The following is a 64,963-nucleotide window of genomic DNA, read 5'->3' on the forward strand; positions in this document are numbered from 1 at the left end:
CGCAAATCGATAATAATAAATTAATTAATACTTACATTAAGGATTTAAAGATGCAATCTTGCGACACATAAAGATCAGAATTTGAAGTGTGTTTGGCACTGAGTTCTGAAATTGATCATCTGATCATTAAATTTCCAAGTTGTAGTTTGTCACACCCCCAAAATCCACCTGCGGAGTATCACCGCTAGGGAGCGTGACTGACCAGGATCAAGCCACCAATCATATAGAACAATGTATATAGTTAAAGTAATAGCAATTAAACCAAACCAAATCCATATGAAAGGTGTTTCTAAAACATAAGTAAGTTATCACTGTTTAGCGGAAGCGTATAATCAAAACCCAACATAATCAAGTACGAGATGTCATAAGTGTTTAATAAGATAATCACGATCCAACCCCACAACGACCTGCTCCTCCCTGTGCAAGCTCCATATACCTAACGACCTGCAAGGCATGTAACAGAGGATCAACAACTAGTTGAGCGAGTTCACAGAAAGTAAATGCGTAATAGTAAGTTCGTTTGTAACAAGTGGCTCTACTGGGCCGATAGTACGTTCTATAGGTGGGGGCTTCCCATGTTGTATGACCACTAGACTATTCGTAACCATAAGTATCCTTCACAACCGAGGATAGTAGTGAGTATAAATTCACGTAGGTTTTACGTGTGTATCCTTCACAACCGAGGATAGTAGTAAGTATAAATGCGCGTAGGTTTTACGTGCGTATCCTTCACAACCGAGGATAGTAGTAAGTATAAGTCTACGTAGATTGTAAGTATGTGTCCTGCACAACCGAGGACAGTGAATAGCATAAGTATGTGTCCTGCACAACCGAGGACAGTGATATGGTAGTCTAGTATTAGTGTCAGTACGAATCAATTCAACCTTATTCCTTCAATCCCATTCCCAAGCCCTTGGGAATCCCATGCCTTAGTAAGGGTGTGAACTCACCTTGGTTTGCTCGGTATGCTATGCTCTAGGGTTTATCAAATGTCTAAGTCCGTTACCCACGTCCTAGGATATGTTACACATGATACGATGTAAGTGTTTGCATCAATTTAGGGTTTACAAATCCTTAATATTCAAGCAACAGTGTTTTGTGTGTTAATCGTGTACATGATGCTATCACATAGAATATTCGCGCATGCAAGATCATACAGTTGCATTCAACTTCATACAATCATACTGTTCTTTTAAGTTTAAGCATAATTCAGTGCATGCATCAACAAGCATTCCGGATCATAAAATCAACCTAATTCGGACAGTTCATCAACAACGTCGGATCATTTATCAATTAACCAGTTCAGACTATGCATTTAACATAAAACTCAGGCTAGGTTATCATGTAATAACTCGGACAAGATATAACACACATAAAGGTCGGACATGGGGTTTAAACATGAAACTCGGACCCCATTTCATTAGTCAAACTCGGACCACATTCATGTCCCTAATAAAAACTCGGATAGAACTTGAATAATAAAACTCAGACATCCCTATCATGCACAAAAGTCGGACCAAAGGGAACATGGGATAAAACTCGGACCCTAGGTCATTAAACTCGGACCTGATGGGTGGGTTAAGAACTCGGATGGCCTCCCTAATATAAAACTCGGACCAAAGATGCTCAACAAACTCGGACTGGATGTATCAAGTAAAACTCGGACATAATGTATGGCTTATGTAACGCCCTGCGTTTTCAAACATCCTACATTTAGAAACCTTACGTGAAATTCTATCTTTGGAAATCTTGTGTTCTTATAACCATTCTTTCATCGTAATCGTTGTAAAATACGGAACTTGCTACGTAAATAAAACTTGTACATTACACTTTTTACCTAGTTAAATCATGTTTTATTTCATATTTCACCTTGTTACAAGTTAGGGGAAACATTGTTGCATATTATTACACAACTTAACTAACAAAATTACTCATTATAATGTTTTAAAAAAATAAAAAAATAAAGAAACATGGCAGCCCAAATTCAGCAAAATTCAGCCCCATATAGTTGGGTTTTGTGGGCTAGTTTCAAGGTGTAACCCCTTCTAAACACTTCCAAAGCCCAACCCATTGAAACCCTAATCCTTCCCCCTATAAATACCACTTATAACCAGCCTCCCTACCACTTTTGCAACACTAAAAACTCTCAAAACATCCTCCAAACCGTAGCTGAAAGCAAAGGTTCGAGTAGATTGACACCCCTTCACGAAAATGAGCATAACTCACTCAATTCTTATCCGATTCACTCGATTCTTTTTCCTACTTGCTTGTATAATCATGGGGTTCGATTCCTAGACTTCTCCTTGGAGAAATCAGACCTGGAAATGCCCCGAAATAGTCCATAAACTTTCTGTTTGTTTTTATGTTCATCAAAAACTTGTTTAAACCTATGCAACTTGTGTCTAACACATCTCATACCTATGTCCTAATGCTTACAACTTATCCCATGGTTGGTTAAGCTTAAAAACAAGGTTGAGACATTTAAAATCAGAGGATTAAACCTCATAAACTTGGTGTTTTGTTTAGGGTTTTTAACCCACAAGTCATGTCAAACTTTGTCTTTGATACATGAGTGATTATGGAACAACTTGGGTTGTCCAAACATACAATCCTCACATGATTTGATGATTTCTCTTAGTTAGTGTGTATATTTCTTATTCTTTATTGTATGTTCATGACCCTCCTTGGTTGTTTTTTTTACATCAAGTGTAGTGGTGAACACATAGAGGTGCCTAAATGGAAGACTTGATCTTCCTACCTCCTACATGACTTCTATGACATTTAGAGGTACCAAAATGAAGATTTTAATCTTCTACCTCATGCTTGAACTATTGGACATATATTATATAACCTAAATATATTATTCGAATAATCGAATCCTTGATGATGAACTAGTGTTCATATGTCGGGGTACTAGATTACATCATCCTAGACTATGATAACTTGTCACGATTCTAATGGAACCTTGTTCCATGAAAACATCTAAACTCCTTCGAGTTTCCTAGTGTCAAGAACAAGCATCATATGTACTAAATGATTATTTTCCATGTTATTCTCATATCTTATTTTTATGTTGTTTTAAACACCGAATCTCGACTCTAAACATACTTGAACCTTAACCCTTATACATTCGGACTCTAAATCTCTACTCGTCAACAATTGGATAATCGGAAAACATATGCAAACTTTGTGAGTATACTCGTATTTCCCCCTTTTTACTTTTACCACTTTTGGGGTGTAACATGTTTACCTATTAACTTACACATGAACACTTTGTTAAACACATGAACGTTCCTATAACATGCTTGTATACGTGATGACTTGATACTTTAAACTTGGGTTATTCTTATGTGTTGAACTTATCATTAACTTCGTACGAGCCAAACCTTGACATATGTAGCGCTATAGGATTAACGACCCGCCCGTAAACTTGAGGTTATGTCTTGAGCATATTGCGTTTTCTTGGTTTGATATGTTAGACACATGCCATATTTAAGGTTTATCTTGAATCACATGCTTGCTATGAGGGATTGTTCACACTTTTATCTTATGCTATGTATGTACCAAACTTGTATACTCGCCTTTGCTTTTGCATTGAATTGTATTTTTAAACATGTTACAGGTTGATGATGATGAAATGAAAACGGATAGCAAAGATGCCTAAATACTCACTTAGACGTTTAGGTTTAAAGTGTTGTATCAATTTTGTTTATGTTATGTTGAACAATGTTGTTATTTGCTTTTCTTGTAATGTTTTGACATTTATTTTGGAAATGAAATTTGGATTATTAAATTATTGTCACAAATAGCGTTATGATGTCTCGAGCAATCTTCACACTTCGTCTCATCCCGATGTTTCCGCCATTGGTTGGGGTGTGACAGATTGGTATCAGAGCCATAACTATAGGGAATTAGGGAAAGTAGGAATGCTTTAGCCTAGTCTATAGTTTTTGAGATTTATTCGTATGTTTTGCTTGAAACTACTTGCATGCTACCTTATTTGTTCTTATTTATTCCTTTTTTTTATCTTTTTAAGCATATATGTCGCTTATGTGTTAACACTTGGCATGCTATATTTGCTTTATTATGTGCTAATACATGTTTTATTGTCCCATTCATTATGTGCTATTCTTAATATGCTTCATTGTGCGTTTAAATTTGTTTGTTTATTCCTTTAACATACTCTTTCCCTCATGCATTTTACTCGACTATTCTAAATTCGTAAACACTCGAGACGAATTCACCAAAATAGGCGTGAAACCCACAATTTGGTGAACGACTCTCAATCTACCTATTCTTTTTTTTTACACGAGATATCGCGATTAAGCTAGGAGTGAAATCCACATCTTAATGGTAAATCTCAAATTTCAAGTTCTAGTGGACCCTCGTCAACACGTCGAAATTAAATTTTGACCCGACGAGTACCAACCACACTTAGGATACGAAATCGTCAAGTTAGGGGTGAAACCCGCACCTTGTCGACTAGTTCCACTCCTTGATTTTTTCATAAATCCCGCCAAGTCTCGAAATTTCGATTGATTTGGGACATGTAGTAACCGGAAGGGTAAATACCGTTAACCGACTTGTCGGCGAGAGTATTTTACCTATTAGGCCAAAGCATGCTCCTCAAATTCAAAAGACTTTTCGACCACTTTGGTTAGTCAAAGTTCCGTTTGGAACACTCCAAACTTTGGTCAAACATGTGTTTCTATTGTTCATTTTATACGATGCAATCTTTCAACCTCGAGTTTACCTTTGATTTCTCTTTTCACACGCACAACATATCGAACCTTTTCGATACATTTATATATGCATGATTTTCATATAATTTAAATTCATATTCCTTGTAACAACTAGTGGAGAGGTATCATCGAGATTGGAGTGACTTCCTTACCTTGACGATTGACTCCACCCCTCTTCCCTTAAAACGACCTCACCAACGAGTTAGGGGTGATTCCCTTACTTAGGTGACCGTTACCCAAAACTTCTCTTTCAAAATATTTTATTATGCAAACCCGATCATGTTTTATACCTAAATCATTTATCATTATTCAAAATACCTACTTATACCGATTTCAAAATACATTGTTTATCAAACGTACTTCTTATTCTACCATCCATTTTCACTCAAATCATATACACGAGATTCTTAATCATGTCTTTACCGTTTTACTACATGAATTTCCAAACCTTACGAAATGCTACCTATCAATTTAATCGGTCTAATGAATCTCTTGCCCATGAACTTCACATCTGATTTATTAACTGAAACACGTTCACATTATATCATCATACTAGAGACTTCCACTCTTAATCGAAATCAAACTAACCTTTCTCAATTACTTATAAGACCTCATAGATGTTATATGATCGTTTTACCAAATACTCTTTCCAACATCAATAAATCCTTTGTTAAAATTATTTTTAAACAATCACTAAGTTCTTTTACTAAATTTCTTTTCTAAGGGTCGACGTTTTCACAAGAACTTTCAAAGTTCAAAATTTCATGTTTTGATGCAAATGAAACAAACCCGTTATTTAAAAAAAAAAAAAAAAACTTCTCTACAACGCTTAACTCGTCATCCAAATTTCAAAACACGTGGGCTAGAGACTTCATAGGGACCGACAATTTTCAACATACGTGAACTCCTTTTTTTTTAACAAAAGTAGCATTTCAATCATTACAAAATACGTTAAGCATAACCAATGAGTACTTTATGTTCCTTTACATATACAAACTATATTCTACCTTTCAAACCAAGCTCAATCTAATTTTGATTCGACAAACTCAACGTTTTGTTTAAACAACTATACATGCACATCATCATACACATTTTAGACGATATCTCGCGATAACATCATTTATATCGTTCGTATCTACATACTTAACCTTTTTTTTTCTCCGCAATGTCTCAACGTACACCATATACGCAATATTTATTTTTCATACCTACACCTATGTTCATACGTTTTATGCTTGTACTCATACACATACTACTTATACGTTTTACGCTTCTACTTGTACACATACTACTTACACGTTTTATGTTTATGCTCATACATTCATGCGTATTCGTACTTAAACTTATGCTCATACTTTCATCCTTACTCATGATTCGTACATTCGTACCTATACGCGAGCGTAATCCGAGGGATTCGCTTACGTAGGTCCCATACATGCTTAAACATAAACATGCTTACATACGACATTCTTCTACGTACACATTCTTATTTTCAAATTCATGTATACCTTGATTCATACATAACTAGTACAAGCTATGTGGATCGTGCGACGATCAGTATAATCGCGGGTGCACACGGGATTATAGTGATAGGCGTATGAGAACCATAGAGTGTACTACTGTGTATGGTAAGACACGGAACGTAACATGACCCCGAGTAACGAAACGGACGTAATGTGGTTAAAACATGGTGGATACGCCGCTGGTACTTCCTATATATAAGTGTTTTCACCATGTTACCAAACTTTCGTAAAACGTGCCATGAGAAATTCAGTGTGTTGCAGACCTTTTGGACCTAATACAACTTCACGCAACTCACAAACGCATTATATCCGATTATTCATGACGAGACTTCATCCTTAACACACTACGTTCATCTATCCAACACTTATGCTATTCACATACTTGTACTCTTTAAGAGCCATTTGTTCATTCTATACTCGTATTATTTTATACAAAACTCGTTCGCAATCCAGCTTGTTTAAACATTTGAGTCCTAACTTACCTCATTACCTATAAAATAGCCTCCCTATTCTTGATTCTTGTGAAACTATACTTAGTATACCTCTATTGCTTTATTTAAAGTAACAAACCTTTTCGTTCCTCTCAATAAACAGGTTTTACGAAAGTATGATTTTTTTTATACTATCCTTAAGAACTTCCCCTTGCAAATCTACCTTGACGTTCTCCAAAATTTGGTACTTTTCAAAACTTTCAAACTTCCCAAGTTTCAATTCTTAATGATCACCTTTATGCCAAAAACTCTTTCAAGCCTTCCTCTTGAATAAATTTCGGGACGAAATTTCCTAAAGGAGGGGAGACTGTAACGCCCTGCGTTTTCAAACATCCTACATTTAGAAACCTTACGTGAAATTCTATCTTTGGAAATCTTGTGTTCTTATAACCATTCTTTCATCGTAATCGTTGTAAAATACGGAACTTGCTACGTAAATAAAACTTGTACATTACACTTTTTACCTAGTTAAATCATGTTTTATTTCATATTTCACCTTGTTACAAGTTAGGGGAAACATTGTTGCATATTATTACACAACTTAACTAACAAAATTACTCATTATAATGTTTTAAAAAAATAAAAAAATAAAGAAACATGGCAGCCCAAATTCAGCAAAATTCAGCCCCATATAGTTGGGTTTTGTGGGCTAGTTTCAAGGTGTAACCCCTTCTAAACACTTCCAAAGCCCAACCCATTGAAACCCTAATCCTTCCCCCTATAAATACCACTTATAACCAGCCTCCCTACCACTTTTGCAACACTAAAAACTCTCAAAACATCCTCCAAACCGTAGCTGAAAGCAAAGGTTCGAGTAGATTGACACCCCTTCACGAAAATGAGCATAACTCACTCAATTCTTATCCGATTCACTCGATTCTTTTTCCTACTTGCTTGTATAATCATGGGGTTCGATTCCTAGACTTCTCCTTGGAGAAATCAGACCTGGAAATGCCCCGAAATAGTCCATAAACTTTCTGTTTGTTTTTATGTTCATCAAAAACTTGTTTAAACCTATGCAACTTGTGTCTAACACATCTCATACCTATGTCCTAATGCTTACAACTTATCCCATGGTTGGTTAAGCTTAAAAACAAGGTTGAGACATTTAAAATCAGAGGATTAAACCTCATAAACTTGGTGTTTTGTTTAGGGTTTTTAACCCACAAGTCATGTCAAACTTTGTCTTTGATACATGAGTGATTATGGAACAACTTGGGTTGTCCAAACATACAATCCTCACATGATTTGATGATTTCTCTTAGTTAGTGTGTATATTTCTTATTCTTTATTGTATGTTCATGACCCTCCTTGGTTGTTTTTTTTACATCAAGTGTAGTGGTGAACACATAGAGGTGCCTAAATGGAAGACTTGATCTTCCTACCTCCTACATGACTTCTATGACATTTAGAGGTACCAAAATGAAGATTTTAATCTTCTACCTCATGCTTGAACTATTGGACATATATTATATAACCTAAATATATTATTCGAATAATCGAATCCTTGATGATGAACTAGTGTTCATATGTCGGGGTACTAGATTACATCATCCTAGACTATGATAACTTGTCACGATTCTAATGGAACCTTGTTCCATGAAAACATCTAAACTCCTTCGAGTTTCCTAGTGTCAAGAACAAGCATCATATGTACTAAATGATTATTTTCCATGTTATTCTCATATCTTATTTTTATGTTGTTTTAAACACCGAATCTCGACTCTAAACATACTTGAACCTTAACCCTTATACATTCGGACTCTAAATCTCTACTCGTCAACAATTGGATAATCGGAAAACATATGCAAACTTTGTGAGTATACTCGTATTTCCCCCTTTTTACTTTTACCACTTTTGGGGTGTAACATGTTTACCTATTAACTTACACATGAACACTTTGTTAAACACATGAACGTTCCTATAACATGCTTGTATACGTGATGACTTGATACTTTAAACTTGGGTTATTCTTATGTGTTGAACTTATCATTAACTTCGTACGAGCCAAACCTTGACATATGTAGCGCTATAGGATTAACGACCCGCCCGTAAACTTGAGGTTATGTCTTGAGCATATTGCGTTTTCTTGGTTTGATATGTTAGACACATGCCATATTTAAGGTTTATCTTGAATCACATGCTTGCTATGAGGGATTGTTCACACTTTTATCTTATGCTATGTATGTACCAAACTTGTATACTCGCCTTTGCTTTTGCATTGAATTGTATTTTTAAACATGTTACAGGTTGATGATGATGAAATGAAAACGGATAGCAAAGATGCCTAAATACTCACTTAGACGTTTAGGTTTAAAGTGTTGTATCAATTTTGTTTATGTTATGTTGAACAATGTTGTTATTTGCTTTTCTTGTAATGTTTTGACATTTATTTTGGAAATGAAATTTGGATTATTAAATTATTGTCACAAATAGCGTTATGATGTCTCGAGCAATCTTCACACTTCGTCTCATCCCGATGTTTCCGCCATTGGTTGGGGTGTGACAGCTTACAAAATTCGGACAGCCCTCCATTCTTATAAAATCGGACCCTTAACCCCCTTTAAAGGTCGGACAATATGTTTCACAACAAACTCGGACCCATACTAACTTGTAAAACTCGGATCCCTTAACTTGTTTTAAAAAGTCGGACATATATCAATTCTTAAACCTCAGACAGAAAATCAAACATACGAACATTTCATCGCGATTGAATCAGTTACATTCATACCTTCAACAACAATGTTTCTAACCCTAATCTCATTCACAATTACGGCAGAAATCAAATCAAACAACCAATGATCACTAACAACAATCATTACAGGAAACAATTCATCAAACATACAACTAATCATCATCATCACAATATTCAACATCAATTGAAAACACAGAACCGTCATATTATAAACTAGGGTTTCGAGAATTACAAGAATCATGAATTAAGGATAATCAAACAATCAATAAGCAATAATCGACAAACAATTACCTTGAACGATTCTAGAGAAAGATGAATCAAAAGTGCGGAAATGTCTTGTGCCAATGATGATGATGGTGATGATTGCTAGAGGAAAGTACGTGCTTGGATTTTTGTGAGAATGATTAGTGAAAAGGGAATTAGGGTTAAGTATCTCTAAGATTTCACTAATTACCCTCTACCATCCTAAGTATCATATTTTACACATGTACACCATCTCATAACCATTTCATAGTTTCACCACCAAGTTTACATAAGTTTACATATTTGACAAGTTTATCGCAATTAACACATAACCATGCACAATCACACAATACACTTCATTGTATCAAAACGTATATAATTCCATAGCAACTAATTGTGCAAATAATCAACTAAACAATACAAGAACGTGCAATAAATGCGAAATAGAAATCTTGGAAATTCAAGTTGTCACATTATCCCCAACTTAAAAGAAATTTCGTCCCGAAATTTGGTACGCACTCACTGAGGAAGCTAGGTAAGCTGTATTGTTCACTGGTTTTCCTGGGGTGTCACATCATCCCCCCGTTGATTTGGAATTTCGTCCCGAAATTCCGCAGTAGTAGCTTCAGTCTCAGTAGTGGTTGCACGGTTTTCGAATAACTGGGGGTGCTTTTCTTTCATTTGGTCTTCGCGTTCCCAGGTGTACTCTGGGCCACGTCGGGAGTTCCAACGAACTCGAACAAGAGGGATTCTCTTGTGTTTGAGGACCTTAACATCCCGGTCCGTGATTTCGACTGGCTCCTCGACGAACTGCAACCGCTCGTCGATAGTGAGTTCTTTGAAAGGAATGATAAGGGTCTCATCTGACAGGCACTTCTTTAGATTCGACACGTGAAATACATTGTGAACTGCACCGAGTTCAGCTGGTAGGTTCAATCTGTAGGCTATTGGGCCTATTCTTTCTATAATCTCGAATGGTCCGACATATCGCGGATTTAGTTTACCCCGTTTGCCAAAACGTACCACACCCTTCCAGGGTGAGACTTTTAGTAAAACCCGGTCCCCGACCTGAAATTCCAACGATTTCTTACGCTTATCCGCGTATGCTTTCTGACGGTCGCGTGCTGCCGCCATGCGTTGTCGTATTTGTGCAATCTTTTCTGTGGCGTCCACTACAATCTCTGGACCCGTAATCTGACTATCCCCCACCTCTGCCCAACAGAGAGGTGACCGGCATTTACGCCCGTACAATGCCTCGAATGGAGCGGCTTGAATGCTGGTGTGATAGCTGTTATTGTATGAGAACTCCACCAAAGGGAGATGCTTTTCCCAGCCGTTGCCGAAATCAATAACACACGCCCGAAGCATGTCTTCAAGAGTTTGGATCGTTCGCTCAGACTGCCCATCCGTCTGAGGGTGATACGCTGTGCTCATGTCTAATCGTGAGCCGAAAGATTTATGCATCGCTTGCCATAGCTCTGATGTGAATCGTGCATCCCGATCCGAAATGATGGAGATGGGCACCCCGTGCCTCGAAACAACTTCCTTAAGATAGATGTCTGCAAGAGTGGAGAACTTATCCGTTTCCTTTATAGCCAGGAAGTGTGCAGACTTGGTGAGTCGATCCACGATCACCCATATAGTATCATTCCCACGCTGGGATATAGGCAGGCCAGTAACAAAATCCATGGAAATTTCTTCCCATTTCCACTGTGGTATCCTGGGTTGTTGCAGTAGACCCGCTGGTTTCTGATATTCAACCTTGACTCTCGCACAGGTCAAACACTTGCCGACGTAAGTAGCGATGTGGGCCTTCATGCTAGGCCACCAATATGTTGTTTTGAGATCGTGGTACATTTTGTCCGACCCTGGATGTACCGAGTAGCGAGACTTGTGTGCTTCGTCCATCACAAGCTCTCGTAAACCGCCATAAAGTGGGACCCAAATGCGCCCCGTTACATAGTAGGCGCCGTCTTCCTTTAGTTCCATTCGTTGCCTTGAACCGCGTAAGGCTTCAGCCGTGACGTTTTCGGGTTTTAAAGCTTCCATCTGAGCAGTTCGTATCTGTGCAGGAAGACTGGACTGAATAGTGAGCTGCAAAGCTCGTACGCGTCTAGGTAGAGTGTCTTTCCGACTGAGGGCGTTAGCCACAACATTGGCCTTGCCTGGATGGTACTTGATGGCGCATTCGTAGTCGTTCAGAAGTTCAACCCATCTTCGTTGACGCATGTTCAAATCCTTTTGCTTAAGAATATGCTCGAGACTCCTGTGATCGGTGTAAATCGTGCACCTGGTACCGTACAGGTAGTGTCGCCATATCTTAAGCGCGAAAACAACAGCTCCCAGCTCTAAATCGTGCATCGTGTAGTTCCGTTCATGAACCTTGAGTTGACGCGAGGCGTAGGCAATAACTTTATCCCGCTGCATCAATACACAACCAAGCCCCTGAATCGATGCGTCACAATAGACGACAAAATCATCTGTGCCCTCTGGCAATGAGAGAATAGGTGCGCTGCATAATCTATCCTTCAGGTACTGAAAAGCCGTTTCTTGTGTGTTACCCCAACGATAGGTAACACCTTTCTGTGTCAACATAGTAAGCGGCTGTGCGATCTTGGAGAAGTCTTTGATGAATCGACTGTAATAACCCGCCAAACCCAAGAATTGGCGTATTTCCGTCGGTGTACGCGGTGCAGGCCAGTTCCTGATCGAATCTACCTTGGATGGATCGACATGGATCCCATCCCTGTTCACCACATGTGTGACACCTGTGTCACCGCGACCATCAAACAAATACCAAGCCGATGAAATATTGTATTTCATACTTGGGATCTTGTATAAATATGTGTATGTTTTGCACATATCAATTATTGTTCAATTTCAAACTCTACATTGCTTTCGAGAGCATTATACGCAAACTGGTGCGTAAACGTACTCAGTTTAATGCGACAAATACTCCGGAACATCAACATATACTCAACATACCTTAAATAACCTTTACATAACTTAGAAATAAGTTTTGAAGGCTTGGGTATAGCAAAAACAAGTTAATTCGCTTACAGGGACTAAACTTGACAAACTGCGAAAGTATGCCAATTTGAACTGTAACGAACATTCCGGAACATGTTCATAAGTTAAACATACCCTAAATATCCTCTACATAGCTTAGAAATAGGCTTTGAGGTGTTTGGTATGCTAAAACAAACTTTTGGATCATTCAGGGACTAAAAGTGTCAAAAAGTGCACAAGTTTGCACTTTCGCGCATAACTTACGTTCTGAATACATCCGGACATCCAAAAATTTATGTAAGCATCCTTATATTATGCCTTAGTGTTGGGCATGAGAAAAATCCATTCGTCGCGTCATTTGGATCGTCTTTCGCGCTTATGCGCATTCCGTCGTAATTAAGCGAACATCGCAATCGTACGGCCAAACGAACCGACATCCGGAATATTTTTGAGCATATTTCATGTCCCCTACACTTTAACTTCATCTTAGAGCCTTGAAATGAGGTTAACGGGGCTTAAACGTGCCAAAAATGGGCCAAAATACGTGTTTCTGAAGTGCAGGGACCAAAATTGTAAATTCTGATCTGGGAACCTTAGGCGGGGCGCGTAAGGATTTAGCAAATCCTTACGCGGGGCGCGTGAGACTGTCAGACAGAAAAATCTTTGCATTTAATGCAGTTTGGCCTTTCGTTCGATCAAGGGGCAATGCCCTTTCACCCAATCAGGAGCCAAGGGCCAAGTTCTGACTTACCACAAGAATTTGACAAGTGTACGCTCGAGATCGCGGCACGATATTCGATAAACGATCCTAACGGTTCCACTTTTCCTATAAATACCCCCCCCCTTTGTTCCAAAAACCCACAAAATCTGATCTTAAGGCTCTAAGTTGGAACCATTGTTCCATACCTGAGCTATTTGATCTAGATTAGCACTCGGGGACCTTCCGTAAGTCTTCTTTCGCTCTTTTATCGCTTTTCGAGTCCGAAAGTCAACATTTTGTTGACTTTCTGCATTGACCAGCTTATGGTCGATGCGAAGTTCATGGAACTTCATAACGTGAGCGTGATCACGATGGTTATAGTCCGTAGTGACTATACCTACTGATCACCACGTTAACTAGGCTCAGTGACGGGTCGTAGTTTCGGCCAAAATGTGCATTCTTGCATATTTTGTAACCAAACTACTCGTGAGCATCAAAGCCGTTTGTTTTGATGTCAAACCTGTTTTCTAAACTTAGTTAAGCATGTTCTAACATGCTTAGCTCGTCACTTTTAGTTTAGTGCTTATATAAGGTCGTAAGGTAAGCGATCTAAACCATCGCTTATACTTTCGAACCCGACCCATTTGGTCGATCATTATGATCCGACCAAACACATTAGGTGACCATAGCTATAACCTTCCGAGGTTATACCTTGTAGTCACGATGTTAGGCGTTCCAGACGCGTTCTACGCGAACGACGCGTTAGGGTAGCATAAGCTACCTAAACGGGTCGTGATGGACCGTAAGCACTTAGGTTAAGTTTCATTATAGTATGTAGGCTTTGTTAAACCATATTACACGAGTCTCCATACTCGTTTGGTTTACGAACCCGCGTACTATCCGATCCTTCCGATTTGGTCCGGTATATTAACATAGCTACCTATTAGGTGCCGTTTGATATCCCGTGATCTTTAGCATTATCTGGTTATTATACAAGGAATTCAAAGCAATCTCAGGTGAGTACATTGAACCCCTCTTTTACTGTTTTCCAAACTGTTTTGGGGTGAAACACATGTGCCTACTTGCTACTTTTATGCTTTCCGGTTTTCACATCATATACTACTATGTTCGATAGTACATATATAGTACATGATTTCATTGTGTTTATGCTATGTATGCCCATTGTGTGCGTACTTAGTACATTGCTTTACATTTCATGCTACGTACGCCCATTGTGTGCATACGTAGTACATTGTTTCACATTGCATTACTGTTGCATATGCTCATCCAACATATGAACACATTACACTACATTTTGAACCGTTGTACTCTACAATACATTTCATGCTACGTACGCCCATTGTGTGCATACGTAGTACATTGTTTCACATTGCATTACTGTTGCATATGCTCATCCAGCATATGAACACATTATACTACATTTTGAACCGTTGTAACCATTTGACTATACATAAACATTTCTACCGTTGTTAAACATTTCATCTTGATGGTTTGGTTTGAGTAAGTGATTTAAGTAACGAGGCATGTGTAATATGATACAAGCATGGTGGATACGCCGCTGGTACTTCCTATATATAAGTGTTTGTATGGTATTACATATCGTAGCGTTATTTGAATCATTTCAATTTGAGACATAGAACATGTTATACAAATAACACGCTTTTCACAAGACATTGATTTACAAACAACAAATCTTATACAAACTCTTTTTACATGGTTATTCAGTTAACCATGCATTGTTCTCTTATTTATACATATCATTTGATCTTACCGTTTTTCAAATGATTTACAAGACAAAGCAAAATACGAGGTTCATGACTAAACATTTTCTCAAACTTAAGTCATGAATTCCGTTTTCACAAAACCAATGTATCTCACAGGCATTTTTATGCTGACGTACCTATTTTCACATGTGTTTTCAGGAGATGATGCATAGGACTTATCAAGACATACTTAGGCGGACCTGTGCCTTAGTGACTTAAAACGAGACAAGAACTAGTTAATTCATGTTATGTACACTTTGATTCTTGTTCAGACAATGTAAACTTTCATGTTTGATTTATAAAACGAAACTTCATTTGCCATGGATTTGAAACAATTGATTCTGTTACAACACTCCCCGACGTTTCCGCCACGTTTTGTATGTTCTACGTGGTCGGGGTGTGACAACATGGCCTAGAAAGTGGACTTCACGAAGCCAGAAGTCGCATTTTGAAAACTTTGCGTACAGTTGCTCCTTTCGAAGAAGTTCCAAGATGAGACGTAAGTGCTGCTCGTGCTCCTCCTGACTCTTGGAGTATATCAGAATGTCGTCGATGAAGACAATGACGAACTTGTCAAGATAGGGTTTGCACACCCTGTTCATAAGATCCATGAAGACTGCAGGCGCGTTCGTAAGCCCGAATGGCATGACAAGAAACTCGTAATGACCGTAGCGAGTTCTAAATGCCGTCTTGGAGACGTCCTCATCCCGGACTCTCAGCTGATGATACCCTGACCTTAGATCAATCTTGGAATAGTAACTCGACCCTTGCAACTGGTCGAATAAGTCGTCAATACGAGGAAGAGGATAGCGGTTCTTCACTGTGACCTTGTTCAATTCACGGTAATCGATGCACATCCTGAAAGTGCCATCCTTCTTTTTCACAAATAATACTGGAGCTCCCCAAGGTGAAGAGCTTGGACGAATGAAGCCCTTATCCAGGAGCTCTTGTAGTTGCTTTGAAAGTTCTTCCAGTTCAGTTGGAGCTAAACGATACGGTGCGCGGGCTATTGGTGCTGCTCCTGGAGCTAGCTCGACTTGAAATTCAACCTGACGTTGAGGTGGTAGGCCAGGTAAATCTTCTGGAAACACTTGAGGAAATTCTCGTACAACTGGAATATCCTCTATTCTTTTCTCTTTCGTCGCTGCATCAGTAACTAGTGCCAAGATAGCCGTATGACCCTTTCGTAAACATTTCTGAGCCTTCAAGAAAGAGATGATGCCAACCACAGCACCACTCTTGTCGCCTTGAACTTCGAGGGGTTCCTTTCCCGTACGAGGAATACGAATGATCTTCTCCTTGCATAGGATCTCCGCCTGTTGCTTGGATAACCAATCCATGCCGATGACGATGTCGAAACTACCCAGAACTATAGGAATAAGGTCGATGGAGAAAGTCTGACCAGCTAAGACAATGCTACAACCCTTAACTATCTGTGTGGCCTCTACACTTTTACCGTTTGCTAACTCTACAACATGCTTGGTGTTTAGGGGTGTTGGTGTACGTTTTAACAATTTGCTCATTTTCAAAGACATATAACTCGTATCCGCACCCGAATCAAACAAAACAGTAACATAAATATCGTCGAGAAGAAACTTACCCATAACGACGTTGGGATCATTTCTGGCATCACCCTGCCCCAACACAAACACACGACCCCTTGCTTCATTGCCATTGTTGTTCCCTCCGTTGTTGTTGTTGTTGCCATTTCCCTGATTGTTGTTATGGTTGTTGTTGTTCTGGTTCTTGTTCAGCTAAGGGCAGTGCCTTTTGAAGTGACCCTCTGCACCGCAATGAAAACACCCTTTGTTGCCCTGCTGCTGATTCTGCTGTGCTGGTGGCTGCTGCTGATTCTGATTCGCAGGTCGAGGGCTTCTACAATCTTTGGCCTCATGACCCATCTTGAGGCATCTTTGACAGCGACCCTTGTTACACTGGCCACTGTGGTGTCTGTTGCAGGTGTTACACTTTGGTAAGTTCCCTCGATACCCGCCCTGCTTGTGGCTGCCTGAGGAGTGCTGACTAGGACTCTGGTAACTGTCTGTCTTTCGTTGCTGAACTTGTGACTGCACTGAAGCTGATCCCTTGCTAGAATCCCCATCCCATTTTCTCTTGTTTTCACTGGGAGTAGCAAGTGTAGTAGAAGCAGCAGCGGTAGCAGTAGCGCTGATACGCTTTGGCAGTCTGTTCTGATCCACCGCCTGATCTGTGATGCGGTGAGCGAGGCGCTGAATAGCCTGAATGTTGTCAAGATTAGCCGATGTTACGTGGCTCTGGATTTCTGGCGCCAAACCCTTGAGATACAAATCAATACGCTTGTATGGAGGGTCCACCATAGTTGGACACAGCACAGCCAACTCGTTCGACCTCTTGGTATAAGCCTCGATTTCTGACCCAGTCATTTTCAAATGATACAGTTCGTCTTCCAACTTATGAATATCTTCCCGAGTGCAGTATTCGCATTTAATCAGTTCCTTGAAATCATTCCAAGGGGTGGCGTTAGCAGCTGCCAACCCTAGGATCTGCACCTGCGCGTTCCACCAAGTCAACGCGATCCCTTCCAAAGTACCAGTGGCATACTTAACCCTGCGAGCCTCAGGGCATTCACACATTTCAAATACTGATTCTAGCTTCTCGAACCAGTGGAGGAGTCCAACCGCTCCTTCGGTGCCACAGAACGTGCTAGGGCGACAATCCATTAAATTCTTGAAGGTACACACAGGTTGCTGAACGTGTTGACCTATTGTGTAAGAACAGAATGAGGTTAAACATAAGAGTTGATTAGGAACGTAGGATCTAAAGATCCTAGAATGAGTTACTACTGCAGGGTATACCTCCTGCGTTTGCAGTTGCAAGTGCCGCAACAACTTGTTCTTGAATGAGAGCCGCCAACTGGGCTTGAGTCATGTTCACACGTCCGGACATGATCTTCATAGTAAAGGTAAAATAAGTGAGAATGGTTCGCGAGTAGTGCGATGACAGAAGAGTGTAAGCACACAAGTGTGGTCAAGCAATAACAAGTAGTGAGCAATGTAATCTAAGCATACTACGAGCAAAGTTCTATGCAATTCTAGCATGTAGGCAATAAACATAAACCTTATTACCTAGGATGTTGAGTCTTGCACGTGGAGCGAAGCGTCGTTGTGGATCGTTGAGAGCACTGTTCTGGTTATAGTCTGGTTTTAATAAAAACGTTTTCCCATATTAAAACCAAGTTCTCTATAACCAATGGCTCTGATACCAATCTGTCACACCCCCAAAATCCACCTGCGGAGTATCACCGCTAGGGAGCGTGACTGACCAGGATCAAGCCACCAATCATATAGAACAATGTATATAGTTAAAGTAATAGCAATTAAACCAAACCAAATCCATATGAAAGGTGTTTCTAAAACATAAGTAAGTTATCACTGTTTAGCGGAAGCGTATAATCAAAACCCAACATAATCAAGTACGAGATGTCATAAGTGTTTAATAAGATAATCACGATCCAAGCCCACAACGACCTGCTCCTGCCTGTGCAAGCTCCATATACCTAACGACCTGCAAGGCATGTAACAGAGGATCAACAACTAGTTGAGCGAGTTCACAGAAAGTAAATGCGTAATAGTAAGTTCGTTTGTAACAAGTGGCTCTACTGGGCCGATAGTACGTTCTATAGGTGGGGGCTTCCCATGTTGTATGACCACTAGACTATTAGTAACCATAAGTATCCTTCACAACCGAGGATAGTAGTGAGTATAAATTCACGTAGGTTTTACGTGTGTATCCTTCACAACCGAGGATAGTAGTAAGTATAAATGCGAGTAGGTTTTACGTGCGTATCCTTCACAACCGAGGATAGTAGTAAGTATAAGTCTACGTAGATTGTAATTATGTGTCCTGCACAACCGAGGACAGTGAATAGCATAAGTATGTGTCCTGCACAACCGAGGACAGTGATATGGTAGTCTAGTATTAGTGTCAGTACGAATCAATTCAACCTTATTCCTTCAATCATATTCCCAAGCCCTTGGGAATCCCATGCCTTAGTAAGGGTGTGAACTCACCTTGGTTTGCTCGGTATGCTATGCTCTAGGGTTTATCAAATGTCTAAGTCCGTTACCCACGTCCTAGGATATGTTACACATGATACGATGTAAGTGTTTGCATCAATTTAGGGTTTACAAATCCTTAATATTCAAGCAACAGTGTTTTGTGTGTTAATCATGTACATGATGCTATCACATAGAATATTCGCGCATGCAAGATCATACAGTTGCATTCAACTTCATACAATCATACTGTTCTTTTAAGTTTAAGCATAATTCAGTGCATGCATCAACAAGCATTCCGGATCATAAAATCAACCTAATTCGGACAGTTCATCAACAACGTCGGATCATTTATCAATTAACCAGTTCAGACTATGCATTTAACATAAAACTCAGGCTAGGTTATCATGTAATAACTCGGACAAGATATAACACACATAAAGGTTGGACATGGGGTTTAAACATGAAACTCGGACCCCATTTCATTAGTCAAACTCGGACCACATTCATGTCCCTAATAAAAACTCGGATAGAACTTGAATAATAAAACTCAGACATCCCTATCATGCACAAAAGTCGGACCAAAGGGAACATGGGATAAAACTCGGACCCTAGGTCATTAAACTCGGACCTGATGGGTGGGTTAAGAACTCGGATGGCCTCCCTAATATAAAACTCGGACCAAAGATGCTCAACAAACTCGGACTGGATGTATCAAGTAAAACTCGGACATAATGTATGGCTTACAAAATTCGGACAGCCCTCCATTCTTATAAAATCGGACCCTTAACCCCCTTTAAAGGTCGGACAATATGTTTGACAACAAACTCGGACCCATACTAACTTGTAAAACTCGGATCCCTTAACTTGTTTTAAAAAGTCGGACATATATCAATTCTTAAACCTCAGACAGAAATCAAACATACGAACATTTCATCGCGATTGAATCAGTTACATTCATACCTTCAACAACAGTGTTTCTAACCCTAATCTCATTCACAATTACGGCATAAATCAAATCAAACAACCAATGATCACTAACAACAATCATTACAGGAAACAATTCATCAAACATACAACTAATCATCATCATCACAATATTCAACATCAATTGAAAACACAGAACCGTCATATTATAAACTAGGGTTTCGAGAATTACAAGAATCATGAATTAAGGATAATCAAACAATCAATAAGCAATAATCGACAAACAATTACCTTGAACGATTCTAGAGAAAGATGAATCAAAAGTGCGGAAATGTCTTGTGCCAATGATGATGATGGTGATGATTGCTAGAGGAAAGTACGTGCTTGGATTTTTGTGAGAATGATTAGTGAAAAGGGAATTAGGGTTAAGTATCTCTAAGATTTCACTAATTACCCTCTACCTCCCTAAGTATCATATTTTACACATGTACACCATCTCATAACCATTTCATAGTTTCACCACCAAGTTTACATAAGTTTACATATTTGACAAGTTTATCGCAATTAACACATAACCATGCACAATCACACAATACACTTCATTGTATCAAAACGTATATAATTCCATAGCAACTAATTGTGCAAATAATCAACTAAACAATACAAGAACGTGCAATAAATGCGAAATAGAAATCTTGGAAATTCGAGTTGTCACATAGTTTATCATTTTTTTAGTGGGATTTATACAAATTATATTATTTAGAGGCAAAACTAACATAAAATTTATTCTGATTATTTAGGGGCAAGTAATAACACAAAATTAATTCTGAATATTTTATAATTTAGGGGTCATTTTAGATGAAGCATCCTCATTTGTCCAAAAAACTTAACTAACTAACCTAAGTCAAGTCAAAATCAAGGACTAATCTTTTAATCTCTAAAACATTTTACATAACATATGAAACAAAGAAACAACAACATGATGAATATGGCTAAAAATATAAAAATGTTAAAAGTTAAAAATAAAAAAGAAGCAAGATTTTACCAAAGTGACTACTACTGATGCCACTGGTGGAGCTATCAACTTTAGATCTTGAAGAAACGCAGCTACCAATAAATCCCCATTTATTCCAACACCCAACAAAATCTTGATCATTTTTTTTTCTTTTTCTTGTTCTTGATCTTGTTTTTGTCATCTTTTGTTTTCGTTCATGGAGCTACCAATAAATCCCCATTTTTTCTTTTTCTTGTTCTTGAACTTTAGTCCCATCATCAGTGCACTGCAATTTATCGTTCATTTTAGACTCGATAAAAACACGTAGCTCCTTAATTCGCTAACTTAATTAAAGATTTAACGATTAATTATACCGTTGATCGTCTTTGGTTCCCAGCTTCACCTTCTCTCGGGTTTGATTCTCCAATTCAAGATTGAAATCTTCAACTGACAATGAACCATCGCCATCGGCATGCCTGCCAGTGAAGTTGCAGCAGCCCTGCAAATCCCAAAAACAAAATCATCATCAAAACCCTCATCTTTAGGGGTTGTTAACAAGTCAAAAAGTCAACAAAACCAAAAATTAAACCCAACACATGATCAAAATCAACAAAACTACAACTTCTCACCCCCAATACCAAAATCTTTAACCTAATCATTATAAACCCTACACAAACAAAATCAATAAATTCCAAAATTTTAAACAACCCCAGTAAAAAAGATTCAACCCCACATACAATTAGACAAACACGTTCAACATTAAAAACAAAAAGATGATCAAAATGGACAAAACCAACCGATAAAACGAAACGGAGTAATTGAAGACATTCTCCCATCCAATGTGGTTAAAACAAGAAGCTCCATTCGCTGAGCCGCCTTGTTTGAGAACTCGAATTCTTCGGTCTGTAACAACAACGACGATAACTGCCAATTCGTACGATTGATCGTCTTTGCCGCCAACGATAAACATGCAACTGCTAGCAGTCGGATCGCCCAAGGCTTATCATCATGCTAGTTCAATTCAATCAAAATGTTAGGGTTTCAGTTAATAACAAATACGTCAAAATGTTAGGGTTTCAGTTAATAACAAATACGTAGTTTCAAACAAACGTTATTCTTACAGTGATGTGTGATGGTGAAACTGAAATGAATCGATCGATGAACGTTACGAATAAGTAGGCAGTGCGGATTTTGAATCAAAGAGATGATCTAACATTGAATATTCACTGGATTGCTTCTGATCGGGAGATTAGGATCGAATAGGGTCCACGAAGCCGAGGCAAGAGACATGTGAGGCGCATTTGGCGTACACAAGTGGAAATACATATGTGAAAACACCGATTCTACAATAATCAACAGATGCAAAACAACACACACACTCGTTGCACATATGAACATTACACAAAACCAGAAACCGAATATTCATATGCAAGTCAACAAACACGTAGATAAATCGATATAAAAATAGGCTGAAAAACTGATGAATTACCTCTGGTTTTCTTGTTGATATCAGGTTAGAGACCTGGACCTTTCACCATCTCTGTTCTTGTGAGAGAAATGTTAGAGGGAGAAAGTGCTGATCGAATTTCAAAGATGAACGCAGCTGATTAAATTGAATCGTTAGAGGTTTTTGGGTGTTTTTTCTTCTCAATCCGAGTTTTTGAAGAGATGTTTAATTTGAATTCAATGAGAGACTGTGAGATAATGTTAGACATATCACATAAATCCATAGAACTTGAATCATCAGAATCCAAAAAATATACAGATTAAAAAATACAAACAAGCAAAATATAACAAACACAAATCATCAGAAGGAACAAATTGTTGCTTGGAGCGAAAGTATGCATACAAACTAAATGATCGATTAGGTTTAGATTGTCTTACCAGGTTGTAAGCCTCATCGATTCACTTAAGCTTCATGTCTCTGATTTCCATAAGAACATACAGAGGTCAGAGGATGATGGCGCCATTCAAGAAAACGAACCGGATGTGCCCTTTAATAGGGAGATTGAAGGAGAAACATTCAATTGCATAAATTGATGATGGAATTGAAGAAGAATCGTCTACCACAAGAACCCCATGACTGACTTGCGACAGAGCCCTAAAGCCACCGTTGTTGGGGCTTCGCTTTGTCACACCCCCAAAATCCACCATGCGGAGTACTACCCCTTGGAGGCGTGACATGACCAGGATCGAGCCACCAATCATACTGAACTATGTATTTAAGTAATTAAAGCCAACCACAATACGATTGGTGACCGAAAGCTAGTTAACCAAGTTTTAATTTAAACAGCGGAAGCATAAACGTAAAGTCCAAAATATAAGTCCATAGTTTATAAGCTAAAGTTTCAAACGCAAGTTTAATAAGTTCATAAGGATTATATATTAAACACGGGACATAACCGTCCGTACACCACAACGACTCCTTCCTCATGCAAGCTCCAAGCATTTAGCGACCTGTAAGGCATGTAACAACGAGTCAACAACAAAGTTGAGTGAATTCACAGTTGGTTGTTTAGTTATAGCATTCGTTTCGTAAATCATTTGTTCGTTTGAAAACCATATATCGTATGAGTTTGCATCGCGGTCTTTCTGACATGTTTGCGAAGGTTAGTGGGGGTTTCCCATGTGTTACTAGACCACGCGTATCGACTGCTACGAAAATATAAGAGGTGCCCTAAGTCAATGTCTATCAGCATTGACCCTTTGCCCATAGTCCATTAGTACACGCCCGTCCGACTGGCACGGTGTGAGGTTTGTTAAACCTAATAGCGCTATTAACTAATGACCCGCTCGCCATAGGCCTCGGCGATTAAGTCGATAAATGAGGGACTTAAAGTGATAGAGTTGATGGTCTTATGATCGTGTACGTAGGTTTTACGTACGTGCCCTTCAATCCGAGGACAGTAAAAAAAGTAGTTTAATAGTAATGATAGTACAAGTAGTTAATCAATCCCATTCCCAAACCCCTGGGAATCCCATGCCTTAGAAAGAGTGTGAACTCACCTCGGTTTGCTCGGTTAGATTCTCAATATAGCTAACAGTCAAGGTCGGTTAATCACGTCCTAATATAATTTACCAGTTAGTCATTTAGTGGCTTTCAAATAGAACACAAAGTTCCTACACGTATCTATCACACAACATGCATCGTTTTAACGGTTTATGCCCCTATAAGTTTCCCATCCATTCCCCACTCAAAATCAAACATACGATAATGCACACAACATATATACCATGTTAGATCATTCACGGATAGCATACTCGACATTTAGACACGCAAGTCACAACTTATATCAATTCAGCATTAATATTCAAAACCGGCTGTTTTCGGACGTTTTAATAAAATAGTTAAATTATTCCAAAAATTCCCAAATTTTTACAAGATGTCTTAAACATTCCATATTTTATTGTGTAAAACTATCGGGGTCCGGTTCACTACCAATATTTTAAAAAAAATCATATTCCGGACTGAACTCAGATTTATGAATTTCTGACCACAGTCCACGGAACAATTTATTAAAAATTCATCGAGTGTCCGATTTACGAAATTCCAGTGGGGTAATTACACATGCATCGGTTGTCATCTACTGTACAAATTTCATGGTCCGATTCATCACAAAACTCAGGTTATGACTGAAAGTACGACACCCATTTATTGCTGTCAAAATTCAGCTTAAGTTGCTGTTACAATTTAACACTTTAAAAATAGTAAACGAAGTCCAAAAATTACGATTCCGGTGCCATTAGAACCGTATTTCATAATGTCACATTTTAGACTCAAAATATCAGTTTTTCGTTTAGTTCATGACCTGTTTACAGCCAACTGAAGTTGGCTGTAAAACTTGGACAGATTCTGACTTTTAGTGTTTAACCTTCTAAATCGTGTTTGATCGATACCGTTAACAAGTTTAGTGATCACAACACATCAAACATTAATATTAACTAGTAACTTATCAAGGAAATCAGAAATAATCATATCCACACCAGATCTACACGATTTACACACATAACTTTTCTTTATCCAACTTATTCATTTTTTTGTCCAAGACTTTATGTTAGGTTCTTAAGTGTTTATGATTTTTATCCGACGAATCTCTTATTAACCACATTAGACAAGATCAAGAAGGTGATTAGAAGCACTTACAACTAGCACAAGGCTAGGGATGAACACTATGTATTGAAGATGAAAAAGTTGGTGGTTAAAAGCTAATGATGGAGGTCCTTCATGTTTCAATGCTTCAAGCTTCCTTAGATAATCTTCTTACACCTTAAGGAGTGTTTAGATTGTGTTGGAGGATCAAAGAAAGATGGAAGTGAGGTTAGGGGGTGTTGGCCGTGAGCTTGTTGGGAGGGAGAGAGAAGAGTTGTGGTGATGTGAAGAAGATGGGTACTTATGATCCAATATATATTTTCTAAACTCTTTTGTTCATAGGGTATTATGTCTGGTTAGTACATGACAATATCTTTCACCAAATCAAAATGAATCTTCTAGGATTGTGAGAAGATTACATAAATCTTGTATTTAGGCATGTGGGCCGATTTTGTGAAGATATGGGGAGGGGTCTATGTGTAAACTTTAATCAATAAGAAATCTAAGCAAAATATTTCCAAGATCTTATCATATCCAATCAAGATCTCATGGAAGATCACTAGAGATTTAGGAAGATATTAGGAAAGATTTGTACATCTTTAGGTGGGGTCCATAGGACCAAAAATCGGTTGGGGGGGGGGGGTCTTGTTTCAATTTTTCTAACTAAATGGTAATTGATACTTAGGGTGCAAGTAACTTGATAGTATATGTTTGTGTAATGATTTTTGGTGGGTGTTATGGTATTCGGGGATCACGACTAGTCAAGACTAATTAAATAATGGTTTCGACAATTATTTGGTGTCCCGGGTAATGTCCAGTTGTTCGGTCGGATACTGTTTCGTTAAAGTGTTTAATTGTTCCGTAGAGTGTCTTATATGTATATTTTTGTAACACAATTCATTCCTAACACTCAGGAAAGCATACCGGACTATTTAGTAATTTTTTTTTGTATACTACTAGTATGTTAACACGCACATGTAAGTACAACACAGTAATCAGAGAGCAGCTAAATAATTTAGCACAGTCATCAAGCACTTAAATTATTATTAAATAAATTGTACGGAATACATGGGATTTTGAGGGTTGTCACACGCTTTGTCCACAACCTACCACCGCCATCATCCGAACACCATCATCACTGATCCGGCGTCATCTCAGGAGGTTTTCTTAATATGTGGAGTGGCTGGAAACGGACAGTGCTATTGAAGGGGAACAATTGAATTCAAGAATTTGATGATTGCATTGAAAGAGGAACGGTTGGTTGAAGAAACTGATAATGGCATTGAATGAGAAGTGAACAGACGTAGAGAGATGGAGATTGATTAATCCTGGATCTATTTTATGTTATGTGAGAAGGGCATAAAGGGAACAAAATGGTAAAAAATTAGGCATTTTAAGTTAACCCTTTATATACCATCTTAAAAAATTGAATAGACATTACTATTTGGTACATAGAAGATGATTTATATAGTATATATATAGATTAATAATTCAATTAATAATTAATAATATTATAAATATCTAAATCCAATATCTAATAAATTATTAATATCTATTAAACTAATATGGAAATAATTAATTCATAAATATTAAACTAATTAAAGAATAATAAATAATTTGAAACCATGTTGTGTATTATACAGATAATAAATAAGTATTTAACCATTAACTAGAGTTTACCCTATTAATATAATAGTTTATTCAAGTTTTACAAAAATAAAATTTTTAATTTTTTTTTTTTGTAATTTATGGTATTTTACCTCATGTATAGGGTTTTTTTTTTTTCTTTTTTCATTTCTAACCCAAAACTTTTACTCTTTTGCATTTTAGACCCTTTGTTTTTTACTTTTAACTTAAAGTTTTTCATCTTTTGCAATTTAACCCCAACTCTTTTTATTTTTCAATTTTGGTCCACCATACCTTTCATCATTCCCAAGTTTTCGTTTCGTTCTAAATTTTGTGAGTTAACGCACCGCAACGTGCGTGTAGGGTTCAACATTTTTTCGTGTATTTTTTCCTGTTTGGCCCGTCGCAAATATTTCTCCATTTGACAAGTTCGTCGCAATGTGCGGGTCCTGGATTGACTTAGTTATTTTTTCTATGTTTTACGTTTCGGTTTAACTTTTATACAACGAGCGTGCATGATTCAAATATTTTACGTCTGCTTTTCGCTCGCCTTTAATTTTTTTCGTTTTTATTTATTTTGTTTTTTACGAGCTTTTCCGATGTTGGTGATCGCTGATCGTGGTATAGCATTGGTACTATTTGACACAGTTTTACGACAACCGCTGCAACGCGGGGGCTTAATACTAGTATGATGTTTTATATTTACAGGTAGGTACTAAAGGGGATGTTTTATATTTACAGGTACTAAAGGGATAACACTAACAAAAAAATTATGTTTACAGTTGTATTGGTAAGAAATAACAAAATCTATTTTTTATGCATTGAACATATTTCGACAAAGAAAACATAGATTTTAAATTATGCATGAATTACTATTGTACAATAGGATGTTTTAATCAACATAATTCATTGAAGAAAAAGTGTTTTACACGTCAACCAAACAAGACCCAAAATTATTTTGACTTGTCAACTTCATAAGAGGCAAGCTTTGATATATTTGAATCCAAAATTTGACTGCAAAAAAAGTATATGAGAAACTATACCATGTATTTGAATCCAAATCCAACAGAGAAATTTTATCTCAAGACTTGATTTCATTCAATCCAATCCAATACGAAACAGAAAGAGAACGCAATTACAATACGCAACCTCTTACCTATCCCCCCTAGTAACAATGAAGCAAAAGAAAATGAAAGTAAGGTACATGTTGTGTTACATGATGTCCAAGTCCGAGCCATGCTTGCTGTTGCTATGCTGAGGTACATTGTATAAAATGAGACCCAACACGAGGATCACACTCCCAAACAGGAAGAAAGGGCTCAAAGTAACACCTTCAGGGAGGTATGGCAATGGAAGGGAAAGTATATAGATAGTAGTTGGCACTGAAAAGTAAACATTGGTACATGATTACAATTCAAACTCATACAATAATAATAATAATAATCTCACGATTACAACAGCAGCAACAATCACACTCGGTTTATCCCACAAATAGCAAAGCTATTGGTAGGGTCTGGGGAGGATGGAATGTAGGCAAACCTTACCTTTATCCCTAGGGATAGAGTGACAGACCCCCGGCTCCACACAAACAATAGACATATACACAGAACTGAAGAATACAAATAGAAGAAGCTACCAATAACAACAAAAGTGACACAGTAAAAACAGATAGAAAACACGTCAAAAAACAACATATAGCCGCCATACATTCAAGAGGACATGTAAAGTCCACCTAATGTGTAAGGAAATCTAAGCCCCTGAGACACATCTATACCCTCCCCTAAATCTCACGACTCACGCACAATATATGAAATGAATGATGTGAGTTAAAGTCGATTTAGCGTGCCAAACGGATTGAGGCTTGAAAGTCACCCATAGTCTATATTTCATGCACACAACCGCCTAAATCTTTTATTTAAAGATTTAGATAGACAATTAATGTAATAATATTGTTCTAACAATCACACATATGATAAAACAGTTATTTACTAAAAGGTTATAATAAAAGATGATACAAAAACTTGTTTACAGAAGATTATGGTTCTAAACATGTTTTTGTTGATGTACATATATGTAGGTAGATACATGCTTAAAACTAAAAAATAAGTATCGTACATATATGTTTTACTCGCTAATACGGTTTTAGTAATGTACACATGTACAAATTCGAAAAAAAAATTTAACAATTGAGGGCTGTTTAGCAAAAATTTAAAAAAAAAATCTTACAGAAAATGAGTGTGGTCTACATTGGTTCACACAGTTCTCAAATTCCATGTGGTTCTCTTAGGATCCTTGCCATATATATATGTAGTGGCAGGATCAAATTTATATAACCTAAGAAATGTAGGAAACTAGGTCAAACGAACCCTGCAGCGGAGTTGAAACCAGATCATCTAAACCTAATTAGAAAACACTTCAGAACGATTATTTAGCTTTAGGCTTACGGTTTAGGTTAGTGTTTAGCCTTTAAGGTTTTGCTTTTAGGATATATAGTTTAGTTTTTTGGGTTTAGCCCTATGTTGTCACTTGTCTGAAATGCGCCTAGGCACTGAGGCTAGGGGTGTCAATCGTGTCGGGTTGATGGGTTGACGGGTTGCGGGTTGGCGGGTTGGTGGGTTGAAATGTTCAACCCGAACCCGACCCATATAATTATTCGGTCAAAGATTTCAAACCTAACCCGACCCATATAAATTTGTGTCAACCCGACCCATTTAACCCATATTTTTAAATGAGTCATACAAGTTGACGATTTATAAACGACTTGTTGGGTTTTAAGCGGGTTATCGATAACATTTTTAATGATGAGTATGAGTATGACAAATAAATAATATAATGTGTCAAAACTAACATTATTATAACTAACCATGTAAAATAGAAACGGAAAAAACAAAAACAAAAATATAAAAGATTTTTTTCTAAATAGTTCAACAGGTTAATGGGTCAAACCGTTTTTATACAGGTCAACCCGAACCCGACCTGTTTTTTTAAACGGGTCATGGTAGTCGACCCAAACCTATTTTTTCGTGTCGGGTTCAGGTCGGGTTCGCGGGTCGTGTCAAGAATTGCCGCCCCAAGCTAAGGCACACTAAATGCGCTGCGACTGGTGAGGCACGCCTTTAGACGTTGAGGCGCAATTTCAGGCTAGAAGTCACCCGAAACCCCTAAAACATCCTAAATGAAACCCCAAAAACCCCTAGGCTCGGGGCTCGGACTATGCGCCGTGAGTGCGAGTAGGCGCTTTGACAACATAGGTTTAGCCTTAGGGTTTAGCTTTAGGTTTTTGAATAAGGGGTTAGGGTTGCGGGGATAGGGCTTCTGGTCAGGGTTCGACGCGCTGGTTCAAACGCCGCTAGAATGAGTTCAATTTCAATCATAGTTCCCATTTGACCCGGTTTCCTACGTTTCTTAGGTTGTGTACCAGAACCAACCCCTATATATATAACAAGCTCTATAAAAGAAGAAGCGACTTGAAACTATAACTCATGTCACTATTTCTCACAAATGCATTCACTTCTGTGTGTGTGTGTGAGTGAGAGAGAGAGAGAGAGAGAGAGAAAGAGAACCTGATAGCACAACTGCTAGTGAAGAAACAACAGCAGAAGAAAGTTTGACTAGATTGAGAATGGATATGTTGAAGGCAATATTGTTGACTATGTAAAGTAAAGGCATGAGTGGTGATCCATCACAACCTGGATAAGAAAGAGGTCACAAGAACGTCTGTCTATATGGAAACCATTAAGAAGCACAAGTCACAATCAGTCAGTCAATTCTTCAATACACCCACCAATCAGTGTATCAGACCTTTAATAAATCCATTCCATTCATTATAAAGTTGTTATTAACAAACATGTAAATAGCAACCAACTGTTTGTGTAGATCAAGATCTAGTCAAGAATAGCAACCATTATTGAATAAAATCAAAAGTTCAAAACAAATTCAATTCATAGCTAGCTAGTATATACGACAATTAAGCATGCCATTGGGGGTTGAGGTTGTATCGTGCTAATAATAAATATTTTGAATTTACATATAGTAACGATTACAGGTGGAAATTTCGACCCGTTTACCTCTGAACGAAGCAAGCTAGGTCGTGTAAAATGGGTTAAACCAAAGAATTTAGCAGAAGGGGGAATAGGTCCAAAATTCAAGAATATTACCAGATGAAGAGGGCCCGATATTAAGAAAGCAACCGGCACCACTCTTTATGTATGAAGGAAGCTCATGAAAAGGTATGCCTTTGAGATTTGATAAGAATGGAAGAAACAGAAGCACGAAAAGAGCCTACATATATATAAGAAACACACTTTTGGCTTTGGGTTGGGATATTTAATTTAATTTTATTTATAAATCAAAGAACACTCCACTTAGTTGACAAGATAATAAAAAAGTACCTGGAACCCAGAACCAAATGAATTTACAACAAATATGTCAAGCAACTTCCCCTGTACAACATCAAAAGTTAGACATAAGTAATAACCAAGCAATGTAAGTAATTTCTCAAATGCTGACCAGCATACATACCTTAAGATGGGTAACAGCATCAATAAAAACATATTCCTGTTCACTCAAACAAGCTAAAGTTATTTACCTTTTTTTTTAATTTAATATATCACTATAACTTGCTTGAATTGAATTATGAACAGTGTTCCTTGTATTATTACCTTGATAATAGTTGCACCAGCCTGGAATGCACTTGATACAACCATCATAATTGGCCACAATAACCCAACTCCCGAAAGCATTTGACCACTCTCTGATCCACTGCCATCAATCAAAAACAACACTTTGATGCTTCCTTTCCATTCTTTTGATAAAAACAAGAATTATAATACCTTGCAATGGCTGTTACGACCCCAGCAGCCACAAGTAGACATCCTGCAATTTTATTCCATGAGTACCTTCTTCCTAGAAGTAGAGCAGAAAATCCCAGCTGCCATAACAAAAACGTCTGCATTTGCAAGCAACACAGGGAGGGTTTACATGTAAGATATACCTACCTCAGTAGTAGGCACTATACATATGCCAACTTGTAAATGATGACAAGTATTTGAAACCCACTTTAAAGAGCTTTACCATAATAAATCATTCCAAAGAATGCCACGTGTCACTACCAGAATCCCTCTCCCACATATAGGAATATACATGCTAAATCTTTATATAATCTCTATCTCTATCCCTGTCTCTTATCTTTATTTCTATACCTAATAAATAAAAATCTTGGGGACACATGGCACAATTCTATGCAACCTTAATTTTTTTTTTCGCCTAAACCGTATACCTATTTAACTTACACGCGGATCCTTATAGTTAAACTTGGTAAATACGTAATTGTATTGTATTGAATATTGTGTGTAATCAAGGACAATACAAGAGATATAAATAGAGTAAACATTTACATAATAAACCCTCTAATATAAACTAAATATATATTTGTCTAATATTCCCCCGCAAGCTAAGGCCGAGGTTCGACCTGTAGCTTGGATCTCAAAAGAAGAAATCGTTGTGACGGTAAGGCCTTAGTAAACACATCAGCGATCTGATCATGTGTGGAGATAAATTGGACATGCAATTTTCGTTGAGCCACCTTTTCCCGAACAAAATGAAAGTCAACTTCAACATGTTTCGTTCTTGCATGGAAGACCGGATTAGCCGACAAGTAGGTAGCCCCCAAGTTATCACACCACAATGTTGGAGCAATCTTAACAGGAAAACATAATTCTCTCAAAAGCGTCTCAAGCCAAGTCAGTTCAGCAACAGTGTCTGCAAGAGCTTTGTATTCGGATTCTATAGATGACCGAGAGACAGTTTTCTGTTTACGGGCAGCCCAAGAGACAAGATTCCTGCCTAGATATATAGCAAATCCGCCGGTGGATCGACGGTCATCCGGGCAACCAGCCCAATTTGCGTCAGAGAAGGCAGTGAGTTGAGCATCCGTATAAGCATGAAGTAACGAACCCAAATCATGACGAAGGAGAAGACCATGATTGATTGTGCCCTGAAGATACCGTAATATTCGTTTAACCGCTGACCAGTGATTAGTTGTAGGAGCCTGCATGAATTGGCAGACTTTGTTGACTGCAAAGGCAAGGTCGGGTCTAGACAATGTAACATACTGTAGTGCCCCAACCATTTGGCGATATTGAACTGGGTTGTCATGGGGAGGACTGTCACTGAGAGACAGATTAGACGAGGTGGTCATGGGAGATGGAACCGGTTTAGCAAGAGACATGTTGGCCCGGTGAAGCAAGTCTAGTATATATTTCTTCTGAGACAAAACAATATCCCTGTCAGGGTAAACAATCTCAATACCCAAAAAGTAGGACAATTTTCCCAAATCTTGTAGAGCAAAGGTATGACTTAGACGACGTACGATAGTGTCAATAGCAGCCGAGTCATTTCCTGTGAGTATGATATCATCGACATAAACCAACATGTATAGCAGCGTTTTACCTGACGAGTAGATAAACAAGGAAGGATCCGTTTTAGAGCCCCTAAAACCGAGGCTGCGTAGGACAGAAGAGAGTCGACGAAACCATGCCCGGGGTGCTTGTTTGAGGGCATAGAGAGACTTGTGAAGGAGGCACACGTGATCCGGTCTCATGGGATCAACAAACCCTGGCGGTTGTTGTAGGTAAACGGTTTCCTTGAGATCCCCATGTAAAAATGCATTTTGAACGTCTAATTGGCGGAAGGGCCAACCTTTTGTAACAGCAATAGAAAGGACCGTACGGATAGTAGTAGCCTTAATGACTGGGCTAAAAGTGTCATGATAGTCAACACCCGGTTGTTGTCGAAAACCCTTAGTAACCAAACGCGCTTTGTAACGCGTGATAGCCCCAGTTTGGTCTTGTTTCATTTTGTACACCCATTTACAATCCACAACATTAGTGTTCGGACTACGTGGAACCAATGACCATGTGCCATTCCGAACTAGAGCTGAATATTCATCAGCCATGGCCTGTCGCCAGTGAGGATCTTTGTTGGCAACGCTAAAGGAGGTAGGTTCGGTGGGTGGGGAGATATAGGAGGTATTTGCGGAAGGATTATAACGGTTGGTTTTCTTTGGATTAGGTCGTAGATTTGGTGGACGAGTGCGGATAGGTGGTGGTGGTGGAGGGGTAGGAATCGGTGAGGCTGAAGGGGCTGATGTGGGTTGGTTTGGGGATGTAGAAGAGGTGGAATCAGGGGCTGATGTTGGGCCAGTAGGGGTGGTAGGCTGGTTTGGGGAGGGGCTGTTGGTGGGTGACTTGGGTAATGGAGAGGATGTAGGTGAGTTGGATGGAGCCGAGGGTACGGTATGTGAAGTGGGATAGGGGTAGTAAGGAGATGTGGGTATAGGACTGGGTTGAGAGGCACGAGGTGAGGGTTGAAAGGGGAAAACATGTTCATGAAACCGAACATGCCGGGCTACATAGAGACGATTGGTTTTGGGATCAAAGCACCGATACCCGTGATGGAGGGTACTGTACCCGAGAAACACACACGGGATAGACCGAAAATCTAATTTGTGGGAGTTGTATGCACGGAGATGTGGGTAACATTGACACCCAAATACCCGGAGAAAGGAGAAATCGGGTTGATATCGAAAAAGTTGCTCGAATGGGGAGACTCGTGAGTTCGAGCGAGAAGGCATTCGATTAATGAGATAAACAGCGGTGCCAAAAGCAAAATCCCAAAACCGCTGTGGAACATGTGATTGGGCCAGTAAAGTAAGCCCGGTTTCGACAACATGGCGGTGACGTCTCTCGACAACACCATTTTGCTCGCTTGTATGTGGACAAGAGAGTCGATGGATGATGCCACGTTCCAAAAAGAGAGGTGATAACCTGCGGAACTCGCCCCCCAGTCTGTTTGAACCGATTTTAATTTTGTTTGAAATTGACGTTCAGCCATGGTGATGAATTGTTTAAATGTTTCGAAGACATCTGACTTAAGTTTTAATGGGAAGAACCACATAAATTTAGAGTAATGATCCACACACAAAAGAAAGTAATTGTGACCATCAAATGAGGTAACAGATGCAGGTCCCCATACATCACAAATAACCAAATCCAAAACATGTGAACTATGATAATCAGATAAAGGTAAAGATAGTTTGGAAGATTTTCCCACGCAACAAGAGTCACAAGCAAAACTAGAATGTTTGTCAGAAACAGGTAAACAAAATTTGGAAAACATAGACTTCAAAAGTTGATGATGGGGATGTCCAAGTCTTTGATGCCAAGTCTTGGAGGAGGCACGAGCAGTAGAGAAAGCAACTTTGGGAACATCTTGAATCCGAGGAAGACAAAATGTATATAGACCATCATTGCTGGGACCCGTGAGGAGGGTAGTGCGTGTAGACTTGTCCTTCACAGAAAAGAAAGTAGAGTGAAACTCAAAAAACACATTATTATCATGACAGAATTGTTGAACAGAAAGTAGGTTTTGTTTGATTTGGGGAACATGAAGAATATTTTTAAGTGAAAAGGTTTTGTTGGGTGAGTAGTAACGAGTAGAACCAATATGAAGGATAGGGAGAGGCTTACCATCGCCAACACGAGGATTGTCCCCACCAAAATATGGCTCAGAATAGTCAAAAGTAGAAAGATCAGGAGCAACATGATTAGTGGCACATGTGTCCGGACGCCAAGGTGTGGAAGATTAAGAGTGAACATCCGAGTAGTTTGCAGATGGTGACCGTCCCCGAATAGTAGTTGGGTCCCTGTTGGGACATTGAGACGGGATGTGGCCGATGCCACATCGGTTACAGGTACCATACACGGTGGTTTGGGTAGAAGCCCATGGAAACGGGTTACGGTTATTACCATTATTTGGTGGGTTACGGCTGTTGTTGTTGTGGTTGGAATTGTTGTAGGAGCCTCTACCACGACGATTATTGTGATTGTTTTGGCCCCGACCCCGGTTGTAACCAGACCTGTTGGTGTAAAAGGCTTGAGATGGTGGCTGTGTAGGTGTGGGTTGTAAGTTAAGGTGGGTCAAAAGTTGTTGTAAGGCCTGAAGAGTTGGATTAGGTTGAGGGTCAGAGGCGGGCTGTTGGTCACGGCTGTTGGTCACGGCTTTGAAGGCTTGGGTAGGGGGGATGGATTCGGGTTTTCTAACCAGAAAATCATGGTCAGATAAGAGTGCATATAATTCACTGAACGCTGGAGGAGATTGTCGAGCAACTATATTACCTTTGAGACCACGATATTCTTCCCGTAGTCCAGCAACAGCAAGCATAACCAAATCTTTGTCTTTGACAGGTTCACCAATATTGGCAAGTGCATCAGCATATTCTTGTGCTCGTTCAAGATAGGACGACGGTGACTCGTCACTTTGCATGGCAATCTTCAATAGTTGCTGTTTGAGTGTAAACTCACGTGAGATAGTGTTTGGAGCATACGCTCGTTCAAGGGCTAACCACAGGTCACGTGATGTTGTGGTGTGTTGAACATGACCAAAAGCAGATTCAGATATTGTTGACAAGAGAAGCATGCGAATATGCGCATCATTGGACAGCCAAGTTGCATGGTTCGGATTATCTTGAGGTTTGGGGGCAGGCTGTTCGGTGGAAGGGGAGGCTGCTGGGATGGTGGCTGCTGGACAGGGGATTGATCCATCCACATATCCATAAAGGTTGTTTGTAACCAAAAAGGGGTGTAGAATGGCTTTCCAGTAGCCATAATTCGTGGGAGACAGTTTGAATGCAAACTTGTGGGAATTGTGAGTGGTTTTGGCGGCATCAGAAAAGGATTGAAGGAGTGCCATCGGAGATGAAGGCTGATCAACTAATAGGCTGATCGGAAAATAGAGTAATTATGGTGGCGGCAGAATTAGGGTTCCAGAGTCAAGGCTCTGATACCAAGTTAAACTTGGTAAATACGTAATTGTATTGTATTGAATATTGTGTGTAATCAAGGAGAATACAAGAGATATAAATAGAGTAAACATTTACATAATAAACCCTCTAATATAAACTAAATATATATTTGTCTAATACTTATCCATTTCAAATTTACGCGCTTTCCTTTTCAATATTATATTTAATACCTTCCCTATTTCGTTTTCATCAACCTCGAACGTTTTCATTAATTAAACTTTATCATTTTTATAACAAGCCTTTAATTGACCATTATTTTGTTTTTATTTTTCTAAATTTAAGAGTTGACAGAGTTGTGATTCTCATTTTCCTCGCCGTTTATGATTGACACATATTTAAAATTACAAAAATTAAATCAAATATTACTAATTCAAGCCGTGTAATACCTAGTACTGTCATAAGTAGGGTGTCCAATTCAAGCAATAAGAATATATAAATGGGGGGGGGGGGGGGGGAGCAGCAATTGGACGGAATGACCCAAAGCACCTTTTGCCCAAAAGTTTCAGGTTTAGCATGTAACTGGTTTGTCAAATATAATTACAAACCATGGGTATAACTTTAAATAACTGTATGACCTAGTTGACACGGTTCTCTTTTTACTATTCTTTTTTATTTTACCCTTTTGACCTGCTAGAAATAAAAAATAGCCCGAATCAACCGACTATCGAGTTACTCCTTCCTCCTTTTATATCAAAATTAACTATTATTAAGTAGGCTAAAAAAATTCTGCAGAAAATGAGAGTACCTGATTTAATATTGGTATAGCTGGTCCAGGGAGCATTGCTGTATAAAGAAACATATTTTTTTCAGTTCAACAAAAGTAATCTAGGTACCCTGATTGGCTTCCACATTACCAGTTTTGCTAATTAAAACAACGTAGCTCAAATTTGCTTTCTCAGGTAGCATAACTGTTAAAACTATATAATGGTCCATCGTGATTGGAATAAACGCAACCATGCACAACAACAAGGCATCTCGACATAAAACGAGGCACAAAGGTTTGCTTTGAAAGTGATTACATGATAAAGAATAAATACATTAATCAGATAATTTGCTGGAATAAACAGGACGTGGAAAATAATGTTTGGATCTGTATTTACTATTGAAAGTGTTATCTCTATTATCACCTTACAAAGCATCTCTTTAGACAACATTGTAATTTCACAAACTTCCTGTTACAACTTTCAAAGTATAGGATACAAGTTATCTATGCAATAGTCCCTAATTTGTCCCCCATCAAATAACTTCTCCTAATTAATACATTATATTTGATGCACATGATGTTATATAATTCACTACATTAAATATTATTTATAATACTTTAAATTTACATTTGATGTCTATATTTTTTATAACTAAATAATACTATTCACATATAATAATAATACCCAAATATAATCGGTGTTTAAGGCAGGTCGGGTTAGACTGCGCTCTCCAAAAGAACCTGTTACGTGCATGCCCATGTTCAACATGTTTTGGTTTCTTTTTAGTTTTATGAGTCATATGTTATGGAGTCAAAAGAATTAGTGGAGGTAGTGGTTTATATATGGTTATGCCTTTCTTTTATTTCCGTTGTTTTGAAAGCTATTTATGCCATACGTATTGTTAGTTTCTGGGTATGAATGAAATTATGAAAAATAGAGAAGGGTCTCAAGTCTTGTTTCTTGCTACTTTCTTTTGAGTTTAACCCACTCAACAGGTTATTTATCACAAATCCGATTGGTACATATCAGAACCTCGGAGAGCGACACCCACTAGTCATTGGATAATCAGATGCTTAAGTGAGTTGAGACACTAGCAGATAAGATAACAACACTTTTACACAACTTTGTGATAATAAGGAAATGTTTGGAGGAATGGGGCTCATAATAATAGGTTAAAAGGAACAAAACCGACTAATAATCTGAGACCTAAACTGGATAATGAGAAGCAAAGTATGTTTTATCCGACCAAAAATGACTCTTTTTTGTAAGGAAAAATACCTGCAGAGTACATCCCAGCAACAACTCCTAGGGCTTCTAGCATACCAATAAGCGCAAATCGCCATTTTGGAAGGCGCATCATCTCGTTAGTTACAATTCCAGCACGATGCCTTATATACAGTATGGTAAAATAAATCACCACATACCTGTTTTAAACATAACATGGTAAGTCAATAATAAGTTTCGATAGGAAACAGTGAATAATTAATTAATGATTACCCAAAAGTGTTGAGCTGAGCTAAGAAGAAGGGATAGTCCTTCATTGGCACCAGAGCAAGTTTATACATGACTCGATTCCCAACAGCTAAGACTAAGGTAACAGCAGACCAAAACACAACTTTGCTGTTTGACCTCTGTGATTGTGAAGTGGTGTTGTTGTTGTCTGAAGAAGAAGAGCGAAATTTAGGGTTTTGGAAGCGTTGAATTGGAGCGATCTTCCTCCTCCTCCTCCTCCTGTAACTGATGCCGGATCCAGATGCATCTGCATCGTGACCATGTAAGTGTAAGAATATTGAGGGGGGATTTCTAGGGTAAGCAGGTTTTGATCCATTGAATGCCAGATTAGCCTTCCCCAGCTGCGGAACTGCGAATGCAAAACACTGAATCATTATTTCACTTTTCAACAAGATTCACCTCCTTTGCTTTGCATTGTATTGTATATTCCTTTCCTCAAATTTCTCCATTTTAGGCATTCACAGACACGTGTTACTTCGGCCACACCCTTTTATTTTGCTTTTAAATTACCTATATATTAAACTAGGTTATCACCAGTGGTACCCACGGGTTGTTTTATTTTATATGCGACACAGGTTAAGAAATTTATTTATATGTCAAAACATTACCCTTAGTAAATCGAGTCTCCCTCTACAAAAATAACCAACCAAATTATAAGTGTTTAAATATATAAAATAAACGTTGGTCTAGATACCATTCTACTATTATGTTACTTTATATTTTAATAATCCCATACCCATACGGTCATACCTGACCCAATACCTCGTGTATTACGCAGATTGAATAATAAAAAAAAATGTTCTCATTGACATGTGTAGACGTGCAGATGACTTCCAAATTGCCTTTTTAATCAACTTTTTTTCAAATTATAAATAGAATATGGTATACTAAAAACAATGCAATTGACTTTCTATAGTCAAAATAACTAGTTTGACATTAACGACTCGTTCAATAACAAAGTTGACTTTCTATATAAATCTTTTTTGTACTTTTCATACGTACATATCAACAGTAACCTAACATTTATATTTAAATAAGCTCTATATACAATTTACTATATAAACAACCCATATGTAAAGCTTGCTAATGCACTGAATATGGCATGAACAAAAGGCGTGCCTTGGTTTTACCTACGCCTCCTGTACAACCATAACCTCAAAACAACCAGACAAGTTTGCGTCTAAGTGCGCCAAAGTGAGGCAAGCTTTTTATAACTAAGAAGTCAAGTGATCAAAAGTAACACCTCAAGTCTTATATTCTATAAACTTAAGCTTTTTAAGAATCTCTATAATCCTAATGCCATATACCAGCATAAGCTTTTTCGAAATTTATAACATAAAAACTAAATTTATTACTAAAAAATATATCTATTTTATGTTTAGTAGGTATATTTATTGGCCATGCGTGTTTATATATTGATAATTGCAAAATTTCTAATTCACACATCCACTTTAAATTCATTGAAACAAAAATTTATACATCAAAGATGGTAACCGGAAACATTTTCATCCCTCTGATTGTCACTGGATCGCGAGGTGATTGTCACATTCATCGCGATCACGATCTTGAAGAATAAGCTTTTAAAATTTTAGAGAAATAATCTAAAAGTACATTGATCTAGCAACAAAACAATAGCAAACTGATTCCACTATCTTTTCAAGAAGCAAATTCTTCTCAAATCTCTAAACAACTCCTGCAAAATGAAAACAAAATTATTATATCTCTTTTTTCTTGTTTTTAGATAAAATATCAAAAGGGCATAGAAGATTAAGAAAACAAACGATACCATTCTTTTTTGCCGTGACAACATGATAAACACGTTCTCTCATCTCCTGTTGGCATTACACCAGCTTACAAAATCCGTTTGGTGATTTCTCAAGTCTCTAAACACAGACTGTGGGGAATGAACAAATTAGTTCAGTAATATGCAATGACAATAAATTATATGGTTTAGATGTACACTACTCACAAAGATGAATGGGTAGGTAAATATAGTATATCTAATGGGCTCCACAGGCAATCTTTTTTAAATAAAAGAACTTAGTTAAACACAGTATGGGTCAAACTCATTAATTTATTTTTTAAAGTTAAAAAAAAAATCAATACTATATTTAGAAGCCCCATTACATAAACCTCCACTTGATCATAAACCCACTATGATTTTAAGTCCTCTTTAAAAAAAAATCCAATACAATGTTAAGCCTCTATATCAAACCTTATGGTAAACCTGTTAGAATAGGTTTCCTTCTTCCCATTGTATTACCCTGTGTCCCATCTGGCATTCTTGGGCCTTCCGAACAGTGATGTCTCATTGGTGATGCATCCAAATGTGCTGACCTGCTTGTATGCCGGGATGGTGCAAGAAGCCCAAAAGTACCGTGGGTCAGGGTGTGTGACTTTGATTTACCACAGCCATATCCCCATCCTTTCTTTGAATTCTCCTGAGCCTGCCAATATGTAGTGTCTGAGTCATAAACTTTTATAAAAAAATCCAGATTTTCTAGCATCAGTAATTAATGCGATAAATAATTCAAGTTTTTAATTAAACAGAAGTTATATACTTATACGCGTTAGAATAATACTTTGTGCAAACCCATTAAACCCGTTAAGTTTTCTTTATTCGACTTGTTTGGAGTAGAAAGGTTCACAGTAGTTACATACTCAACGCCGAATCAACAACCAAACACGAAAACCTTTTCTCCAAATTCTTTCATCATTTAATTTGTTAACCTGGATGACGTCAACAAGATATTCAAAAAGATGGATGAACAAAAACCTGAACATTAATTCAAAGAGTTCAAAAATTCTATGTTACTTGAGCAGTTTCATATCAACAATAGTGCGGGACTGCATAAATTAAACGAAACAAATTAAAGTTCTGGAAAATAACAATGTGGTACTGCATAAATTAGAAACCTTACTTGAATTGGAGTTTCAATACTTAATGAACATTAGAGGATCCACCCCCCACCTCAGCAATGGGGCAAGAGACCATAATACCTGCATGATAAAAGGCACGCAATTTACACAAAATCCCCTTAAAATATCGCAATAAACCAAAATCCCTAATTTATAACCCCCCTCAAATTCAAAACATGCTAATAAACATTTAATGAATATCTGTATATAAATACATTAGAGTACATATTTGTCAAAAATACATAAGAGTACCTGCTTGCATTTAAAGCGAATACATGATCAATTTTCCTCACCTCCTTGCATTTAACCTATGAAGTGCACAATCCATGACCAAATATGTTAAAACCTGAGTTTGATGATATTAAATGCTAATAGTTAGGGGTAATTAAATGACGTTGAAACCCACACAACCGCTTAAACCGAAGCAAGCTGGCTAGTTTGAGATCCAAACGGTTTGATTCATTTTGAAACTTTAAACCGGTCATGTAAACCGAACCAGCCGATTGACCTTTTATTATATTTATATTTAAATACATTTTTGGAATATGTAGTTATGTATATATATATTATAGTCATGAACCATTTTATCATTTGAAAATTTTATACTTACTTTCTTAGAAGGAGTAAAATATCAATTCAAACAGCCAATCTATCCGGCCACCCAACCAGGTTGAATTGGTTTATCATTTCCAGAAATCGTAGTTAGCGGTTTGACCTAAAATTTTAGTCAAAACCAGACCACAAACACCCCTACTAAGAGTTAAAAACAAACCTCTGCTGCAAAAACAGCAGCATTTTCAAATGGTACTGGTGAATAAAGTAAAGGAACATCTAGTATATTCAGAGATGGTAAAAGAAACCTGCAAATAAAAAACAAAGACTTTCACTATTTAAAAAGGTTAGAAATATTAAAAATTTACAAAACTTAAATCTTTCTTGATTGAGAACATGTACTCACATGTAATTAAGAAGAAGAAGAAAGTCATATAACCCATGTACATCATTATCGCTTAACACCGATAAAGATTCTGGGGTATTATCCACATCAGAGAGAGAAACCGTATGCCTAGTCTGCATAAATATGTAACGGGTCGATCAGTTTAAATTAATAATATCGTACGATCATGAGTGGATCAGGTAATAATAATACCATTCCCAGGTTGTACTTTTCAATCTCTGAGAGCTCAAAGAGGTCTTCTGTAGTTACTTTCTCCACTTTAGAATGGCACAGAGGCATACTAAAAGAGATATACTTAAATACATTAAAAAAACAATTAGCACAAGAACAAAAAATATGAAAAGACTAACATACCCTTTTGAAGGAATGATTTACTTGTTCTTTTAACAGCGACCTCAAGTTTCTTGTTGATTGGGATATGCATACTGTAAACTGGCAAGGAAATCTATATATTAGAGAAATGAAACTATACGTGCGTTATCACCAGACATATGACAGAAAAATAACAAAGAAAAGAAGAAAAAAAAAACATACCGAACGGGAAACGAACCTGGGTAGTGCAAATTAAAAACCAGCTAACGTTGTTGCATGAGCTACATCTTGAAACGATACATCGTTTACTAATCAAAAGTTAGTTAAAAGAAATACGTCAAAAATCACCCGAAATATACTTTTTTTTTTGGGTAAAGGGTTACCCCGGTGATTCTATATATTCACAACCAATAAAAACCAAGTAGTGTAGAGAGCCTACACTAGTTCAATCATGGGACATGCCCCATGAAAGTAAACGAAAGAACCAAAAATAGAACCAAAACTACAAAGAACGTCCCACTAGACTATTATCTAGACCAACTAACACAAAGATAAACAAAAGCTAATCAGCCACCATCATCAATAATGTCGTTGCCATGAATCTCCCACTCCCTCCAAAGTCTTCGCACATTTTCAGTAGTCTTCAATCTCGCTCCCATCAGCTTGTAGCGAACCAAACTGATGATTTAATCAAACTCAATCAATAATTCAACCAAACCAATATATATATAAATTTTCGCAAAAATCGTAAATAAATCACTAATGTATAACGTTTAACCGGTCGAGCTCGATTCGCGTAGTATAAAAAGCTAAGAACTATAACAATCTATACTAATTTCGCATCGTTAAACTTTACCGGATCTTCGTTTGACTGAGTTTGACCATCGTTGACTGTCGTTGACTGAGTTGACTCGGTTTGACCGAGTTAACTCAGGTTGACCGAGTTTTGACTGTGTTGACCCGGACCCGAACTGAGTTGACCCGAGTCCAAATCTGACCCGATGAACCGTGTCGTCCCGAACCACCACTGAGCTAACCGAACCCAAACTGTAGCCGAGCCGAAAAACCCGAATCTGAAACGAAACTGAACTGCACTTGAGATGAAGAAGCCTGTTGAACCATGCCATGTCTGAACCGAGTTCACACCTAACCCGAACATTTTGACTGTGAATAGCCCGAAACTAAGCCGACACTACAACATCATCTTCATCGATTCATTATCAACATCAGTATCATCGACATTAACATCAGAAAATAAAGAAATAGAAGGAACAGGAGACTTGAAAGCGTTACCGTATAACTTTGTCGAAAAATAAAGCACCCCCGCCGCCTAATGTCTCCGGCCGGCTAATGCCACCGCTGGACGTCCATCATCGGCATCCACCATCATCATCAGTCAGCAACAACAGTGGCCACATCATCATCATCAGCTTCGTCGGGCCTGTCGGAGGTTTGTCGGAGCAACCGCTCCTTCTCCGCCTTGAGACGCCACCCGACCCCACCATACCCCCCATCTGTCGTACGTCGCAGCTGTTGCCGCTGTGTTTGAGCGCCGCCACCATCGAGCGGTGGTCGGCCGTTTGTTCAGAAAAAGAGTAGAGTGAGAGTAGGAGAGAGAGGTGTTAGCCGTAAACGAAGCCGGAGCACAAGTCGAGAGGGAGAAGGAGCAGAGGGGAGGAGGGTTGTGGTGATGTTGCCTACCGGAGAAACAAACGGGACCGGCCGGAGCCGTCGCCGGAGTCCGGTCGCCGGATCTGTACGGGAGAGAGAGAGGAGAGGTTGGGTGATATGTTTGTTTGGTTTTTTATATAAAAAAAATATCTAGGGCCTTTTTATTAGAAGTGAATTATTCCCAATCACATTTCTAAATATAATATTAGGGTAATGCTCAATTGAGTGTCTGACATTCAAATCTTAAAGTTTGATGGTGATAATCTTGTACAAAGAAAACAAGAGGAAAGGAAACAGAGATGGTGTACTATACATAGGTAGTAGTAGGTGATGGTTTTTAACATTATATAATTAAAAGATATACAATTTGAGGTTGAGTGCTCCTATGGGTTTAATAATTAATAAAATTGATGGTTTGTCTTTTGTCATGCTTCCCATCGTTGACAACAAGAAGAGAAAAAGAAGGAATAGAGTATGGACATGAGTTGGTCATAATACCAAAACTATGGGATGGCCACAGTAAAATGGGATTGGTTTTTTTTTTTTTTTATAAAGTAAAATGAATAAGTTAGTCTTGGCTTCTTTTTCCTTTTAAAATGTTGACAGAATGTGATGCAAAATAAAAGTAAGAAGTGATTTGGATGGATGGTTAAAATAATGCATTTACAAGTAAACTATGCATGTGTGTATAAGTTACAAGACCTTTGCTGGACACATGGCGAACTAATTAATTGAAATTAAGTCTAATGCACGTTTACGGAATAAAACATGATTTGTTAAGTGTACGAATTAACCTGAAAATTTGTCGGTTGTCACATGCATAAACGTAATACATGACATATATACTCACAAAACTGATACTACCAGCTAAGTCCTCGATGCTCGACTCTTCGATGGCATAACTAGACCCCGTCGGGCGCAATAGTACTATACTAGTCTGGGTGGGACGTCACGAGTATAAGTCCTAGCATACATGCAACTAGCATCACGTATATCTATGCAAACAGCTATTCGCAAGTGATAGATTAACAATTTGAATCGTTCGTCTGATAAGTTCGATTTATAAGGAACGTATGTTACACCCAAAATTCGATAAAAGGGGTCAAGTATACTCACAGTGCGTATTCGGTTGGACTGACGGGATGATGCCTGAGAATGTCCTGATTTCAGACTAATTACATGAGTATTGGGTTACGCGTTAAACGGTATCGAATTATGTGAAACTGGACGAAAAGTTGGATTGAGCTGGCCCATTCGGATGGACCGCTCGATCGGTCGGGCTGCTCGATCGAGTGGGCCGTTCGATCGAGTGGGCCGTTCGATCGAGTGGGCCGTTCGATCGGCTGGTCCAGCCGATCGGCTGGGCCGCTCGATCGACTGGGCCGCTCGATCGGCCAGCCCGTCCAGCTGTTTTTCGACGATTTCGTGTGTTTTTTGGTGTTTTTTTTGGTCGGGACGTTGTTGTGACGTGTTGAACGACTGAAATCCCATCAATTCCGACCTGTTCTACGGCCGGGAATCACCCCGTTTCATCAGAACTGGCCGTCCTTGGCGGTTTTTCCGTGTTTAACCCGGAATTGGTCGTCTCTTCGGTAGGAATCAGATCCTTGACCAACACGACACTAGGAATGAGTAGAAGGTCGGCCTAAGCTCTATTTCTACCGTTGTTAGATTTAGATCTGATGTGAAAACCTTGATTATCTTTATGGGATTTCTCAGATCCGAGTTGTTCTTGGTGGAATGAGGCCAATACTTGAAGTTCATAAGAACTTGATGATGACATCACTCTAGAACATCTCAAATCCGTAACTTCTTGATTAGAAAAGATAGATTTAGACGAGATTTGTGTAAAATCGTATGGAAACCATTCGGATCTGAGTTGTTCTTCATGGGATGACATCACCTTTGAAGAACTCCATGGTGACATCACCTTAAAACACTCCAAATCCATTGATTTCACGGTTAAAAGTCGAATTTTGTAAGATAGAAAGATGAAGGATTGCATATAGATCGAAGAAGTACAAGATTTGGGTTAAAAACTTACAAGAATCGTGGGAAATCGGGAGATTAAGGGGTTGGAACTTCTGGTCGAGCAGCAATAGTGATAACATGTGTGTTGGAGGTGAATGAGGGGTATTTATAGGCAAGGAGGAAGGAAAGGAGGGCAGGCTGGCCTGTCCTGTCCGATAGGCTGGCCTGTTCGATCGGCTGGCCTGTCCTGTCGGCTGGCCTGTCCTGTCCGATAGGCTGGCCTGTTCGATCGGCTGGCCTGTCCTGTCGGCTGGCCTGTCCTGTCCGATAGGCTGGCCTGTTCGATCGGCTGGCCTGTCCTGTCGGCTGGCCTGTCCTGTCCGATAGGCTGGCCTTTCGATCCTCGTTTTTGGTGCGTTGCGATAGTTTGGGCCACATTTCCATATATTTATAAAAAAGGGGTCGTATATACGTATCTGTATATTCAATATTCAGTGCGATGATCGAGTTACGCGTGCCTTCGAGTGCGTTCTTCGATGTGATGTGCCACAGTGATTATCGGGGTACTACTTGCTCGTATTGCCATCATCGTCATGACGGCTGGAGGCATGGTACTCACCCGATAGTCCTTGTTAGCGTTGGTTGTTTACGTTTTGACACCTCACGACTACGAGGAGGGTAGAATAGGTCCTCACTCAACGTCATCATGAGCGTTTTTATTTGCGAAAATAGCTTTGTAATAGTGTTAAAATATGCGTAATTATTCGATTATACTTCGATTTAGCTGATATAGTTACATTATGATCCGAATCTCTGGTGCTAGGCGTAACGAGTGTATCGAGTAGTAACAACGTACGAAAGTGCGGGTTGTTACAATCTCCCCTGCTTTTGGAAATTTCGTCCCGAAATTAATCCAATAGTAGGGTCGTAAAAGTTGATGCGATTAAGAGCGTCTAGATAAGCGAGCGATCGATTAAGATTCGACGAGCGAGAGGGATGAGAAGTAACATCGCAAATGGTATCGGGTATCGGTACTAAATTTATCAAACCGGTGTATTTTCGGTACCAGTTCGGCACCGGTGTTCACCGGTTTTTACCCTCAAATACCGGTGCCGTACAAGTACCGACTGGTACCAAACCGTACCAGGTATATTCGGTACCGGTACCCACTTTTGGGGATTTCGGTAATGGTATTTTCGGCACCGGTTGGTACCGAGCTCATCAAATCCTGTATCAACGCAACAATGCAAGTAATTGCACTGCTTAGATTACTTTTCATACACACAGTAAGTAAACTTTATTTCGTTTGAATGAGGTTTTATATACACAACTTATTTTGCTTTCTTTTTTGTCTTTTCCTCTAATCTGTAATGAATGAATTGTAGCATGTAAAGTTAACTTGGATATTTAGAATATTAATGAGCAAATCGTATCAAATCCTGTAATCAAATCGGTATTGTATCGGTACCAAATTTACTATGCCAAATCATTTTCGGTACCAATTTGGTACCCACCTTTTGGCGTTTTCAGAATCGTTACTTTCGGTTCGATACCGGTCTAGCACCATACCTGTATTTATTGATTTTTACCTTCAAATACCATACCGTATTGTACCGAGCATTTTCGGTGACGGTACTAATTTCGATGATTTTCCGGATCGGTACTTTCGGTGCCGTTACCGGTACCGAGCTTTTCCATATTTTAACGTGTTAGCACCGTAATAACTGAACTGAAAACAACCGAATTTCCAACGTGTAGGACGTGTGAGTCCTATTATTATATATTAGGTTATTTAAAAACGTTTTTTTTAGGACGGAGTGACTATCCTTACCACGTCATTTTTATTTATGTTTTGATATTCGGTATCTGCTTGTCGTTGCTGACACGTCTTTTGTAGTCATTGGGTCCCCGCCGCAATGCACGAGCGGAAAATCAACTAGTATATTTTACTAGGCTATAACCCTGAACCTCTCCCGGGTAGGAAAATTAATTTTGAAATATTAAAATTGTGTTGTTATATTTCCGTAATATAAATTAGCAACATTTTGTTACTATATGTTGTTGTACTATATGTTTAGGGAGTATTTCAAAAAAAAAAAGTTGATTTTTCAATTTTAACCCTTTTGATTTTTTTACTTTTAACACAAAGTTTTTCAACTTTTACAATTTAATCACCTTTTTTTTATTTTCAACTTTGGTTCCCCGTACGTTTAATCTTTCGAACGTGCGTGTGGGGTTCGACGTTTTTTCGTCTTATTTTTCCCATTTGACAGGCTCGTCGCAACGCGTCTATTTTTCTCCATTTGACCGGTTCGTCGCAACGCGCGGGTCGTAGATCGACTTAGTTATTATTTACTTCGTTTTATGTTTCGGTCTAATTTTTCATATTAACACACTACAACGGGTGTGCGTGACTAAACGATTTTACGTACTCTTTTCGTTTGGTGTTATATTTTCCTTTTTTATTTATTTTATTTTTACGAGCTTTTACGATGTTGGTGGTCACTAGCAGTGGTGTGGCATTAGAGCTACATGGCACTGTTTTACGAATGTTTTTAACCTATTAAGTTTTTTTACTAATAACTTGTTTCGAGTTTACCCTTGTACCTCCTTTACTTCAAATCTAATTTTACGTACATATTTATATGTACGTGTCGGTATGAATCTAATTTGCTCTACGTTTCGACGTAAACTTTTTCTACGAAACGAGTCATGTCAAATATAATACGTCTTTGTTTAAAAAACATTTTTACGTGCATAGTTTTATGTACATTTCACTATAAATTTGAGTTGGTGTACGTTTCGACAAAAACTTTTTTTGCGAAAAGAGTCAGGTCAAATATAATATGTTTTCGTTTTTATTTTATGAATGTTTCATAAAGTTTGTTTCGAATCGACTGGAATCAAATTGTGGTTTCTTTTTTTCCATTTTTTCAAAAGCTCCAATTAATCCCTTATGATTAAACGTGGCAGCTTTTCTGTTATACCTATAACGTTTTCTATGTATGAGTCGGGTCACATATGATATGTTATGATTGTACAATATAAATTCGATTTACTTTATGTTTTGATCCAGTCACATTGCTTATACTGGTTACATAGACTTCAAACAGACACGTCGAAACACGCGTTTTCATATCGTTAATGCATCATATAACGTTTGGACTAATCCATTCGATGTTTGTGATGTATCCGTGCCACAACGCGCGCGGGTCTTATTGCTAGTTATATAAAAAAATATGTTTACAAATACTTTACTGCTGTGTAGCACGGGAACGGGTAAAGGACTAGAGTACGGGGACGATACGGGTACGGGGAACGGCAAAATTCAAAAATCTAAGATACTAAGGCAAAGGTACTGCAAAAAAAAATATAAAAATCGCTATTTAGAATTTATATATACACATATTATGTTAGTTTTATACTTTTCATGTAATAATTTATAAACCTAAGGACCAAATGTAAACTAGTGAAAATAAAAAGGGTTAAATGTTAAAATGTACAAACCAATTTAAAGCTACATTAGATGAACATTAAAACAAAGATTTCCTTGAGGATCATCAGTGTTCTAGTAGCTTATAACGATTTAAAGCTACTAATCAAAGATTTCTTGAGGATCATCAGTGTTCTGAATCTTTGTATCGAATACATTCATGATATGCTTAAGGATCTTATAACTGAAGGGCTATTACCCATAAGTCTTATTAAGAGAACTCATAAAAGAGACGGGTTTTAATTGATGGTCGTGCGCAACTACATATCGTGCTATGAATGACTAACTATTAATTAATTTTCCTCATCGGTTTGATTTTGTATGTCTCTAACATATGTTTAGCCGGTATAATGACATATACGGTATAATGACATATAGACAAATGTAAATACAAATCAAACAAAGGGTTTATGCGTATTTTGATCATAACTGTTAGGTTTTAAATTGAGATTGTAGTATAATTTTCCCATGTTTGAACTAGTAAGGATGTTACCTTACTACTTGTTTTGATTTTTTTGTGAATATATAGAATCACCGGGGTAACCCTTTACCCAAAAAAACTGTTAGGTTTTAAATTGAGATTGTAGTATGATTAATAGGGGTCCTGAGTCGCATAATGATTCAACGGTTGTATTTCACTGCTACGGTTCTTGGTTTAAAGCTAAAATAAGTGTTAACTCCTGATCAGACTTATTTAATACTCATGATAAATGATCACTCGGCTAAGTGGGAGAATGTAAGATTAAATATATTATTATTGTAATGTTTAATCTTGTAGTCATATAATCATTTATATTATATAGATCAAAATATATTATAACCTATTATATAATTAGTTGGTAATTGTTGATGTACCATATTACTCTTATTAACTAATTAGGTTTACTCTTGGGTGTATATATGAGATAACTAGAGAGCTAAAAGGTTAGACAAAAATCATAACATCAAAATCGCCCCTCTCTCTCCATCCGAATTCCCCTTTGATTCGATTATCACCATCATAACTTTACACCTCAACCCTAAGGAGGAACCAGATCAAGTTGACAATCATGTCAAACTAAATGGTTGTGCATCTCTGTCTGGATTCTTTGCTGGCATGTCTGCTGTATCAGGTATTATTTACATGTTTTTCATTATGTTTAAACAGAACTAATCAACACAAATTTGAGTAAGTTGTACCTACAATGAGGTTTGGTTGACAGTGGCAGTCAACATTTACTAGTGTTTGCGTAGGACCATTATACACTAACCAAGTGTTTGTAGGACCAAAAGTCGAGGTCTACCCAAAGTTGGTATATGTTTTCATGCGAAGGGACTATTTGTGTATCTTCAGATGTAACCTATATAAAACTTTATACTATGTATACATAACTTTCAAATATATAATTAGGACACCAAGCTCAAGGCCTGCATCCGTAATGTTCTAAAAACCACTCCACTCGTCATTTAGCAGCAACATAATATGTGGAAACAAAAACACACTTTATTAAAAACCCGCCCATCATGCTATGCGGGACCTTCTAAGCGTAAGTAATCATACATAATACCTTGAAATGGACTTTGGTTCCGTGGTTGTTTTAGATAAACAATGTTTTCTCCTTCAACAAGTAATGAACCAGAAACGTCTATGTTGTACAGCCAGTAAAGCCCATGAATCCCGTGTCTTGCAATCGCATTGTCCCGGCCTATCAAACCTGTTGTAAATAGTGGGCGGGCTTTGTTTGGATCATTTACTCGAACCTATAAGAAATAAAAAAAAAATATGAGTGAGATCAGATGACCTATTTCCATTTGTAGTTAAATTCTGAAGATTGATACCTGTACTTCTGCAAGAGTTGCACCAGCCAGTGCCATTCTTAGCTTATAACTAGCAGCACGTTGTACATTCTCAAGTCTAAACTTTATTTGCCATGTGGTTCCTTCATACGAATTGTCTTCTTTTCTCCTGCAATCATCATTCGTCAGGTGGCCATTTCGACCCATTAAGTTATGAATGGGTCGATTTGACTCACAAATAGGTCAATGAAAATAGAGTAAATCACAAAAATTGTCCTTTATGTTTATTCCGACTTTCAAAAACTGTCCCTTGTCAACGGCTTTTATACTTAATGTTTCAAAATCTTGCACGTTGCGTCCTTTTGCCCTAACCCAGTTAATTTTAAACGTTAAGTAGGGTCATGTGCAAGACACATGATGCCAGTTTAGTCATTTCCCGTATATTAAAAAAAAAATATAAAAATACTTAGTTCACACACACTCTCTATCTAACTATCTCAGCAGATCACCACTTTCATTCTCCTATCACACCCACCATTCTCCGGCCACCACCGCTGCCACAAAGAATAAGAACATGATTTCCGTGAAAGAAGAAAAAATATGGGGGGTCGAATCCCTGGTAATGGCACGGTAATCAAAGATCTGAGTACATCAGATGTCTCCGTGGTCATGGCGCTGGTGATAGAAATGGAACGGCAAAGCCCCCTTTCTTGTTTGTTTTCTGGTAGATCTGAACCACTAATGAGGAAACGGGTTTTGATTTGTAGGCCCCAGACACTAGTTTGCGTGGTTGCACGTATTTGTGAGGGGAAACAGGAAGTTGGGTGGGTGGTGGTGCCGCCGGAGTCATAGATGTCAATAGCGGCTATAGCGTGCTATGTAGCGAGGCGACCAAGTGTCGCTATTTGGGTCATAGCGACCAATAGCGTGAATAGCGACAATAAGTTTTTTTTTTTTTTTTTATGTAAATAGCAATTAGATATAGCTATAAAAAGGCTGGATTTATAGGTTTTTGTTAAATATACATGCAAAATAGCATATATACCAAGGTATTTTGATATAATATACATATAAAGATTTTCAAAATTATTTTTCTAGTGTATCGCTATTTATAAAATAGGGGTTGCTATCTATTGCTATTCGCTATATAGCATATAGGTCCCTTGTCGCTATTCGCTATTAGCAACTATGGCTGGAGTTGATGGTGAAGGATGAGTTAGAAGAATACCGATGCTTCGAGTCCGGTGGTTGTTATACCAGCATGTGGGAGTTTCGTTGCTGGGAGGATGAGAAAGAGGATTCTTGTTGAAGCATTACTACATATCCCTCGATTTTTGTAATCTCTTGTGCCGGATACAAGATTATGGCACATGGCTTACATATATCAAGAGATCGTGATGGACTCAATTTGCCATTCCATTTGCAATGGATTCATTCTGCTGTTTCATTTGCAATTTGTGATTGATTCAATCAGCCATTCAAATTCAATTTGTTGTTCAAAATCAATTTGCCAGTTAGTTTGCCATTCCTTTAAATGTGTGATAGATTCAATCTGCCGGTACGTAAAGTTCTATGAATTTTTTTTTTAATATTGTTTGTTTATAGTCTAGTCTAATAAAATATATTTTTATGTAAATAGGGTAAAAAGACAATTTAACCCTTTTGTGACCTGGCTGGCTGGCTTAATGATAAAAATTAACTGGGTTAGGGCCAAAGGGCGTAACGTGTAAGATTTTGAAACATTAAGTACAAAAGCCGTCAATTTTAAAGGCAAAGGGATGTCTTTGAAATTTGGTATAAGCATAAAGGAAAATTTTTGTAATTTACTCATGAAAATAGCTAAGCTACAAGTAAGGGGGTGAAACTCCTAAATCATTTGTGTAAGAGATTTAGATTATATTATTACTGTAACAATATTTTTTATGTAAACACTAGTATTTAGTCATAAACTAAACAAAGAAAAGAGTGTAGAGGGTCAACCCAATCTGACATGGACAGTTTTGAGCCATACTGAAAGCTAAAGCGTTGCATGTGTACTTGTTGTACCTTGGAACTTGAGCATAGAACCAATCTTTGCGATAATCACTCTCTCCAACGGTGAACACCAAATCAGTATAAGGGTACAACTCGCCATATCTTTCCCATAAGCCATACTGCCTAAAGTTGCTGAAAGAAAGCAGCAAAGACATTAAGAAAATATACATGGCTGTACTGTACTGTAGTACACAAGTTGTAGTAATGTTAAAGGAACCTCTTGGGATTATTGAGAAAAAGGGGGTTGACATATTTGGGGTCAGGGTCTGGAACATGGAACTCTGCAGCAGATCGGTCTGGGATCCCTATTTCCCACAAAGTAGGACCCTCTCTTGGAGGCTCGTAGACAAGGTTCCCCACATTAATATCACACCCTATTATGAGTTGAAATACAAACCACTAACATGAAGATTGACTTTGATTATTTATTTTGAGAATGAAGAAAGCTAAATAAATAACCTGGGGTTATGGTAATGGGAAGATGATATCTGTAGTCTCCAAGAAATCCAGGGACCCACGCATACAAATTATATTCTCCACATCTTACACTCTTAATGGAGAAATCTCCACTGCTATCAGCTTCACTCCAAAATTGATAGTCCTGCCATTCAACTTTTAGATTGCAAACAAACTATATTGTAATATTTGAAAACACGGAGAAGCAACGGGCAAGCTAAAGTTGCTCCTGAAGCCATGTCTCGTTGGAAATTGGAAAGGATGCTCAAGTTCATTAATCAGTTCAGTACTTCATTAAAGAAAAGCTAGAAGAAGGACGTCTATGTCCCCTCAAATTTCCAATTAGCTCATAAAACCAAAAGAAAAAAAAAAAAAAATCAACTTTCTGAAAACAAGGTGGACAGCTTGAGAGGGATATCCATACACAAATGCTATTATCGTGCTTGTGTGAGAAAATTCAGGTTACCTTGCATTCTCTTTGCCATGATCCAACATCTCCTGGTGGAGCTAACCCTACATATGCACCATTCCCTGGTATCTCATCATCCTGAATGTATCTGAAACAAGTACAATTTCAATGTTGGAATAGTTAAAATTGAAACGACTAGGTCATGAGCCTACCTGTCCCGGACGAGTAATCTACCTCTGACATTTCCTCGTTCATGTGATTTTGGAAAATCCTCGGATGCTGGAAAGCTATAAGGCCAGCTATTTACCTCAACCATCGTCTGGTATAATTAAATATATATATATATTATATAAGTATTTGCATGCATCATGACAGATATTACATTCAACCTGTCTTTTGGCATCATCCCAAAGCGTAAGAGGATCTTGACCACACGTAGTTGAATTAAGATAGATGAAAACCGGCCCGAACACTTTTTTCCATGGCTCCCCCTGCCCAAACTTTGGAACTTGATCATCCCCGGCATAATGAGCACCAACGAAAACCTGTCATTGATAGTATGATTTTCTTAAATGGCGCCATGCCATGCCATGCCATAACAAGGTGAGATTTTACTTACAGCTAAGCAAGTGGGTCCCACATGAGAACAGAGGTTCTGCTTGAGTGGCCCACCGCTCCTGAACTCATTGCTGGGCGTAATTTGCCAAAATCCAACCGGAGGGTCATGTGATATCCACCCGTGTACCATCAGATCTCTGTTCTCACAAGTATACTGATACTTATCATCCACCTACACAAGTAGAAAATCAAAACAAACGTTTTTCCCAGTTATTTTGAATCTAAAAAGAAGCCAAGGTTACCTCTCCTTTGAATTCAGGCACAACTGGGTTAATTAGGGAAACGGCTTCCTGAAATGCAAGGGGTTGGGCTCTTCCTGGTAATCGGTCATCTGGCAGGGGCATGTATCTTCTTCTATCATCTGCCACTGCCATGTAGTGAAACCTATCCAAGAGGTACGTACGTACAACTCAATACAGCACAGAAAGAAAACTCATACATGACTGACTAGTAAAACTTAGCTTACTTGTCTTTTCTGAGTTTGAATGCAATTCGCGTTTCCCCAAGGCTGAAAGCCTGCCATTCTTCAGAACCCAAGTGTTCATATATGGCATATGTGTAGAAACCAGAAGAACCACGAAGCAAAACAAACCTAAGAGAATCAATCATAGAAATAAATTACATTATATAATATATATGTTATGTATGTATGCCATAGAGGAAAATAACCTTTTGTCTATGTTAATAGGAGCAAGTTTCCCCTTAAGGGAAGGATCCCATGGTCTTGAAAAGGAAACTTCAACTTGTTCCTCTGTTTCCACTATAACCTTAAAGCTTGTTGCATTGATCCTGCACACAGTCAGCCCCTTGTATTTCTAACTAACAGGTAGAACAAAAATAATACTAGCTGAATGCATTGGAAGTAAAAACAATTTCATTTGACAGAGGACAAGTACTCTTGCATCTATCTATATGGTAGGTAGGTTTGAGAACAAACATACACTTCAAATACTCCTTTTCTCCCTGAGTCATCTAGAGCACTCCAGACAACATCCCAGTAGCCTCTATTACCTGGTTGATTAAGAACCTCGAGAAGATTGTCAAGGCCATTGTATTGGAGCCCAGTGAGAAGCCCCTCTGGATTGGATAATGTGACTTGCACTATGCCATTATCAATCACCACCTAAATTAATTAATTAATTATAAAGAAGAGTTATGAATATTGGGGGGAGGGTGTGTACAAGAGAGAGAGAGAAGAAGGAAGTAACATTACAATTACATACATGGTGATCGTTGATCCGCAATCTTACGCCAGTAGATGACATTTCCTCCCCTGCGATGACCAATAAAGTAAGTGTAAACCCTAAAGGCACAACAGAAATCACACAAGGAAGGAACTTTTACCTTTTCCTCCACAAGTGCAGATGCTTTCGATCACTCTTGTCCAAATTCCCATTCACTCAACCGTCGGTCCAGATGATTTACCGGTTACGTAACCCCAGGAGAATTTGGAGGGGGACTCACTCCTCCTCTAACACGTCAGTCACTCTTTATGGTTAACCTCCCAAATTTAACTTCAACCGCCCGTGTTCCTTCCTAGGTTTTTTTTAGTTATGCTTGTTTTTTTGTTATTTATTATAAACAAACTCAATACGATTACAAACTAATGGCAGGTAGACGAGCAACAAGCTGTGTCGCTACCCCTTTCTAAATAGCAAACCCTACCCTGCTAAACACAAAATTCTGCCCCTTAACATGTGCGGTGTTACTGCTTACCACCTGTTGAACCCGCTTTAGAAACCGCACCGCAGATTCAAAAATCGGTAATGTATGTAAGAATACATATATAACTAGGTTAGGTACGGGTTAAAACATTATAAAACATATAAATAAATAACTTTATATATAAATGTTACAACTTTTTTTTTCAACTGCTATATACCTAGAATATAAATCTTTGAGTTTCTAGCTTATCCTAAACATGGGAATTGCAGTCAATAAAAATAATCAAAACTTGGAACAAACAGATTGTCCTTAAAAGGGAGCTTAATAGTGGAACCAGCCGATAAAAACATATTACTTGATTGTGCATGTACCGTTGATGTTTAATGCAGATGATGGCCTTTCTTTTACTCAATCCATGAATAACCATCATTCTTTTAGCTAATGGGGATGTGAAAAGCTTTTAAACTATGACAAAAAGTGTGCGCCAAGCTATTAACCAAAACTGAAGACCTCAAAGAAACCTTCAAAGATGTGGTGGAGTGGTAAAGAGTTTCTTTTTTTTTTTTTCTGAACGGCCAACAAAAGATATAGGCGCTAGCACCAAAGTTACATCCACCAAAAGAAATTAAAGTACATCCACCAAAAGAAATTAAAGTACACCAGGAGATTAAGGATAACATACAGGAACCAAAAAATCAACAAAAAGACACAGACCCCATCAAGACCCAACTTTATCCATGATCTTTTAAAAGCTAAAAATTGGTCCAGTCTTCCCACGTGATCGATTGTACTTTTGCTAGGGTCTTAATCCGAAGGTAACTCACACTTTTGACCTCTTCAATGATCCATCGATGCTTGGAGTCCTCTGAAAACTGCGTTGTTACCGGACTTCCATAAGCTCCAAATCACAGTTAAAATAATGGCATGGAAGGTCTTCTGTTTTTTACCGAACCGCCAATGGATGAGTAGGAGTTTAATAAGTCTTGGAGGCTGAAAATAATTTGGTGAGGTGCCTTAACCCACTGCAACACTGCTGCCCAACCAACTTGGGCTAAACCACATGAGGTGAAAATGTGGTCGCTTGTTTCCTGGTATTCTCCATATAACACATAGTCCAAACAATGAACCGAAACCCCTCTTTTTGATAAAGCCACCCTCGTCGGAAGCTTTTCACCCACTGCTCTTCAAGTCACAACCCCAACCTTTTTTGGAATCCAATAATTCCACCGAACGACATAATTTGGTTAAGAGTGTTTCAAATATCTTAGAGGTCCTGTGTCACACCCCCAAAGTCCACCCACGGAGTATCACCGCTTGGGAGCGTGACTGACCAGGATCAAGCCACCAATCATATTGAACATGTAAATAATAAGTAAGTGTAAATGTAATTCATCACAATACAATTGGTGTTCATTTCAAAACATAGTATAAGTAGCGAAAGCATAGTATGAAAAATCCAACACAAGTATTAAGTTTAAAGAGTCATAATGTTTTCATCGAAACACCCACAATCCATGTCCACAACGACCGCGCCTCCCGTGCAAGCTCCATGAGTACCTATGGTCCTGCAAGGCATGTAACAGAAAGTCAACAACTAGTTGAGCGAGTTCACAGGAAATAAGTTCGTAATAGTAAGTTCGTTGCATCACCATGCGTTATTAACTAAGTCAATTGTATGTTCATTTAGTGGGGGCTTCCCATGTGTGTATGTATTAGACTAGAGGTAACCATAAGTGTTCTTCTTAACCCGAGAACAGTAGTACGTACGAGGTTTACGTAGGTTTTACGTAAGTGTCCTTCTTATCCCGAGGACAGTGGTACGCGGGGGTTTACGTAGGTTTTACGTAAGTGTCCTTCATAACCCTAGGACAGTAGTATGTTTGAGTTTACGTAGGTTTTACGTAAGTGTCCCTCGAACCCTGAGGACAGTAGTATACACAAGTATTACGTAGGTTTTACGTAAGGGTCCTTCGCAACCGAGGACGATGGTAGATAGTCTAGTAACAGTGTAAGTCCAAATAATTCATCAATCCTTTTCCTTCAATCCCATTCCCTACCCACCGGGAATCCCATGCCTTGGTAAGAGTGTGAACTCACCTTGTTTTGCTCGGTTTGTTATTGTGCTTCTAGTGTTAATTAATGGTTAGGTCCGTACACACGACCTAAGGTACATTGCACATAAACTCAATGTGAGTGTTTACGTTCAAATAAGGTTTACAAATCCTTGGTGTCCAAACAACTGTGTTCCGTGTGATAATTGTTTACAGATTGACATAACATAGATTACACATACATACAGTAACATACAATAATACACAGTATCATACAGTAACATACAGTGGCATGCAAGGTGTTCTTCATACATGGTTTTGAACTTAGCATTAAACAATAACTAAAACTCAGACCCAAGGATCTTTTAATAAACTCGGATCATGTATTATTCATAAAACTCAGACCCTGTATCACATACAAACTCGGACCATACATCACTTGTAAAGTTCGGACTATATATATCATTCAATCAAAACTCAGACCAAACATCCCCTTATAAAACTCGGACTATATATATCATTCAATCAAAACTCGGTCCAAACAAGGCATCATGAAACTCGGACCATACAAGGCATCAAAAGTCGGACCATGCTTCAATCAAAAAGGTCGGACCATGCATTACTATCAAAAAGTCAGACCATACTTCACCTATAAAAATTCAGACCATGTTCATGTTACAAAATTCGGACCAAAACCTCCTCACAAAACTCGGACCAAGCCTATCACAAAACTCGGACCATTTATCATTTATAAAACTCAGACTTGTGACTTCACAATGCCCGGATTGTTAACCCTAAACAACAACACTACGAATCAACAAGCCAAATTATGGTTTCTGATGCAACAGTTACAATAATTCAGTACGATCAAAACCCTATTCTTTCATACGAATCAACCAAAAGTTTAACTATTCTAGCATGTGGATTGATCCTAATCACAGGCAAATCATCAGACAATTACAAATCATCTTACAAACAATCTAAAAGATCAATTAATCACAGAATCATTGTTTGGAGAACTAGGGTTTGCATGAGATCAATTGAATAAGAATAACAATGTATGATGAAAACATTACCTTAGGTTTGACGTGGGGTTTGCTCTGGAAAGATTGAAAGATCAAAGATCAAGAGTTTAGAGATTGGTGAAACCCTAAATGATTAGAGAACTTTCACTGCCGTATGATTGGAATTGGTGAGAATGATTAGGGTTGGGAGGTTTTGTTTTATCTTCATTATTAACACTAAACACCCCTAAGTATTATCTATTACATAATACACACACAACACATACAATTTACAGTTTCATCATCAAGTTCATGTATTTGTCAAATCATTCGTAAAGTAACACATAATTCCAACAATGCTAAATGATTGCATGACAAAATTAACTATGCTAGGTTAAGGCATTAACCTGAAGTTACGGGTTGTCACATTATCCCCAACTTGAAAGAAATTTCGTCCTGAAATTTAGCATGCGGTTACTGAGGAAGCTAGCTAAGTTGTATCGTTTACTGGTTTCCCTGGGGTGTCACATCATCCCCCCGTTGATTTGGAATTTCGTACCCGAAATTCTGTAGTAGCTTCAGCCTCAGTAGTGGTTGCATGGTTTCCGAATAACTGGGGATATTTGAGTTTCATTTGGTCTTCTCGTTCCCAGGTGAACTCTGGGCCACGACGGGAGTTCCAACGAACTCGTACAAGAGGTATTCTAGTGTTCTTGAGGACCTTAACATCCCGGTCTGTGATTTCTACTGGTTCCTCGACGAATCGCAACTGCTCGTCGATAGTGAGCTCCTTCAAAGGAACTATGAGGGTCTCATCTGACAGACACTTCTTCAGATTCGACATGTGGAAAACGTTGTGAACTGCACCGAGTTCAGCTGGTAGGTTTAGTCTGTAGGCTACTGTGCCTATTCTTTCAGTGATTTCGAACGGTCCGACATACCGCGGATTAAGTTTGCCTCGTTTGCCAAAACGAACCTCACCCTTGGGTGAGACTTTAAGTAGCACTCGATCCCCAACTTGGAACTCGAGTGGTTTCCTGCGTTTATCAGCGTAACTTTTCTGACGGTCGCGAGCTGCCGCCATGCGTTGTCGTATCTGTGCAATTCGTTCAGTAGCATCAACTACCATTTCTGGACCTGTGATTTGACTATCCCCCACCTCTGCCCAACAGAGAGGTGACCGGCATTTACGTCCGTACAATGCCTCGAATGGAGCGGCTTGAATGCTGGTGTGATAACTGTTATTGTATGAAAACTCCACTAGAGGGAGATGCTTTTCCCAGCTGTTGCCGAAATCAATAACACATGCCCGAAGCATGTCTTCTAGGGTTTGAATCGTGCGCTCAGACTGCCCATCCGTCTGAGGGTGATATGTTGTGCTCATGTCTAGCCGTGAGCCAAAAGCTTCGTGCATTGCTTGCCATAATTCTGAAGTGAATCGTGCATCCCGATCCGAAATAATAGAGGTTGGCACTCCATGCCTCGAAACAACTTCTTTCAAGTATACGTCTGCTAATGTAGAGAACTTGCCAGTTTCCTTGATAGCCAAGAAGTGAGCAGACTTTATGAGTCGATCCACGATTACCCAAATAGTATCGTTCCCACGCTGGGATCTAGGCCGGCTAGTAACAAAATCCATGGAAATTTCTTCCCATTTCCATTGTGGTATCTTTGGTTGTTGAAGTAGGCCTGAGGGTTTTTGGTACTCCGTCTTGACCCTCGCGCAGGTCAAACATTTGCCGACGTAGGTTGCAATGTGGGCCTTCATACTAGGCCACCAGTACGTAGTTCTGAGATCGTGATACATTTTATCCGAACCTGGATGTACCGAGTAGCGGGACTTATGAGCTTCATCCATTACAAGCTCGCGTAAGTTGCCATAATGTGGAACCCAAATGCGTCCTGTTACGTAGTAGGCGCCGTCTTCCCTTTGTTCTAATCGTTGCCTTGAGCCGCGTAAGGCTTCTGCCCTGTCGTTTTCTGGTTTCAATGCTTCCACCTGAGCACCCCGTATCTGTGCAGGAAGACTAGACTGAATAGTAAGCTGTAATGCTCGCACGCGTCTAGGTACAGTATCCTTTCGACTGAGAGCGTCAGCCACAACATTGGCTTTGCCTAGATGGTACTTGATGGCACATTCGTAATCATTAAGTAGCTGGACCCATCGACGTTGTCGCATGTTCAATTCCTTCTGCTTGAAGATATGCTCGAGACTCCTGTGATCGGTGTAGATAGTGCACTTGGTACCGTACAGGTAGTGTCGCCATATCTTGAGCGCGAAAACAACAACTCCCAGCTCTAAATCGTGTATGGTGTAGTTCCGCACGTGAACTTTGAGTTGGCGCGAAGCATAAGCAATAACCTTGTCACGCTGCATTAACACACATCCAAGACCCTGGATGGATGCGTCGCAATAAACCACAAAATCGTTTGTGCCCTCTGGCAGTGAGAGAATAGGTGCGCTGTAGAGTCTATCCTTTAAGTGTTGAAAAGCTGCCTCCTGGGTATTACCCCAACGATAGGTAACACCTTTTTGTGTCAGTAGAGTAAGCGGTTGTGCAATCTTTGAGAAGTATTTAATGAACCGTCTGTAATAACCTGCCAAACCCAAGAATTGGCATATTTCCGTTGGTGTACGCGGTGCAGGCCAGTTCCTGATCGAATCTACCTTGGATGGATCAACATGAATCCCATCCTTGTTTACCACATGGCCTAGAAAGTGAACTTCACGAAGCCAGAAGTCGCATTTTGATAACTTGGCGTACAGTTGTTCCTTTCGAAAAGTTCCAAGATAAACCGTAAGTGCTGCTCGTGTTCCTCCTGACTCTTGGAGTAGATCAGGATGTCGTCGATGAAAACAATTACAAACTTTTCCAGGTAAGGCTTGCATACCCTGTTCATTAGATCCATGAAAACTGCAGGCGTGTTCGTTAGCCCGAATGGCATGACTAGAAACTCGTAGTGGCCGTAGCGAGTTCTGAATGCTGTCTTATGTAACATTTGTGCTTGAAATCATTGTGCATAGTTCAATTATCAATAAAACAATGTTATCTGATCCCAATGTTTGTTTAGTTGTGTTTTACATTTTTCATGTTTGACTTTTGTTCGATTTTAAACTCTACATCGCTTTCTGGAGAATTATACGCAAACTGGTGCGTAAACGTACTCAGTTTAATGCGACAAATACTCCGGAACATCAACATATACTCAACATACCATAAATAACCTTTACATAACTTAGAAATAAGTTTTGAAGGCTTTGGTATGGCAAAAACAAGTTAATTCGCTTACAGGGACTAAACTTGACAAACTGCAAAAATATGCCAATTTGAATTGTAACAAACATTCCAGAACATGACCATAAGTTAAACACACCTTAAATATCCTTTACATAGCTTAGAAATAGGCTTTGAGAGGTTCGGTGTGCTAAAATAAACTTTTGGGTCATTCAGGGACTAAAAGTGTCAAAAAGTGCACAAGTTTGCACTTTCGCGCATAACTTACGTTCTGAATACATCCGGACATCCAAAAATTTATGTAAGCATTATAATATTATGCCTTAGTGTTTGGCATGAGAAAAATCCATTCGTCGCGCAATTTGGATCATTTTTCGCGCTTATGCGCATTCCGTCGTAATTAACCGAACATCGCGATTGTACGACCAAACGAACCAACATCCGGCATATTTTTGAGCATGTTTCATGTCCTCAATGTTTAGGCATCATTTTAGGGCCTTAAAGATGGCTTAACGGGCCTTGAACGTGTCGGAAATGGCCTTAAACCACAACAGGGACCTAAACTGTCATTTCTGAAAGTTGGTTGCAGATCAGAAGTCCCAGGCGGGGCGCGTAAGACCATGTCCAAGTCTTACGCGGGCCGCGTCAGCCCTGCAGATGCAGAAACTCGTCTTTTTGCTGTTTTTGGCCTTTCAATCACTCCAAAGGGCAATGCCCCTTCACAATCTCTGGAGTTAGGGTCATAATGTGATACCACAACATCTTGACAAGTGTACGAATGAGATCATGGCACGAAATTCAAGAAATGATCCTAACGGTTTTGCTTTTCCTATAAATACCCCCCCATTTGGTGTAAAACCCACAAAACTAATCAAAGAGCTCTAAGTTGATGCCATTGCTTCATACCTGAGCTCCTGGATCAAGTTTAGCTTTCGGGGACCCTTCTTAAGTGTTCTTTCGTTCTTTTAATCGCTTTCTAGTGCTAAAGTCAAACTTTGTTTGACTTTCTGCGTTGACCAGCTTATGGTCAACATGAAGTTCGTTGGAACTTCATAACGTGAGCGTGATCACGATGGTTATAGTCCATAGTGACTATACCTACTGATTACCACGTTATCTAGGCTCAGTGACGAGTCGTAGTTTCGGCAAAATGCGCATTCTTGCGTATTTTGTAACCAAACTACTCGTGAGTATCAAAACCGTTTGTTTTGATACCAAACCTGTTTTCTAAACTTAGTTAAGCATGTTCTAACATGCTTAGCTCGTCACTTTTAGTTTAGTGCTTATATAGGGTCGTAAGGTAAGCGATCTAAACAATCGCTTATACTTTCGAACCCGACCCATTTGGTCGATCATTAGGATCCGACCAAACACATTAGGTGACCATAGCTGTAACCTTCCGAGGTTATACCTTATGGTCACGATGTTAGGCGTTCCAAACGCGTTCTACGCGA

General features: G+C 38.6%; 2 protein-coding genes and 1 long non-coding RNA gene across 26 annotated transcripts; all 3 read right to left on the bottom strand.

The window, feature by feature from the left end:
* Window positions 1-27,886: 27,886 nt before the first annotated feature.
* On the bottom strand, window positions 27,887-39,419 carry LOC110877651 (protein CLT2, chloroplastic). 2 transcript variants are annotated; one of them, XR_002557196.2, is made up of 10 exons: window positions 38,922-39,363; window positions 38,703-38,848; window positions 37,466-37,503; window positions 31,691-31,806; window positions 31,520-31,619; window positions 31,380-31,415; window positions 31,250-31,300; window positions 31,016-31,139; window positions 30,422-30,579; window positions 27,887-28,240 (listed from the first exon to the last, which is right to left on the bottom strand). XR_002557196.2 is itself a non-coding variant. In XM_022125814.2 (10 exons), exons 1-10 carry the CDS (start codon window positions 39,308-39,310, stop codon window positions 28,071-28,073), a joined length of 1,296 nt encoding a protein of 431 aa, XP_021981506.1. In that variant the 5' UTR covers window positions 39,311-39,419; the 3' UTR covers window positions 27,887-28,070. The 2 variants fall into 2 exon arrangements, 1 of the variants encoding a protein (XP_021981506.1); XM_022125814.2 differs by having other exon boundaries at window positions 30,422-30,547; window positions 38,922-39,419.
* A 947-nt stretch (window positions 39,420-40,366) lies between these two features.
* Window positions 40,367-45,110, bottom strand: LOC110877652. Of its 22 annotated transcripts, none has more exons than XR_004866686.1 (14): window positions 44,419-45,107; window positions 43,982-44,329; window positions 43,364-43,803; window positions 43,168-43,245; window positions 43,006-43,093; window positions 42,814-42,926; window positions 42,628-42,715; window positions 42,108-42,163; window positions 41,858-41,936; window positions 41,752-41,783; window positions 41,598-41,666; window positions 41,152-41,383; window positions 40,723-40,830; window positions 40,367-40,629 (listed from the first exon to the last, which is right to left on the bottom strand). It is a non-coding gene; the product is annotated as an uncharacterized LOC110877652 (long non-coding RNA). The 22 variants fall into 22 exon arrangements; XR_002557207.2 differs by having other exon boundaries at window positions 41,594-41,666; XR_002557208.2 differs by having other exon boundaries at window positions 41,594-41,666; window positions 43,348-43,803.
* Window positions 45,111-51,586: 6,476 nt separating this feature from the next.
* LOC110877654 (rhamnogalacturonate lyase B) lies at window positions 51,587-57,085 on the bottom strand. 2 transcript variants are annotated; one of them, XR_004866687.1, is made up of 15 exons: window positions 56,898-57,085; window positions 56,777-56,826; window positions 56,495-56,676; window positions 56,223-56,342; window positions 56,020-56,145; window positions 55,796-55,937; window positions 55,555-55,725; window positions 55,325-55,480; window positions 55,148-55,254; window positions 54,993-55,083; window positions 54,530-54,671; window positions 54,288-54,444; window positions 53,265-54,202; window positions 52,079-52,205; window positions 51,587-52,000 (listed from the first exon to the last, which is right to left on the bottom strand). XR_004866687.1 is itself a non-coding variant. In XM_022125817.2 (15 exons), exons 1-15 carry the CDS (start codon window positions 56,947-56,949, stop codon window positions 51,767-51,769), a joined length of 1,977 nt encoding a protein of 658 aa, XP_021981509.1. In that variant the 5' UTR covers window positions 56,950-57,079; the 3' UTR covers window positions 51,587-51,766. The 2 variants fall into 2 exon arrangements, 1 of the variants encoding a protein (XP_021981509.1); XM_022125817.2 differs by having other exon boundaries at window positions 54,083-54,202; window positions 56,898-57,079.
* Between the last annotated feature and the right edge of the window lie 7,878 nt (window positions 57,086-64,963).

This window comes from Helianthus annuus, chromosome 9 (genome assembly GCF_002127325.2).
Source record: "Helianthus annuus cultivar XRQ/B chromosome 9, HanXRQr2.0-SUNRISE, whole genome shotgun sequence".
Lineage (NCBI taxonomy): Eukaryota > Viridiplantae > Streptophyta > Magnoliopsida > Asterales > Asteraceae > Helianthus > Helianthus annuus.

Coding starts and splice junctions, on each gene's coding strand:
- LOC110877651 (XM_022125814.2), bottom strand. CDS start 39,310: ATGATTCAGTGTTTTGCATTCGCAGTTCCGCAGCTGGGGAAGGCTAAT. Junction 31,807..37,465: donor CTATACCAATATTAAATCAG/GTACTCTCATTT, acceptor TTGCAAATGCAG/ACGTTTTTGTTATGGCAGCT. Junction 31,620..31,690: donor GTCGTAACAGCCATTGCAAG/GTATTATAATTC, acceptor GATTGATGGCAG/TGGATCAGAGAGTGGTCAAA.
- LOC110877654 (XM_022125817.2), bottom strand. CDS start 56,949: ATGGGAATTTGGACAAGAGTGATCGAAAGCATCTGCACTTGTGGAGGA. Junction 56,146..56,222: donor CCTATTAACATAGACAAAAG/GTTATTTTCCTC, acceptor TGATTCTCTTAG/GTTTGTTTTGCTTCGTGGTT. Junction 55,481..55,554: donor TGGGACCCACTTGCTTAGCT/GTAAGTAAAATC, acceptor TATCAATGACAG/GTTTTCGTTGGTGCTCATTA.